This window comes from Brachyhypopomus gauderio, chromosome 7, assembly GCF_052324685.1.
Source record: "Brachyhypopomus gauderio isolate BG-103 chromosome 7, BGAUD_0.2, whole genome shotgun sequence".
NCBI lineage: Eukaryota > Metazoa > Chordata > Actinopteri > Gymnotiformes > Hypopomidae > Brachyhypopomus > Brachyhypopomus gauderio.
Genome location: NC_135217.1, coordinates 22882390 through 22954478, shown reverse-complemented (window position 1 = coordinate 22954478; position 72089 = coordinate 22882390). Strand labels below are relative to the sequence as shown.

Below are 72089 nucleotides of genomic sequence, written 5' to 3'. Positions count from 1 at the left end.
CATACTGTTAAAGGTCCTTTAAGAACATACATACGTACTGTTAAAGGTCCTTTAAGAACATGCATACATACTGTACATACATACATACATACATACAAAGGTCCCTTAATAATTGTGCATGAACTGGTAAATGCACCAGTTACTACATGTCCTTAAAATCTGTGTGACTAGAAAAAACAGGTTATTCTTGTGCCAACAAAACATTTGTCTGAGGTTCCTTCTGATTAGCATAACACTGAAGCAAACAAAGCTACAGTGCAAACGTACTCACAGTTGGGTGATATTTACAGAACAGTTTGGGAAAGTTTCAGGACATTATTTATAAAACATGATGGAAGCTTCTTATGTGAATTTTCAAGGAAAATCTGAACCATGTTATGCTCCACTATTTCTGTGTGTTTGTGTGTGTTTGTGCCATCACACATTCTGATAACCAGCTATCACACTCGTGTGTTCAGTTGTTGTTTATTAAGCTTCTTGTGTTCTTATTTCATGGTTCTGACCTTGGCTAGTATATTTTGATTACGATTATATGAGTCTGTGTCTTTGCTTTGTCCTTCACACTGGTGTAGGGGCTGGTGGCTGTTTTGTTGTGGGGTTTGTGTAACTTGGGAAGTCTGGCAGTCAACTTTACGTGTGTGTCCTGGATCACTTTCTGTTCTCACTACGGCCATGTACCACTCCTTGTACAGGGGTTCTGGTTTCTTCCTTGGTGTCTATTTTCAGCTTTGGGCACCCCAGTGTCATCTGGTGTGTTCATCTTGTCCTCTTCAGTCTATCACACATCTGCAGTACAGCCCTCCATTATGTGATCTTTGTATCAGGTTACGTTTGCCACCCTCTTACCCACTGTTCCCCACTCATACAGGTCCAGCACTACCACCCTGGTGTATTACGGGATTAACTGTGTCATGATAGCATGCACACATGCGGATTATCCTGTGACTACACGTTGTGATTGCATCTCACGTTTGTCCATGGTGCAGTCCTCAGATCCACTGTCTCCTACAGGTGATACTCCAGTCTAAGGAGCACAAGGTTAACAGAGAGGATGAGTGTCTTATTTGGTGCTGTAAAACACTCCATTTAAGAGGTGAGATTTACTGCTCCTCGTCCTGCCTATTCCCGCAGCTCATCCTGTCCTCCAGACGTCTCACTGGAAGGCTCTTAGCTCTCGGGCTTTCTGTCTTTTATGGGGTGATAGTTTACCGCTGCAACACATTTTACCACTGCTGATGCCGCAAGATTTTGCCATCCAAAGCCAGACCTGTTTTATACCTCCATCACAACTTATGAAATTTCCTGTGTTGTACCTCATTAATAAACTACAGTAAACTACATTTCCCAGCATGACAGACTCAGCCTGGGCCAGCACTCTGTACCTAATATAGGTACTTAATCTTTCCCTATAACAGGCAGCGCCAATGTAACAGAATACTGTCCACAGCATAGACCATCCTATTGTAGTAACCTCACGTGACATTGTGTTTACTTTAGGTAATATTATAGATGTATGTGTATGGATATGTATTGGATTCTTTGTCAGGTCAATTTCAGAAGGACAGAAGGTCAAGATGGTGAGCTTTGGAACACACAGAGAAATGACAGATGTCAGGGTGCACTCCACGATTCACACTGGGATCATTTTATAACATGACATGATACATCTTACGGACAAAAGCTATAAATCGTGGTATTCAGTCACTTTCCATCACTTCCTCCTGCTTCTGGTGAACTAATAATATCTCAGAACCTGGGGGGACCTCTGACAGGTTGATGGCATTACTGTCCTACTACTAATCTTTTTAAAAGCTTTTCCTGGCCTTTCCTAGCATGCCAGAGCCAATGTGATAATCTCTGTTTCTGAGAGAACCAGGTCCCCTTTCCCCCTGTTGCTTCTGAGAAGCGCAGTGGTGCGTGCTGTTTCACGGTGGAGGTGAGGAGAGTCACCCAGACTGCCGGCTCACTATGTCATGTCTCCATGGGTAGTTGATTTGTTAGAAAAAAATGACTGTATTTATAACACACCAGTCTTCCTTCTTGCTCAAATGAGTGACTTGACTCCCCAACTCTCTTATTCCAGGAAGTTCCTGCCAGGAAACCATGGCAACCTGTGGCGTATACAGGCTGTGTTAGTTATCTGCTGTATTATTATACCATATATTAAAATACCTTATCATTAATTATTGCCTTATTATTATTTTGTATTATTACAAGTCTGTCTCTGTAGCCTGAATACAGAACTGTCTGTTTTATGCAACTTATGGCTTGTATGGGTGCAGTGGATTTAAGTTTTCAATTTATATGCTGATTTCTGACCACAGCAAAATTATAATTAGATTCGCATTGCTCCAAATGTATGTCTGCATAGTCTGTAACAAAAATAGATTTATAGCAATAAACAAACAACAAATTAGATTTTTTAAACATATACACCTGGCACCGATACCAACCTACTCACAGTGGGGCTTTGAATATTACCTGTTTTCAAGCACTTTTTATTACATAACAAAAATGTTTAACAAATACTTATTAGACATGGTTCTTGTGATATTCATTCATCTGAGTGATTTACATTGGCTTATGAACCAACAGTGTGTGTGCAGACAAGCCTATTAAAACATTCAAAATACACTGTTTATCCTGTGCATGCTATTACTCTCACTGTGTATGCATTATGCAGTACAGTCTATTTGTTTGTGTATATATACTGTATATCAGTAGCGAATACTGGTTTGTTATTGTGTTTAGTCTTTTTGATCATCCCTCTGGTACCTCCACTATCTCGGATATCCGTGGTTTTGCGGATTGTTATAGGTTACGACTTCGGCTTTGGATTGCAGCAAATCACTGTGCCTACCTTGTGCACCGCTAAGCGGCACTACGACTTTTGTACGGAAGATAAAGTAGTTTCGTTTTCAGTCTGCGAGCGTCTATGCTTAATCATGCTGCCAGCCTCACAACTTGAACCAGTATCAGGCCAGTTTCACACTACACATGAACCAGTGTCAGCCCAGTTTTGCACTATACTTGAACCAATTCCAAAACATTTTATTTGATAACCTCATGGCAGCTATGTGGAAATGCCACTGAAGGATCATTCTCATACATATTGCAACTTAGCAGGCAAAACTCCATCAAAATGGCCACCTTGCTGAATACAGAACACACATGACTGTTCATGCAACACATTTCTTTGTCTTGGGGATTTTAGATTAATCAGCTGGATTAACTGCACATGCTCTCATGCCTGCTGATGTGTTGCAGAACAAGCACAGGTGGTCTGCATCCCCAATGCCAGGGTCAACTCCAGGTGGTCTGCGTCCCCAATGCCAGGGTCAACTCCAGGTGGTCTGCGTCCCCAATGCCAGGGTCAACTCCAGGTGGTCTGCGTCCCCAATGCCAGGGTCAACTCCAGGTCATCAGTTTTCAATGAAAGTTGAAACTGCAGTACCCAAAAGTGTAGCTATGATTATGGGGTTTGCCTAGACAGGTACACAGGAGGTAGAAACCTTCCCTTCTGAAGAGGCAACTTCCTGTTACTACATGGTAGCTTGTCTGATGACGGATCACATGGGGTTGGTGTGAGGATGGAAAACAGAAAAAATTTTTTGCGTTGCTGAAAGTGAGTTTGGAGTGGTGAATGTACACTTTCCTTGATATTCGTAAACTCCATTGTATGTAGTGGTTGGTGGTGAATATATAGGTTCTGATGGCCTGTCCTGTGTTGTCCTTAGGATCAGGAGAAACACTGACCCAGCTGAACAGGTGCCGTGAGCTGCCGTGTCCTTTCGAGACTGGGTTCTGATGGATTTCTTGTTCAGTCTCCTGTTAAGCATTTTTGGTTTGTTTCCCCATCTGTTACCATGCTCTCAGCTGGAACATGCTATATTTAAAAACCTTTTTTTCAAAAATCATTCTTTAATTCTTTTCTATATTTAAAATAAGCTTTTTAAATCTGGAAAAAGTACGTTTGTTTGGTAGGATAATACTCTTAACAAATGGCTAAGCCAGTGTCATGACTGGAGCACAGCAGTGGGGTCACAGCACAGCATGCAGGTTAAATGTAAAAGGTTTAATGGAGACACAGGGTAATCTAAAAACATGCTAGGCTCAGAAGCATTCAACACAAACGAACAGGCTGAAGAATCTGACAGAGAACTGGCAAAGAGTGGCGAAAACAGAAACCCCAAACATTAGAAGAGATAAAGTTCACGGCACAATGGTTTGGTAATGCTATACTAAGGCTGAGTGAGACTGCGCAAACACAGCTTGACACAGGTAAGTGTAAATGGAAACATTGAGGAAAACTAGCCACAGGTGAACCTAGTAAACAAGGAATTTGGAACGGACAGGAGGTTTATGGGGAATGTAGTCTACATAAGGCAGGATGGAGGCTACAGACATGACTACCTGTCCTTAGCAAGGTTACCTCATCAGCAGTAGTAGAACTTCAGTGTAGCACACAAGAAACATGACTTAAGAAACATCAGCCACTGTTTGGTGTAACATTTAAAGACAAAAATCTCATGTCATGTCCTTGAAAGTTTGTTTTAGTTTGTACCTTTACTCAGCAGATTTCGCCCTGATGAATCACTGGGACTTGGCTGTATTGACAGTTTTGCCCTGAAGGGCCCTTCTGCCTAACCGAGAGCTTTTCATTCACTGAAAACACATTACGGGAACTCTATCTTTTCATCATCATATTATTTGGCAAATTGCTACAATTTTCTCAATCCATGCTTGAAACCATTAGTTAGCCATAAAAAGCTCCTTGTTTGAACAATAGATAAAACACTCTGCAGAAATAGGCCTGTACTTCCCCTGCTATGCAGAATTAACTATTTGCACATTGCTTTTGTTCAGTACATTTATATTTATATTTACGTAGTATCAGTATATTTAAACTGTATAATAGTAGAGCATTTCAAAAGGGTAAATACCTTTGTCTCGTATATTGTGGTCAAATGCTCCCTCTCACCAGTATAAATGTATTATATAGTTAATGGCCGATGTGGACAGAGATGAAGTTTCGGTTTCTAGCTGGCTGGGTCTGAATTCAGTGCCCCAGTCAACTGGTTTGCTGATCTGTAACGTAGCACGCCATCGAGCACAAGTAATAACGTCCAGCTCCGTTCAGCTCCTCCACGCAATAACTGCAGTTTGACACGTCCCGGTATGTAGTCACGGTTTGCACCAAAGAACCTGCTTGTCTCTGGTTCCAGCAGGGAACGAACTTTTAAGGTAGCCTATTTATTCTGGTGGAAACGCGAAAATAAGGTTCCTGACCCCAACAGTTACTCATTGCTTCAGTTCCTAAAACACCTTAGTCGTGTTATCAGGAGCTATAAAGCCCTGCATTAAAACCAAAGGACTACTTTGCTCCTGACTGAGAAACTCTGGTATAGACACTTTATTTAGCCTTGCTTAACACACTTGTGTAAAGTTCCTTCATTTCTAAATATTTAATTGCACGAATAAAAGACTTGGGAAACTTCTCAGTATCAACAATATTTTTTCCCCAGAAATAGAAGGCTAATGAAGCTGAGAACAGCTATTATTGTGATGTTGTTTACAGATTTAAATTAGGCCTAATGCATTTTCATCTATATTGAACCTTTTATCAGTTGCTCTTGTCAGTGATTAGTTGAACTACTCCTTTTGTGAGGACATGTGAAACTGACTTGGAATAATAAAACATAGTTGATGCTGTCGTCTCTCTCTGCAATGTGCTGAACATGGACCTGAAAGAAAAACTAAAGCAATAAAAAATCTGAAAAAAAGCAGGAAAATTCCAAAGTCTCTTTTAGTGCATGACACCACCAGTGACCCAAATACCTGGACATGGAGGGATAGGAGTCAGGCGTCTTTAAAGGGTGTACAGTGTACAGGAAAGCTTTGGGTGCTTCTGTCTACATATTTGTGTTAAAGTGTCACAGCATCATAATATCAGAGTGTGATTGTGTTCCAGTATCACAGAGCCATAATGCTAGTGTCATCGTCTTATTTATAGATATTTAACAATTGAATTTATAAGTTCAATTTAATTGACCACCATTTAATATTTTGTTCTTAAACTTTACATTTGCATTCATAGCAGACTGGTGTTAGGTGGATGGGAGGGGCCACACTGGTGATTAGGAGGCGCTGATGATTGGGAAACTATTTTATTTTAGGGCTAAGGTTAAGGTTAGGGTTAGGTTTAAGTTTAGGGTTAGGGTCTGAGAGTCTTTGTGAATAGATTAGACTGTATATACAAATAGGCTATTATTAGCTAGCTAGACTCTTAATATTATTTTAGTATTTTTGTAACAAAATCAAATGATCCATGCCTGCACCATTTAACGATACCAATTGCTTTCATATTGATTTAAGCTGTAGACAAAGGATCCATCATCTTTGGACACTATTGGATTTCATTGGATTTCAGCAGCAGGTGGTGCGATATTAATATAAAACATTCTTACAGGACTGCTGTGACCTTTCTCATATCAGCCATGACCAAAGAGATGTGAGCATGAGGCAGTAAAATGGCACCGTGTCCGGGCTTGAGGGCATAATTAGAAACAGTAAAAATAGAGATTTAAAAAATGTGCAGTCTTGTGGCCATGCTCCGGTTCTCCTCCTTCATCACACTTCCTCCTCACCTCCGTTTTGAGCCACAGGGTTTCTCCACCACACAGCCTGGGCCACAGGGTTCCTCCTGCAGACCTGAGGGAGGAGCCCATGGTGGCTTCAGACTCCACTCAAAAGTTTTTTTAATGGAAAATAAGTGTTTCACTTTTTCATAGTGAAAGGCAATAACAAAGAAATGACAGCCTGTCGACAGTGTGACACTGTTTGCCGTACCTGGACCTTTAAGCTGATCAGTGAAATCAAGCCCGTGTTTGTGTTCTGAAGGAGGCTGAAGTGCTCTTTGCAAGATCACACACTTGCTATGTGCCTCACATGAAAGGTGTGAGAGAACGCGGAGACACTCCCAGCGCTTTGCTCTCTGACACAACAAGGAACGACAGCTATGTCAGAATGTCTGGAATGGGTCTCACTTCTTGGCTCAAGTCTTGACCCACTTATGTGTGTGTGTGTGTGTGTGTGTGTGTGTGTGTGTGTGTGTGTTTGTGTGTGTTTGTGTGAGAGAGAGAGAGAGAAAGAGAGAGAGAGAGAGAGAGAGAGAGAGATATGAGTCATGGACAACCCAACCCACTCATATCTGATCAGGTATTAAATTGTTATTTTACTACTGTAAGAGTTTACAATGTTCACATATAATTCACAGTTAATATGCTCAGATCTGTATACCTATATATATTTTATACACTTAATCAATATCATATTTACTGTGTTACACTGTAAATTCTGTACATAGTCATTGTTTACAGTCCTTTCATTTTGTTCTGTTCACTTGTACTGTGTGGTCCTGGACACACAAACCCTGAGTGTTTCACAGGGACTATGCAGGAGCATTATTTCATTCCAGTGTATACTTACAAGCAGATGGAATGACAGTAAGTTCTCCCTTGAGTTCTTGACTTGACTCTACATGGGTAGAGTCATGTCATGGGTATCCTTATAAAAGCCAGTCCAGATATTTGTTGTATGAAATAAGAATTATAGCATGCTGACTGCACAGTGTGCAGGAATGAAGGCTTGCGCACACTGTCATGGTAAGTTTTGTAGCAGACATATGTTTGATATGGAAATGCTCGACTCTGAGTATGCCTGTTTGGAAGAGCCAGTCCGTGTGCTAGCCGAGCTGCAGGGAACGCGCGAGGCTGTCCTGCTTTTCACGTCTCCATTTTGCAAGGCTTATAATATCTTGTGTGTGGCCCCTGGGTTCTCTGTCATGTTTGTATAAATGAATGTGTTTTATTGTTGTTACCTGTTTGGCTACTGAGCTTTAAATTGTGTGTTCCTGCCGCAGATAAAATGTATGCCAGAAATAGGCATGGCACAAATCCTTAGAGGCTTTCTGCAGGATATGGCATCTGTTTCATGGTGGGTGAAATTGCTCACAGTGCTATGCGTGTGTTTGTGTGGGTGTGTGTGTGTGTGGGTGGGTGTTCTCTTTTGGTGTGCCTGGAGCAGTGTAGTAGAAGCTTTGAGCACTCTCTTATGTGAAGATGAGCAGCAGTTCCTGCCCGCTCTGTTTTCTACCACACACTTCAGAACGGAGAACAAAAAACAGCCTGGTTTGTATTTCATATTTTATGTTTTGTATTTGATATTGATCCACGGTCTTAGTAGAAAGCAGATCCCAGGGGATCCATGGTATTCAGCTACTGCTCTGAAAGGGTGACAAATCTGCTTTTACCCAAAGCTTCATCCACATGCCTGAAGAATTTGAACTTTATGAAAGTCTGGGGATGGAATTGTAAAGTCTGATAATGGAACTGTAAAGTCTGGTGATGGACTTGTAAAGTACAGAGATGGAATTGTAAAGTCTGTGGATAAAATTGAAAAGTTATAATGTTATATAATATTATAGCACCAAGTTATATCGCTCTCTCTGAGTAACCTGAATTATAATAACAAAATACCAGCTGTCAAAACGCTGCCAAAAGGTTTTCTTCCTGCATTTACATGTAAGATTATTGTTTGAAAAAATAAACCTGTTCCTTCCTGGAGAAACTCTTGAAATGTTCTCATCCTCAGTATTTCTATAGGTGATTTGAATATGTCATTCTGTTCGAGGTAACTTTTACTCTTCTCCTCAATGCATCAATATAACTATCCATCTGAACTATCCATTACTGAGCAAAATAATTTTTGTCAGGTTTCTTAGCTTGTCAATGGCCTGATTGGTTATTGAGAATGACATATGCACAGTAGGTCACTATCTGCACCACATGAACCAGTCCTGTTTGAAAATGTACTCCAAAAGCAAGTGTTTCCTCCAAACTATTTATGAATAAAACATTCAGTCCATTGAACCATTTCTAATTCTGTGCTCAGGAAGATGGATAACATTGGGGATAATATTTATAAAAATAAACTACTAAAACATTTATCTTTTGCCTGAGGCTTCTGTAAGATATGGATCATCGGGTTATGCTTGTCTGAGTGTGTCACTGTCTCTGCTCATGGGATCTCTTGATCTCCTAAAAAGAGAGAAGAGCTCAATCATAATGGTGGTCAGAGCCAAACACACACACACACACACACATACATATATAAAGCAGGTGTGGAATGCCTAGAATAATTAAGAATGGTTTCTAAAATAGAAGCGTAGTGACCACCCTTTGCCTTCAAAACATATCGGTTTATGCTTGCACAAAATCAGGTGTCTTGCAGTAATATAGACAGGTGTATAATTAACCAATTATACCAAAAAGGTGATAATAATTTTCATATGTTGGTTGAAACAGCCATGAACAGGAACATCAGTGTAGGAGGCTGTGCACTGGGTGAGGTACAGACAAACTGTGCTACAAAAGTGAGGATGTTTGATGTCACAGGTCATACACCTCGGCAAGACTGAGCACAGCAACAAGACCCAAGGTGGTTAGACTGTATCAGCAAGGTCTCTCCCAGAAAAAAAAGATTTCAAAGCAGACTGGGGTTTCAATATGTGCTGTATAAGCTCTTTTGAAGAAGCACAAAGAAACAGGCAACGTTGAGGACCGTGGACACTGTGGTCAGCCAAGGAAAGATGCTTACTTCCCTTCAGAATCAGATGTCAGCTCAGATCTGGCTCAGATCTGGCAGAAACCAGAGGGACCCAGTAAAACCCATCTACTGTTTAGAGACATCTGGCCAGAAGTGGACTCCATGAAAGAACTGTGGCCAAAAAGCTGTAACTTCATTGCGGAAACAAAGACCACCCAAACCCTTCTGCTGTGATAAGGTTCTATTCTAGTAAGAGCTGAGACTGAGACCCCGCCCTCACCTGTGGCCCTCATCTCTGGATGATGACTGAAGGGCTGTCCTGAGACCCGGCCCTAACCTGTGGCCCTCATCTCTGGATGATGACTGAAGGGCTGTACTGAGACCCAGCCCTCACCTGTGGCCCTCATCTCTGGATGATGACTGAAGGGCTGTCCTGAGACCCAGCCCTCACCTGTGGCCCTCATCTCTGGATGATGACTGAAGGGCTGTCCTGAGACCCAGCCCTCACCTGTGGCCCTCATCTCTGGATGATGACTGAAGGGCTGTCCTGAGACCCCGCCCTCACCTCTGTCCCTCATCTCTGGGTGATGACTGAAGGGCTGTCCTGAAACCCTGCTCTCACCTCTGTCCCTCATATCTGGATGATGACTGAAGGGCTGTCCTGAGACCCAGCCCTCACCTCTGTCCCTCATCTCTGGGTGATGACTGAAGGGCTGTCCTGAAACCCAGCTCTCACCTGTGGCCCTTATCTCTGGGTGATGACTGAAGGGCTGTCCTGAGACCCAGCCCTCACCTCTGTCCCTCATCTCTGGGTGATGACTGAAGGGCTGTCCTGAGACCCCGCCCTCACCTCTGTCTCTCATCTCTGGGTGATGACTGAAGGGCTGTCCTGAAACCCAGCTCTCACCTGTGGCCCTTATCTCTGGGTGATGACTGAAGGGCTGTCCTGAAACCCAGCTCTCACCTGTGGCCCTTATCTCTGGGTGATGACTGAAGGGCTGTCCTGAGACCCCGCCCTCACCTCTGTCCCTCATCTCTGGGTGATGATTGAAGGGCTGTCCTGAGACCCCGCCCTCACCTGTGGCCCTTATTTCTGGATGATGACTGAAAGGCTGTACTGAGACCCCTCCCCTCACCTGTGGCCCTCATCTCTGGGTGATGACTGAAGGAACGAGATTGTGGATACAAGTAATAATTTTCTCATTTATTTCAGATGTAACTACTCCCTCCCCATATAACAAAAAGAGCTGTGAATCTCAGAAACAAAGAAAGCTCATTATATATTTAATTTACATAAACACAAATTCTGATAGATGAAAGTGCCAGAAAGATATCTTTCGCTGGATAATTCTGTTGAATTGCGATTGATCTGAATAAACTTTGTTTGCAATGCTCTCAGCCCTGATCAACAGTAATGACACTATTTGCCACCATGCTTGCTGTGATCAGCATTGTTTACAGACAAACCCCATTGTTTACAGACAAACCCCATTGTTCAGTTTGTCATGCTGAATCATTATAGTGTGGATTTCATTCAATAAAGAAGTGCTCGGTTTTCAGACAACAAGCTCTACTGTTAAACGCACCTGTGAACTGCACACTTTCCTGTTGTGCATTTTAGCCCAATAACACGTATCCACATTATAAAGGTCAGTGGTTCCACTGGAGTGCCATGTCTCCTGCACTTAGAAAAATCTATACAGACAAGTATGTGGAGGCAATCATATAAAATGATTTGACAGAATAAACATCTGTGAATCTCATCTATGAGAGGCCACAGACTGACAAGTGAAATGTACATTTTAGTACACATGGGGTGAAGCCTGGCATTAGTGACCAAAATATACAAATATATAAGAACATTGCAAACACCTTATTTTAAAGCACAGATAACTGGGCTGATGGCAGACAATGGCTTATTAAAGCACTGTTTAGAGATGTAACAGAGAATAACAATATGATAGTATGTGTTTATGTATCATGCAGGTGAACTAGCTACCCTAGTATTGTCTGAATAAACATTGGGATTTTGACATTTTTACGTTGACACCAAGGTGACTTTTCTGCTGTGGTGTAACTCTGAAACTATGTTGTGACGAAATAAACCTTCAGGCTTTCATTTTATTCTTAAACCTACTTTTATATTAGTGACAACATGGCCACTACAAACTACGTTGTCACCCAGACAAGGCTAACGAACAAAGACTTTCCGAGTATGTCCGATGAATCGGAATGATCCTCGCGCGTAATTACTGGTCTCAATAGCAACGGAAGAGCTGGCGCGCGAACTCGTTCTCAGACGCGCGACGCACATATTGCTGGGCGCTCATTGGTCCCTGCAAAGCCAGCTGTTACTGCAAGCCTATGCAGCGCTATATTGTGAAGGTTGTCGAGTGAAAGGGCTCGTGTAAGATGCACGCTCACACCGAGTTCTTACGCTGTGCTCATCAGTCAACAAGGACACATTTGACGTTAACCGGAACAATTTTTATGTTGTTAAAATAAGTTGAAGAGAAACTTTCGGGTTGGTTAATTGTTTTTTCAAGGAACGGTGGCTTGGATCTCCATAGGAAGAACTACAAACGACAATGGATGCGTCAAGATTTGTGGTATTTGTCTCAACTCTGAGCACCTTTATGTCTGCCGTAAGTGTCACTCCATGCAGTGTGCACACTTTGATCATTGTTGTTCAACTTTGTAACATGTTATAATCGAAATGTCTATAATCTGTGCATTCGCCACTGTTTCTCAACCGATTTGTTTTATTTAGTCTCGTATTGGGATTTAGTGTGTAGTCTTGTATTATTGATGGTGGTCTGCAGGCAGTAGTATGGCGTAATTTTTTAAAATAACCTAAATTCTACATGTAAAGCTAAGTCAGTAAAGTTGAGTGTAATGTGATAAACGAATGCGTAATGAAGCGTCCTGTAGAGAAACGTGGGGAGACGGTGCGCCAGAGATTAGTTTCGTCAAAAAGTATTAACATGCCCACCACATGTGCCTTAGCAAGGAAAAAACCTTCTGCGTATTTGAAAAAAAATAATAAATGTAACTGATAAATCTCGTATATAAGTTTTAAAATCCAGTAGCACGGAGAGAGCACCTGTTTGGGAATAATGCATCTTCATGGTTCTACATGAGACGTGTTCTGAGACAGCAACACGAGTGATACGAGACGGAGTGCAATGTGCACGACAAAAATGATATTCAGCAGCTGCAGGGTTTGGTGTGAGGTAAGCACAGTAGGTGTGTTGTAGAGTAAGATCGCCCTGGCAGCCACCTGCCACTCCTTCACATGAAATCTGTATCGGAACGAATGCGTTCTTAGTGCTTAGTTTGATAAGGACTTAGGACTGTCTTGACAGCCTGATTTAAAATGCAAGGTAATAACTCGACTACTTCACCAACACATCCTAATGATACTTTCTATTTTCCAATATATTTATAAATATCTAAAATATATTTTTGTTATTTTAAACAAAGAAATAGGGTAGCATTTTTAATGGTAATAATCCTGGACAGACGTCCCTTCTGACACATCCTGTTTTCAAAATAACTGATATTCGGGATATCCTTTTGTGTTAAACAAATCCTTTGAATGACTGAAATATTCAACTCTACCATTCTCAATAAAAAATAAAAGCTTATGAAACAGCAGCTATGTTGAGCAAGGTGTCGTTTAAGCTATTTAAACAATACTCAGATAATACCATTTGGTTTTAATTAAGAAACACCAATTCAGCTACGTATTGTTGCATGTGGGTTTACCAGTAATAAATAAATATCAGGTTGAATGATTAAGAACTGCATACTGTTTCTCAGTCACAGGCATAGGTGTTGTTCTGTAAGGAAGTCTGTTGTATCCTTTCAATGAGTGTTTATCACCAATCAAAACAACATGAACATCATGTGATCATATGCCTGTTTTGCATGTTATGGCATGTTCACAAGTTATATGTTTTGAATGAATTATACCATATACCATATCATAATTGTTCGTAAAAGGATACTTCACTCCAAAATGGTACCTTAACTAACTAAAACCATTTAGCATTAAATTGTTCATAATATGCCTAATGCTAATTGCCTATAATAGTTCATTAATTAGCAATGATAAGTTATAACCCTACCAAGAAACCTTTTTTTAACAAATGTGAACATCGAAACAACGTTGCTAAATCAGAATGGTAAATTTCCACATAGACTACCCCTAACCGTGTTTAGAAAATCTGTGAAAAACACAGCTATTTCTAAAAACATGTTATTTGTGATTAAATAAATTATTTGTGCCCTATCAATGGGGTTCCCCCTCTCCCCTGCTGAGGTGCATAATCTTTCTTCCACCTTTCATCGATCCTTTCACTTGTTTGTCCAGTTTGTTCAGCTTTTCTCATTCTCTGCGTTCTCCTCCTGTAATTAAACCACATTTCCGTCAGCATTCCAAACCTAGACATGATGTCCATGCTGATGTGTCATGGGGTTCAGTGTTTTATGATTTACAGAATATATTACATATTCTGTCAGAGAGAGAGAGTGGCAGATAAGAGGCCCTGCTTATATCCCAGTTAACCCTAACCCCTAATAATACTTCAGTTAACCCTAACCCCTAATTATATCCTAGTTAAGCCTAACCCCTAATTATACCACAGTTAACCCTAACCCCTAAATTATACCCTACTTAACCCTAACTCCTTAGTCCCTGGGGGAAGCTGTCTACAATTGTATGTAATTGTATGTAAGAGGTATTATTAAATTAATTTAAAATTAAGTAGTTTTTCAAAAAATCTAGTCCAGTAAACCTCTCATGATTTCTCTATTTGCCTAGCAGCAGATGAACCTTAATTTGTGCACTATTAATAGGGTAAGTGTTACGGTTATGATAAGGCATAGTATATACACTCACCGGCCACTTTATTAGGTACCTGTCCAACCGCTCATTAACACATGGCAGCAACTCAATGCATTTAGGCATGTAGACATGGCCAAGACAATCTGCTGCAGTTCAAACCCAGCATCAGAATGGAGAAGGTGGTTTTGCCATGTGATTTTGAACATGGCATGGTTGTTGGTGCCAGAGGAGCTAGTCTGAGTATTTCAGTAACTGCTGATCTACTGGGATTTTCACACACAACCATTTCTAGGGTTTACAGAGAGTGGTCTGAAAAAGAGAACATATCCAGTAAGCGGCAGTTCTGTGGGCACAAATGCCTTGTTGATGCCAGAGGTCAGAGGAGAATGGCCAGACGGCAACAGTAACTCAAATAACTAGTCCTTATAATGGAGGTATGCAGAAGAGCATCTCTGAACACACAACACATCGAACCTTGAGGTGGATGGGCTACAGCAGCAGAAGACCACACCAGGTGCCACTCCTGTCAGCTAAGAACAGGATACTGAGGCTACAATTCACACAGGCTCACCAAAATTGGACAATAGAAGATTGAAAAAATGTTGCCTGGTCTGATGAGTCTCGATTCCTGCTGCGACATTCGGATGGTAGGGTCAGAATTTGGCATCAACAACATGAAAGCATGGAACCATCCTGCCTTGTACGAAAGCTGGTGGTGGTGGTGCAATGGTGTGGGGGATATTTTCCTGGCACACTTTGGGCCCATTAGTACCAATTGAGCATTGTGTCAACACTACACCCTACCTGAGTATTGTTGCTGACCATGTCCATCCCTTTATGACCACAGCGTACCCATCTTCTGATGGCTACTTCCAGCAAGATAATGTGCTATGTCATAAAGCGTGAATAATCTCAGACTGGTTTCTTGAACACGACAATGAGTTCACTGTACTCGAATGACCTCCACAGTCACCAGATCTCAATCCAATAGAGCATCTTTGGGGTCTCGTGGAAAGGGAGATTCGCATCATGGATGAGCAGCCCACAAATCTGCAGCAACTGTGTGATTCTATCATGTCAATATGGAACAGACTCCGTGGAATGTTTCTTGTACCTTGTTGAATTTATGCCGCAAAGATTAAGGCAGTTCTGAAGGCAACACGTGTTGTGTGTACCTAATTAGGAGGCCGGTGAGTGTAAGCTTCTGTTGTTTAGATTTTACATCCTCCACATATGAAACCTGCTATCACAGAAACATACAAGCATTCTGTTGTTTTCTAAATTGATACCTTTCTGTGAAGATTCTGCTTCTCGTCTCATTCGCTTTCAGTGATAGGTGAGGTAACCAACATGGAAACATTAAACTGAACACACTTTTGCTTTCACCTGATGCTTTTAATTGCTTTCCTTTATTGTCACAGTTCATCGTTCCAAAGCAAGATATTAACTACTCTCATAGAGAGAGACAGAGGGAGTGAAAAAAAAGAGAGAGAGAGAGAGAGAGAGACAGATATGAAGACATACAGAGAGAGACTGTCATTTGGAGGACGTTTTACTATGATGTGAACAAATATATTTCCATATGTGTATGTTTTATTTGTACCTTTGTGTGTCCTGCATATGGTAAAGCATATTTATTCAGTCCTTATTCAGGTTCTCTTGTTGAAAAGCTTTTAAAATTTCTGTGTTGACAGATGAATGGTGGATTAGGGTTCTCAGATTGGTGGATTAAGGAGCTCAGATTGATGGATTAGGGAGCTCAGGCTGCCTTCTAAATCAGAGACAAATCAGTTAGTAAGGAGGGTCCAAACTACTAAAACTGTTCACTGCACTTTGATCGGTTGCCAGTCACGATTTATATAGGAGTTTTGTTAGTCAGGATGTTTTTACACCAGCTAAATGCAGTATAACACTGCAGATCTTAGAGGCGTGTTTGGCGATTGACTCATGTTGATGACATCACAAACATCTGTCAGTCAAGCAGCAGTGTGGGACCATTGAAAGAACAGAAGTACATCAGAAGTACAGAACATGTCTGGAACAAGGACAGCTTTTGTAGCTCGCTGAGTACATTTGTAAAGACTCCCAGCCATGATTCCAGCTGCTTTAGTTGTCGGTACCCCTGTGTTTACCACAACTGCTCCCACGCCAAAGGTTGCTCTTCGACTCTGCCTGGACTTCTCTGTTGACATATTTCAGTGGCTATTAAGAGCATTAGTGTGAAAGGCATTTAGACAGCTGCACGATACAATCTCGGACACCTGTGTTTAAGGGCCATCATATACAATGCCTTTACAATAACATAACTTGTAAGGCTGCAGAGCCTCCCAAAGTATTCGCAGAAATCCTCTCAGCATGCTGCACTGGCCTGTCACTTTACCTTGTGTCAATTATTTTTTTTTTGTAGACATTGCAGATATGTGTGCCTGACGTAGCAGCTTGCAATAGAAACTAATTTATTTTAGCATACAGGGCAAGTCATTTCCCACAGTAGATATAGTGCAAAATCACTGATGTCATTCAAGTTTATCTTCAAATTAATACTATTCCTATCAGTGTTTAAAAATGATGTCTTTAGATGCCTTCTTTGGTCTATATACATGGCTTAATCTTTTAAACATTGATGTATTTTACCCCAGCCCTTATTAAAAAATGTTTCCCGTCATTTGTAATGAGACATACCACTATTTCACTGATAGATTTAGTGCTGAGAAACTATTCTGGAGTTTGAATTCTCCAGTGGGCCAATTACATAAGCTTTTGGAAGACAAATTTCCTTTTAGAAAATGGGAAACTCATATTGTGGGAACATTCATTCTGGAAACATGCTCAGACATGATTTTACTGTTATTGAAAACCTGTTCTGCATGAAGATAAAACACCTGCAGATACACTGTATTGCCAAAAGTATTCGCTCACCCATCCAAATTATAGGAATCAGGTGTTCCAATCACTTCCATGGCCACAGGTGTGACGGTGTGGTGCTGGAGGAAGCAGGAGGCACGACACGCGTCTTGCAGTGAACATTAAACGTTTAATCAAAACACAAACACGTAAAGTCCTGCACAAACGGAGCTAGCACGCAGACGCGATGCTTGCATGGGCATGAACTTTAGACAAAGACGAGCACTAGACACCGCGCTAACGCACATTAAATAGGTGAATTACACAGACCCATGTGACCTCGAGACAAGGCACAGGTGTAACCACGAACACGCTCACAAACAACCCACACCCACGGAAGTACAAACATGGACATAACGACACGCAGACAACATAGCGGCACGCCCACAGGGAAGGGTCCGGAGCTGTTCCGTAACAGAACCCCCCGCCAGGGGCTCGCTACTCCCGGAGCGTCCCGCGCCGCAGGAATGCCCCGAACAAACACCGACGGGCAGGTCCGGAGCCCCCGGGATCACGAGCCTCCGAGAGCAGTCACCCCCGACGGCGGGAACTGCCGCGGACAGCACTAGTACACCTTCCCTGGGAAGACAGGGGAAAATACATTAAACAAAGGCACGCTGACAAACACACACACAGGTACATGAAACACGAAAGGCACAAGAGGGAAAAGGAGATTAGGGAGACACAGGGGAACAGACAGACATATAGGGACAGGCAGCCACGGCATCGTTCCGGCTGCCTGCCAAAGCGCAAACGGTGGCGCTATCCCTCCAGGGAAAGCAGGCTGGGCGGGCGCAGCAGGCGAAACCGGCGGCGGAGTCCCACCGGTCCTCGGCTTCGCACCTCCGGTGCGCGCTGCTCCTCCTGGTGCGCCCCTGGTCCTTGCGCCTGAGACCTTCGCCTGAGGAGCCTTGGCCTCCCTCCTGGGCGCTGCCGGAGCCGAGACGCGGCGCCGCGCGCCGGCAAACCTCCGTGGCTTCTCCTGAGGCGCGCGGAACCCCCACCTCGGACCGCCAACCGCGCTGGATCCTTCCCGCGCAGCCGGGATCACCGGCGTTTTGTCCCCCGATGTGTCCATGGACTCTCCTTCCTCATTCGAGACACACCGATCCAGGGACATGGGCTGCTCCTCTCCCTCCGAGAGGCACTGGTCCAGGGACATGGGTTCGTCCGTGGCAGGGCAGCTTGACCAGCACATGCTGCTCCTCTCTGACGACGCCTGAGAGGCTTTCCTGCCTAGCGGACACCCTTTCTCTCCCCGCACGGTGTCCGCAGAACCCACCGAGATCTTGTCCTCTCCCTCACTCCCGCTGTCGAACCCGGAAGGGGTCGAACAAACGGACGGAGGTGGGCTGGTGGTCCCTCTCTCCCCGTAGCACACGGTTGACTCGGAGTGCAGGGACGGAGGGGGGCTAACGTCCTCCCCCTCTCCGTAATACACCGTTGATTCGGAGCATACGGATGGGGGAGGACTGACGTCTTCCTCCTCCTTATCGGGGAGCTCATCGACGTCGGAGCAGACCGATGGAGTGGCGCTGGTCTCCTTCTCCTCGTCCGACGTCCAGGAAGCCACGGACCGGGGGGAAGGGCAGCTGCCCTCACCCTCACTCTCCTCTCCGGAGTCCTCACTCCCGAACTCATCTTCGGGGGGAGAGAGGGCAAAGGCGCCTACTCCCACCATAAACGGCTCGCTGGTCTCCTCCTCTTCGGGGAAGACCAGGAGCGGTGCGCTCTTCTCCTCCACATTGCAGCTGCCCACGGCACCGGGTGGCAGTTCCGCGGACGTGGGAGGGTGTCTCTCCCTCCACACACGTACCGCGGATGTGCGGAAGTATTCCGCCAGCTGTGCATCCTCCGTCTCCTGAGCTGCGCAGAGCATGTATGTGCAGAGTGGGTCCTGCTTCATGGTCTGCTCGGAGACGGGGGCTTCGTGGCGCCGGACCGGGGAAGAGCCGTGGTGACGCCGGCTCTTCTTCTTCCCCTTGGGTGTACGCTTAGCGTATCCGGGCATCTGATCGGCTCGTCTTTCTGTGACGGTGTGGTGCTGGAGGAAGCAGGAGGCACGACACGCGTCTTGCAGTGAACATTAAACGTTTAATCAAAACACAAACACGTAAAGTCCTGCACAAACGGAGCTAGCACACAGACGCGATGCTTGCATGGGCATGAACTTTAGACAAAGACGAGCACTAGACACCGCGCTAACGCACATTAAATAGGTGAATTACACAGACCCACGTGACCTCGAGACAAGGCACAGGTGTAACCACGAACACGCTCACAAACAACCCACACCCACGGAAGTACAAACATGGACATAACGACACGCAGACAACATAGCGGCACGCCCACAGGGAAGGGTCCGGAGCTGTTCCGTAACAACAGGTGTATAAAATTAAGCACCTATGCTAGACTGTTTTTACAAACATTTGTGAAAGAATGTCTCAGGATGCTCAGTGGAGCTCAATGAATTTCAGCGTGGAAGTGTGATAGGACGCCACATGTGCAATAAATCCAGTTGTGAAATTTCCTCGCTCTTCAATATTCCACAGTCAACAGTCAGCTGTATTATAAGAAATTGGAAGTGTTTGGGAATGCCAGCAACTCAGTCACAAAGTGGTAGGACATGTAAACTGACGGAGCGGGTACAGCGGATGTGAAGAGGTCACCAACGTTCCGCAGAGTCAGTCACTACAGATATCCAAACTTCATGTGGCCTTCAGATTAGCTCAAGAACAGTGCGCAGAGAGCTTCATGGAATGGGTTCCCAAAAACCCATTCGAGCAGCTGTATCCAAGGCATACATCACTAAGTGCAATGCAAAGCGTTGGATGCAGTGGTGTAAAGCACGCTGCACTCTAGAGCAGTGGAGGGGCATTCTCCGGAGTGACGAATCACGCTTCTCAATCTGGCAATCTGATGGATGAGTCTGGGTTTGATGGTTGCCAGGAGAACAGTACTTGTCTGACTGCATTGTGCCAAGTAAAAAGTTTAGTGGACGGGGGATTATGCTGTGGGTTTGGTTTTCAGGAGCTGGGCTTGGCCCCTTAGTTCCAGTAAAAGGAACTCTGAATGCTTCAGCATACCAAGACATTTTGGACAATTCCATGCTGCCAACTTTGTGGGAACAGTTTGTAGCTGGCCCCTTCATCTTCCTACATGACTATAAAGACATGTATGGCAGAGTTTGGTTTGTATGAACCTGACTGGCCCCGACCCTCACTGCAATACTCAACACCTGCTCGTGCCACGCCCCTCATTACAATACAGAACATCTGTTCTTGCCACGCCTCCCACTGTATTACAGAACACCTGCTCCTGCCACGCCCATCACTACAATACAGAACACCTGCTCCTGCCATGCCCCTCACTACAATACAGAACACAGAACACCTGTTCCTGCCACGCCCCTCTTTGCATGCCATGTCCTGTATTATGTTTCTTGGTGGGACCAAGTTTGAATTCTCACTATTCTTACTACAGTGCTGTCATCTAGTTTGTAGTATCATCTTTTGTATTGACTAACCTTCTGTATGCTTTGTCCTTTGTGAGTTATAGTATGTTTCTCAGTTAGGTCGGGCTGTGCATCATATAAATGAACAGAAAGAACTATTTTAAAAAGGTCAGGGAGGAAAAATTCCTTTTAGCAGTTTTAGTAGTTTTAGTAGGTTTGGAGTTTCTGTTGGAGAGTGACTCTGCTTCTTTGTGTGGAGAAGTATATACCATGTCTACCGTGTCTACAATGTGTACCTTATTCATGTACACCAAGATAAAGGAGAGAACTGTCTGCATTTAATACAATTTATCAGTGTTAGTCATGTTTGAAAGCAGCAGACAAATGTTAGTGAAAACAACAGATAGTACACTCGCTGATAATGCTGAATATTTGTAAGATGGTGTTCATTGGTTAAAAGTGGAAGCTGAGATAATGTGTTTTGAGATGGAAGACTATTTATGCAGTATATAAATGACCATTAAATGACCCCTTGTTGAAATACCCTATTGTTTATCCCTTCCAAAGGCTCATGCTTATTATTGTTTGGTATTGCAGTTATGATATGTTCATCATGGTATCAGCACTGACTGCTGGCTGTATCTAGCCGTATCTTAGTTTGATGGTATTTTGGACTTTACTCTATTTGTACTGGCATTCTCTGCATAGATGACAAAGCAGTTATGTAAGTCGCTATGCTAATTGCCATAAATGTAAATGTGGGACAGATATTTTTGCAGGAATAACAGTAGCGGAGTAGCGTGTCTGAAGCTGCAGTATTTAAAGTTGACCACTCTGTATTTAATTTGACATTAGAAAGTTGCTTTATATAAGTCAATATTCACAATACAATTCACAATACTATGTCTGTGCAGCGATACAACAGTCCACAAATTTTTTCATATACACTACCGTTCAAAAGTTTGGGGTCACTTAGAAATGTTCTTATTTTTGAAAGAAAATCAGTTTTTTTTTTTATTTAGCTAACATTAAATGCATCAAAAATACACTCTATACATTATTAATGTGGTAAATGACTATTCTTGCTGTAAACGTCTGGTTTTTAATGCAATATCTACATAGATGTATGGAGACCCATTTCCAACAACCATCACTCCAATGTTCTAATGGTACATTGTGTTTGCTAACTGTGTAAGGAGGCTATTGGATATTTAGAAAACCCTTGAAAACCCTTGTGCAAGTAGGTTAGCACAGCTGAAAACAGTTTTGCTGATTAGAGAAGCTATAATACTGACCTTCCTTTAAGCTAGTTGAGAATTTGGAGCATTACAATTGTTGGTTCGATTAAACTCACAAAATGGCCAGAAAAAGACAACTTTCAATTGAAACTCGACAGTCTATTTTTGTTCTAAGAAATGAAGGCTATTCCATGCGAGACATTGCCAAGAAACTGAAGATTTGCTACAATGGTGTGTACTACTCCCTTCAGAGGAGAGCACAGACAGGCTCTAACCAGAGTAGAAGGAGAAGTGGAAGGCCCCGCTGCACAACTGAGCAAGAAGACAAGTACATTAGAGTCTCAAGTTTGAGAAATCGACGCCTCACAGGTCCTCAACTGGCAGCTTCATTAAATAGTACCCGCATAACACCAGTGTCAACGTCTACAGTGAAGAGGCGACTCTGGGATGCTGGCCTTCAGGGCAGAGTGGCAAAGAAAAAGCCATATCTGAGACTGGAACATAGACATTGAACACAGACATTGGACAGAGGAAGATTGTGAAAAAAAGTGTTATGGACAGACGAATCAAAGTTTGAGGTGTTTGGATCACACAGACGAACATTTGTGAGACGCAGAACAACTGAAAAGATGCTGGATGAGTGCCTGACACCATCTGTCAAACATGGTGGAGGTAATGTGATGGTCTGGGGTTGCTTTGGTGCTGGTAAAGTGGGAGATTTCTACAAGGTAAAAGGGATTTTGAATAAGGAAGGCTATCACTCCATTTTGCAACACCATGCCATACCCTGTGGACAGTGCTTGATTGGAGCCAATTTCATCCTGCAACAGGACAATGACCCAAAGCACACCTCCAAATTATGCACAAACTATTTAGAGAAGAAGCAGGCAGCTGGTGTTTTATCGGTAATGGAGTGGCCAGCGCAGTCATCAGATCTCAACCCCATTGAGCTGTTGTGGGAGCAGCTTGACCGTATGGTACGAAAAAAGTGCCCATCAACCCAATCAAACTTGTGGGAGCGGCTTCAGGAAGCATGGGGTGAAATTTCTCCAGATTACCTCAGCAAATTAACAGCTAGAATGCCAAAGGTCTGCAATGCTGTAATTGCTGCTAAGGGAGCATTATTTGACGAAAGCAAAGTTTAAAGTAGAAAATTATTTCAAATAATAAAAAAAAACATTATTTCTACCTTGTCAATGTCTGGACTATATTTCTATTCATTTTGCAACTCATTTGATAAATAAAAGTATGAGATTTCAGGGAAAACACAAAATGTTCTAGGTGACCCCAAACTTTTGAACGGTAGTGTACATCCAGCAGCTGCCGTGATGTGAATCGTATGTATTTTGTGTTTTTAGGGGTCTGAAACTGTAATAAATATACATTAGAGTGCAAAGTGCCTTGCAAAATGATCAGCTGTTGCTGCTATTGCTATTGATGCTACATATCATGCTAACTCGATCTGCTTATGCTAGCTGATGCTAGTTGATTCTAGCTTTGTCTATGGTGGGCTTTATGGAACTTTGGGTGTGCTTTTTGGAAATCCGGGTGGTCCTCTCACCTGATGTCCTGTGAGTCAGCCCAGACCTGTCAAACTGCCATGGGTTAAAAGCCAGACTGCTTGTGCACTAGGGCTACACCAACTCTCCCAGTCAGAGGAGTGAGCTGAGGGGCCCAGTGGACGGTTTGTCACTGAGTGGGGTGTGAGTGAATCCTGCCGTCAGCAAGTTCTTGGTCTGACTGGGCTGAGGCAGTCAGGGCAGATACATAGCAAATGTTTACATGCACTAGATAAGACGCAGTCGCCACGGCAGCACGTTGACTTCTTTTGAAGTAAGAGAACAGCAAGAATTTTCTTTGTTCTATGATGATGCTGATGCCTGTGATCAGTTATTTGGGGATTTTATTATGAAAAACCTATTAACATATAACATTCCTTTACATAACATTCCTTTACTTAGTTCAAATATGGAAAGCACACATTTATTACTGTCTACAATGAAAACTTTTTGCACTAGAATCCAAAATTAAATTGGCACTTCACTTGTTGATAATGTAATGTATTTATGATAGCACCCAGTGTTTGCTCGTCTCATCCTGAGCTGTTTATGAACCCTGCACATGTACATCTGTGTAATTTTGTGTAGAGGCTGTGGTGAGCCATTTGTGCACTAATTAATCAGAGCCATTAAGACAAGAGGCACGTCCCGGGAGAGCAGGGCAGCAGGATGAATGATGCAGTCAGATTCCTCTGTCTGCAGCACGCTAAGTGCCCTGGAGAGCAGTGAGCCTTTTGGTTTATGACTACAAGACTGTGGTGTTAAGAGAAAATCTCTGCCCAACAGAAACACTCCTGGCAGAGCAGTGCTGTTCACTCTGCTGAGTCATCACGACGCTGCTGTGTGCTCCCTACTGTATGTTTTGTGAAGCAAGGACACGGTTCTAAAATGACCGTCCTCATTTGGCATGCGCTAACTGTGCTAATTCCCTGGGCCTTTAGGGCTTGAGGTCTCAATGGGATCCTAATGGCAACGAGAACATGCTGCTATCTTTAGAAAAGAGATGGACTAAAAAATAAGTGGTATGTGAAAACATGGGGCTGGGTTACTAAACACACTGACATAGCTGAACCAAGTCCAACTATTCAAGCATAAACATAAACGTGTGGAGTGTGTGAGTTGTCAGGTATGCACAAGCATTTGCCCAACAGACTGTGCTCCAATAGACTGTGCTCCAATAGACTGTGCTCCAGTAGACTGTGCTCCAGTAGACTGTGCTCCAGTAGACCATGATCCAGTAGACCGTGCTCCAGTAGTCTGTGCTCCAGTAGTCTGTGCTCCAGTAGACTGTGCTCCAGTAGACTGTGCTCCAGTAAACTGTGCTCCAGTAGACTGCGATCCAGGAGACTGTGCTCCAGTAGACTGTGACTAGGGCTGGGTATCGATTCAAATTCCAAGAATCGATCCGATTCCGATTCTGAAGATTAAGAATCTATTTATTTCGATTTAATCCGATTTAATCGATTCAATCCGATTCGATCCAATTCGGGGTTTAGTGTTATTAAAAATGTATTTATTTGAGCTGTTTCCTGACTATGTACAGAAGCAACATGTTAAAACTAGTATTATATCAATATTAATCAGCAAATAGTTACTGGTAGTTGGTAGTTACTGATGGCTGGTGAAAAGGGTAATCATAAATCTACCTTCAAGAAAGGTAATCCAGGACAATAAACAGAGAACATCTTTGAGGTGTCTATATCTGCAACAGTGGACTCCTACTGGGACACTAACCAGTGCATTATTATTATGATTGAAATAATTAAGAAGTCACCCAAAAGCTGTTGCTACCAAATGCATTTTTATTTTAAAAGTGCTCACACTTAATAAACTGAAAGTATAAAATGTAAACGTGTATTTTTCTTTAAGGTGAGATTATAAGAACAGAACTCTCACGTTACGGTCCCCGACCCCTCCCTGTTGGGCGTGTGTTAACGTTGTCTGCGTCTACTCTGTGTCTGTGTATCTCCGTGGGTGCGGGTGCGTCTTGTGATAATCCTCACCTGTGGCTCGTCTCGTCATCACGTGGGGTTTGTGTGGTTTGTCTACTTAATGTGCGTTCGCGCAACATCCAGTGCTCGTCGTTGTTTGAGTCACACATGTTCTATGTAAACGTGTTTTATGTGCGCTGTCTGCGCTTCGGTAAATGTAATAAACATAACGATTTGGAAAGTGCAAAGGATTCTGTCTCGTCCATCGCCTTGCGCCCAACGTTACAAGAGCATTTTTAACTTTTTAAAACTGTAAAAACACTGGGTAAACTGTCAGTGACATGGACTAACTGTAAATAGTCACTGACACTGGATAAACTGTCCTTCTGTTTTTAGATTGCCGATTTGACTATCGTCGTTACCGTCACTGTCTGACGCCATGTTGTTTTACAGTTAGTTAGACCGAGCACGCCTGCGTGAATTCAGTGACGAGGCGGGGGTAAAAGTTCACAAAAAAGTGAATGCAGCAGACTGTGATGCAGTAGACTGTGATCCAGTAGACTGTGCTCCAGTAGTCTGTGCTCCAGGTGACTGTGCTCCAGTAGACTGTGACCCAGTAGACTATGCTCCAATAGAGTGTGATGCAGTAGACTGTGATCCAGTAGACCAGGCTTCACAGTTGTGCTATGGCAGCTTGGACTTCCTTTCTGTGCTCTGAAGCTCTGAAGTTGAATGTGATCCAGTAGACTGTGTTTCTTATCTGTGTTTTGATAAACTGTGCTCCAGTAGCCTGCACTTCATGTCTGTGTTTTCACACAAACATGGTTTGGTTGGCCAGTACTCTCCTCCTGGTACTGCAGCTGGCATCAGTTTCTCCTGAAGTCTAGTATGGAACTCCCAGTCATGGATTTCAAGACAGGCGTCTGATGCTACGGGCAATGATACCTGGGTGCTCCTAAGTATGTCGACCCAGTATGTAACCTTGTTGAGGCTGTGAATGATAGGTAGGAGTCTTTGCCAGTGGCGTCTTAAAGACCGATCTGGCCATCCTGAATTGCAACCTCAGGAACTATATGCATGTCTTCAGCTCACCATTCTCCTTTTTAACAAAGAAGACACTGGCTGAGGCACGCAGGGTTGAGGGGCACATGCAACCCCATGTTAAAGCTTTCTGGAGATTCTGTTAATTATGCTCTCCTCCTCTTGGTGCAGAGTGTAGACTATGGAGCTTTTTCAGTGTCACCAGAACCTGAACCTTAACCATTACTTGGAAAAAAAAAGTCTGTGAAATTCATTCAGGTATGCAAAAATTCAAGTTAAAATTCAGGTTCGGGTAGAAATTCAGGTTCAGGTCGAAGTTCGGTTGGGAAAGCAGGATACTTAGGATACTTAGGATGAGCAAACAAACTCGGAGCTAATTGAACTGCATCTGGCCAATCACAAAACATCTCACTGGGTCATTGGGAGGCGCGTCTTTCTGCTAAATTTCCTGTAAGGTTGCGTCCCTGTTTGGCATGTAAGTAGCATGTACGGAGAGGAACGGGGATGATGATGTGAACCAGTGCTGGCCTTAAGGTGCAAGTAGCAGAAAAATGACCACTTGACAACTTGTATGATTTTCTGATTAGGAGACCTGGTGGTTGTGGAAACGTACTGTGGAGTTATTAGGGATGTGACAAGGAGTGATATAGATGGAAAGAGTTCTGTGAATGGTGGGTGCTGGTGTGTAACTGGATGCAGAGGGTGTGATGGATTATGTAAGCCACAGGATCCCTGTCCAGTGTTTGCACCACTAGGAGAGTAGAGGAACAGCTAGGACAACCAGCTTCGCAGCCAGGCTCCAGTTTATCAGTCTCCCTGTCAGTTGACCAAGCCTTTTACAACAGATGAGAAACCACAGTGCTGGAACTGTCACAGCGACTTGGAAAATCAGATTGAAGATTCGTGGCACACTCACCCTTTTGATGGCTATGTTGTTAGCCTTTGTGAGGAGAACAGCGCCATTGAACTGCATGAGTTCAACCTCGGCTGTGTCATCTCACGAGGGAAGACATGAGCCTTCATGGAGCTGGTGAAATGGTCCACTGTGGGCTTGAGCTCACAGATCTCTGTGTGTGTGTGTGTGTGTGTGTGTGTGTGCCAATGGCAGTCTTGCGGGCTCAGTGTCTTGTTAGCGTCTTCCTCCTTCATATACTGAGACATCATCAAAGTGAGAGTGTAAGAGCAGAACTAATGAGAGCTTTATTACTGCCCGAGTGAGAAAACAAAGTTGATAGTAGTCACAGCGATTCTGGACATTCATCACACTCCCTCTATCATCTACTGATCTTACTGCAATACATCATACCTCCACCACCTACTGATCAAACCAGTTCATCACTTCCATTCTACCACCTAACAAACAGTAATTTTTACTGGGCAATAGAAACAATCTCGAAACAATTAGGGCGTACTCACACTAGGCTCTGTGATCCGGGCCCGGGCACGGTTGCCTGCCGAAGCACGGTTCGTTTGGCTAGTGTGAGCGCTCCAACCGTGCCCGGGCCCGGATCAGTTAACCGTGCTCGGGCCCACTTGAAGAGGGCACGATTCATGTGGACACGGTTCGCTTCTAGTGTGAGCGCTATCCGTGCCCGGGCCCGCTTGGTGCCTCGTGTGATTGGTTCATTTCGCTGGAACTCAAACATGACGTCAGTGATGCGATGCTCACGTTAAACAGTCATAGCGGCAAAGCGATTAGCAGACAATCGTTGTGTTAAATTATCGATAAATCTGTGCTTGCACCGTGTTTCTGCACTCCCAAAACGACTCAAAAAATACAATAAAAAGAGAATCGTGAACTCCATAGTGTTGTGCGAGCACGCTTTTTTTCCAAATAAAGCGCCGTTGTGATGACGTAAGCGTGCTCGGGCCGGGTTGATAAAGGCAGTGTGAGTGCAGGCCAGCGGGGGAGTGGGGAGGGGGGATAACCGGGCCCCAGCACGGAACGAGCAAACCGTGCCTAGTGTGAGTACGCCCTTAGAAACAATTTCCTTGATAACAATGGAACAGCTTTGGGCAGTATAACTCGGTATCATTTTAGTTTCTATTTTCAGACTAAATGGCGCCACCAGCGCAAGCCACACCATCACACAGCACCATCACACAGCACCGTCACACAGCACCATCACACAGCGCCGTCACGCCGCTCCGTCACGCAGCACCGTCACACAGCACCGTCACGCAGCACCGTCACGCAGCACCATCACACTACACCATCACACAGCACCATCACACTACACCATCACACTACACCATCACACTACACCATCACACAGCACCATCACACAGCGCCGTCACGCAGCGCCGTCACGCAGCGCCATCACGCAGCACCATCACACTACACCGTCACACAGCACCGTCACGCAGCGCCGTCACGCAGCGCCGTCACGCAGCACCGTCACGCAGCACCATCACACTACACCATCACACTACACCATCACACAGCACCATCACGCTGCACCATCACACGTCTCCATCTCGCCAGTTGGAGGATCACCTTTATATAGTAGCAGGTTACGGCATGATGGACTCCACCAATGGAGAGAGCCCCGAGAGAAAAGATAAAGCTGAGCCTTCTGCTCTCATGACAATGAAAGCAAACCTCACGTCCATCACATGCACATGGAAGTGGTTCGGATGTCCGAGGGCCCAAAATACATACAAAATACGCCGACGTACAGTTCAAATAAATTCTGAAAACGCTACATATTTGTTTTATCAGTTAGAAAAATATGATTCATCCAGTCCAGTACACATAAAGTATACGTTCAGGTGTTGTTATTCAGCCACTATGCAGTGGCGCTAGCCAGCCATCAAGAAGTGATGTTTATCTAAAATATTACATAGTGGCGACTTTTACCCCATCTGAAAAAGAAATAAAACCCATAATAGTCATTTCATGACTCAGGACACGTATTAATATTTTATGATAGGAAAATTGCTAGAAGTCTGTTTTCATTATTTGAGCATGGCAATCAAAATATAAATTTACATAGCTTTCATTGTGCATTTGAATAATTTGCATATTCTGTACCTCCTCCTTTACCCCCTAATTAAACAAAACATCACACCTCCTCCTTCCCCCCTAATTAAACAAAACATCACGCCTCCTCCACCACCCCATAATTAAACAAAACAACACACCTCCTCAATCACCCCCTAATTAAACAAAACATCACACCTCCTCCATCACCCCCTAATTAAACAAAACATCATGCCTCCTCCACCACCCCATAATTAAACAAAACAACACACCTCCTCAATCACCCCCTAATTAAACAAAACATCACACATCCTCCACCACCCCCTAATTAAACAAAGCATCACACCTCCTCCATCACCCCCTAATTAAACAAAACATTGCACCCCCTCCATCACCCCCTAATTAAAAACATCACACCTCCTCCACCACCTACGCATCCACAGCAATACACTCCATCACTTACTGATGAAACAACAAAACATTGTCATATACTATAAGGACCATTCACAGTGCAAGGACACTTACATCTACCCTAAACCGGGCTTTATATATAGACAAGAATTACTTACATCCACCCTAGACCTGGTTTTATATATACACAAAACATTCTGCTCTAACTCTCATTCTTTAGATTATTCTGTGCTCATTGACAATACACCCTTCTGTGCAGACACTCACATTTTTCATTTTCAAATAATTATTAGGACTTTGTCTAAATATTTGCATAATTATTACATTTTATACTGTTTATTTTACAATGCAAATTTACTAATTGTTCATTTTGTTTTTAAGTTTTTCTACTTTCATATATTTCTGGGAGCCACTGCAATGTGTGAATTTCCCTCACTGATTAATAAAGCTTGTCTGTTTGCCAACTTGTCTGTCTGTCTGATTCCCTACCAGTCTGTTTGCTTGCCAACCTGTCTGTCTGCCTGCCTGATTGCTTACATGTCTGTCTACTTGCCAACCTGTCTGTATGCCTGATTGCTTACATGTCTGTCTGAATAATTAATCATTGAAACAGATAATTAGAGGAAACAGATGCTCCATGATAATGATGCTTAAATTTGAATGAATTTAAATTGAAAAAAATCTATCAATTACATTGTTCAATTATTGAAAACACACTGGTGACCCTTGATGTAACATGGATAAAAAGTAGACTGCATTATTTTGATCTATATTTGTTGGATCATGTGAAATGTGTTTGTGATTGATCACTCATCATGTATGAGTAATCAGTCTGAGATCTGGGATTGGTCAGGACAAATTTTGCAGTAATGCAGCTATTTCTAAATTGTACATACCAATATTAGGAAAATACTTAACAAACTTTATATATTGTACCATTCTACCTGTTGTCTCATCGAGGGAATGTTATGCTGGCACTCATTAAGGTTTTATTTACAATCTGCGATTTCACAAAAATTGCCTGTTATAAAATGTGAAGCATATGTTAAAATATTAACTGGTACAGTCTGAAAAGCAACACAGTTGCTCGATATAGAGCACAAGGCAGTGCTGTCTCCTGCGGCAACCGCTCGGAGTGTTTACTGTTATCCCGCTCACAGTCGCCAATAAGAGCGAGGTCGCCATGACGCAATAATGAGACTGCGGCAACTCCTGGTGGAGTGAATTATGCATGCGTGGCCTGATGCCACTGTCCCGTTAAGAGTCCCGCTCTGCCCTGACTCTTCTGCGTGCAGTATCCTGCTGAAGTCACACTAAATGGTGGATTTGGATAAGTTGGGTAGTACACTCACATTATATACCATTAGTATGGTATATACTATGAGGGTGTGCTCATTAATTCACTTTACTTTTTTTCACATTTAATTTTTTACTTTCTCTTTGTCTCTGTTACACACAAACACACACACACACACACACACACACACACACACACACACACACACACACACACACACACAGTGAGTCTTCAGTGACCTTCCCAAGCTGTCCCTTGATCTTATGCATCCTCACTGACCCACAGGCCCTCTGCTAGTGACTGTCAGTATGTGTTTGTCATCGGAGGTTCACACCACTGAACAATCCCTCAATTACGCGCTTGCCTTACTGCCCCTCAGTCATTTACAGACATTCAGTCACTGCTACACTACAGCATATGCACGTGCTGCTCCAGCACTCTGTCTGCCCTCCCGGAAACCCAATTTCATGCTGATCTTATGTGAGTGAAACTTTACTAGATTACTTTGAAAAAGTGACTGAAGCAGGAAAAGCAGAAGATGGTGACGAACAGGGACGGCCAGGGTATCTGCACATTTTTAAATCTCAAATTCAATGACTTTTAAGACCTTTTTAATACCTCTCACAAGAAAAAATAATACCAGGGTTGCCAACTTTTCAAGATCTCTTGGAGTGAGATTTGAACCTGGAGAAGGTGGCGAGTGTAAATTGTTGACGGGGGGGGGGTGGCGACCGTAAGTTCCTGACGGGGGGGGGGGGGGTGCACAACCTCGCGAAGCAACAGCACGCGGGGACCTCGCGCAGGGGCGGAGCCACCGCGATTACGTCATTGTCGGCACGCGAAACCTCGCGACGGTCGCGACACGTCATGTATAAACAAAGCTTGAGGGGTTACGGTACATGCAGCGCAGTGCCCTAGTGCCTGTACATTTAAATTGAATGGTCCAATGAAGGTAATTTAAAAATCAGGACATTTCCTCACAGGACGTAAAATACGTCCCGGGAAATTCAGACGTTTGGTCGCACTACACAGTAGACAAATCATTTTTGGCACTTACAGTTAAACTGCAGTTTGCAGCGAATGACTCGATATGCATATTACTATTACGAGTGCTATCATATCGCTTGTGTTTTTCAGATTTCATATGAGAATCCAGCGCTTTACAGTCCATTGTACCAAGTTTAAATGTTTTTCGGCAAGTTCACATCGCGCCTCATACGAATCACTGGAAGGTTTCAGCCAGCCACAATATTTTTCATCCTCCAGCCACTTCACTGAATGGACATTTACCCATGTCTGCATCGGAGCCTTGTATTGTTGTTCCTGCCGCAGCCCTCAAATAAGAAAAGCAGCTTGTTAGGCAGCTAAAGCATCGTCTGCTGTTTACACCTGTTAGGTGACGTACTACTGCCATGCGGAGTATACGGCCGTTGCAGAAATGATAATTATTGTGGGATATACATTGGTAAAATAAAACAGAAAAACTGAGCAACACACTTTTTAATGCCTCCCCTCCTAAAATTCCAGACATTTTAAGACATTTTTAGACCTTGAATATGTAAAACTAAATTTAAGACATTTTAAGACTTTTTAAGGACCCGCGGGTACCCTGGGAAGGGTACTAGATACACTAGACAGACAGAGAGGGGTTCTAGATATACTAGACAAATGGGGAAATGTACTAGATACACTAGACAGACAGATGGGTTCTAGATATACTAAACAAACAGGGAAGGGTACTAGATACTCTAGACAAACAGCGCAGGGTTATAGATATACTAGACAGACAAGGTGGGAACTAAATATACCAGACAAACACAGCTGTGTACTAGATATACTAGACAAACAAGGTGGGGTACTAGATCAACAGAGCTAAGTAGTAAGCATACTAGACAAACAGGACAGGGTACTAGATATATTAGACAAACAGCTGGGTACTAGATATACTAGACAAACAGAGTAGATACTAGATTTATTAGACAAACAGGGATGGTACTAGATATACTAGACAAACAGGGAAGGGTACTAGATACTCTAGACAAACAGTGCAGGGTTCTACTATAGACTATACTAAATATACCAGAAAAACACAGCTGGGTACTAGTTTTCTCCTGTAAAACGCCTTTATCCACCAACTGTCTGTACAGGTCAGCCTTAATCTCGACCTTAGTCGCACCTCTAGTAAGCTTAAAACTAAAGAAGTCCGCTATTAACAAGGGATCAGCTTTACAGGCACAGCTCCAATTGCTCTGCCGACGGGTCACACGTAAACTTTCCTAAATCAAACATTATCAAAAACCAGAAGCCTACAAACCCACAAAAACACACACACACACACACACACACACACACACACACACACACACACACACACACACACACACACACACACACACACACACACACACACACACACACACACAAACACACCCCACCACAAAAGGAAAACAGCCAAGGTGCAATCAACCATGGAGGACAAGCCCCCAATTTATGTTACGGTCCTTAGTGTAAGGTGGCTCGTAAGAAAAGGACGCAACATAAATAAACCAAGACACCACACAAGTAAGGTTCTTTCTTCCAACAATTTTTATATTTGTTTTATGTTTTCTATATTCCAACCCCTTTTAAGCAACAAACAACTTAGGGATATAACATTTGAAAGGGCTCATGCCAACATAATAAACAAAAACAATCTAAACCCCCCCCCCCCCCCCCCCCCCCCTCTAACTTTCCTAAAACAAAAGAAATAACCAAATAAACAGATCAATCATCCCTAACTCCCTATCCTCTCACAAAACAGGAGAAAGGGACGATTCAAATAAATAGGCACCAAAAAATACAAACGAAACAACAACTTAATGAGAAAATATGGACCCACACAAAGTCTGGTTAGGACTATAACAGCTCATAATGCGCATTAAAACACCTCTTTAGCTCTGAACGCCCAAAACATGTACTAACACAAACAAAAAGAAAACCAGGCACGTAACAATATACTAGACAAAGAAGGTGAGGTACTAGATCAACAGAGCCGGGTACTAGGCATACCAGACAAACAGGACAGGGTACTAGATATATTATTAGACAGACAGCTGGGTACTAGATACACTAGACCAGGTATCACCAAATGGCGGACCGCGGTCCGGATCCGGACCCAATCACATTCCTGATTAACTGGATACGGACCCAAATGCCAAAAAATTTTTACGGGAGACTATATTTTAAACCGGAGAATTTATTTTCAGACGAGGGTTACGTTCACCACCCATTTGAGTGTTACGTCCCCCCCCACTCAACAACTTTCGTTCGCCACCGCGGACCCGGACCTAAGGTCTGAGCTATCTGCCAAAAATGGACCGCGGAAAGATTTAATTGATTACCCCTGCACTAGACAAACAGCTTTGTACTAAATATACTAGACAATTGCAATTGCTAATTTTTCTTTGGCTCCTGACTCGCCATTTCTGCCTCTTCTCCGTTTGTGTCGTGTGTCACTGGCGTGCTTCGGCACGCGTGTAGAAACACTGGCTCTGATTGGCTACCATAACGCTGCCTTAGCCAATCGCTTACTGCCTTGTTAAGTTAAACAGGTGTTACACAGAGAACTGTGACCTATCGAGACCTGTTACTCCTCACTAGCCTGGGCAGCGGTCCGCTCGCATTACTGTTAGTATATCAATATATAGTAATGCACCGCTTTTAATGACCAGTAACGTCAACGGCGTTGTAACGATAGGAAAAGTAATGAATTATATTATCCTGTTACTGACAAAATGACGCCGTTACTTAACGGCGTTATTCACAACACTGGTTATACTAGACAAATAGGGTGGGGTACAAGCAGTGATGGCTTAGTTACCTTGAGAAAGTAAACCTATTTCTGATTACTGATTAATCCTTTAAAAAGTAACTTAGTTACTGGTTACTTGATTTTAAAAGTAACGTTAGATTACAAGTTACTTTAGTAGTTACATTCAGCAGCAAAATTAGTTTTTCCAATACTCACTTTATTGGAAGTGCATTTTTAACAGTAATAATGTATTTCCTGACATTTAAATAATGTATCTGACATTACGTTTGTGTCGCTGCGTGGTATAATTTGTAAATGTATTTGTAAACGTAATACAAGCGAACTATTCAGTCAGACAGCTATTTGTTGTGAAACAAAATACAATTACAATTTCAAGCATTTTTAAGTACTTTAGCCAAAATTCCAGCACGTTTCAAACCTGGAACACAATGCAACATTAAAATTTGCCAGGTAAATGTACCTTCCCCTGTTTTTGAGGGGTATTTCTCTACACTACCACAAATTGTTACGGAGAACACTGTAACTCACAGGTTCGCGCACAGCGTGCAGAGTTTAGTGCTACGGTCAGATGCAAAAGTATAACTGAGCCAAAAAGAAAGCAAAAATATATTTTTACTAAGGAAAAAAAATTGTAATGCATAGTTACTTGGATAAGTAACTTTAAGCTGTAACTCATTATATTACTCATTACTGAAAAAAGTGGTAAAATTTGAGTAACGCATTACAAAGTCATGCATATATCTTGTATCACTAGGTACAAGATATACTAGATGAACAGAGCTGTAGAGCTGTGTACTAGATATACAAAGCCAGGTTTCATTCCGTTTCTATGACAGTTATTGTTATGGGCATGATTGCTGCCACAAAACCAATCAGTTTGGTGCTTGTGGGAAGCTATGCAGATTTGTGTGATGTGGTAAAGTGTAAGTCTGTCCTACGATGTGCCAGGGTTACTAAGGTTTGGGTCTGTGTCATTACAGTATTTGTAAGAGATTCCTACAAATGTAAATCTTTCTATATATGTATGTTTAAGACAAATTTACTGCAAATTTACCTCAAAACTGTACAGTTGATGGTGTGTTATTGCAAAAGTCATGGTAGTGTACACTTAAAATCGTGGTGGTGTACACTCAAAGTCGTGGTGGTGTACAGTCCAAGTAGAACAGTTCTTTAAACTTGAGCTGGTTTTATTGCAGCAGACATTAAACAAGCACATTTGAAATTTAGTTTAGAGCGCATTTAGAAATGGCAAATAAAAATCTTCACATTTTGACATCAGCACATGTATCATCAGGAATTTATATTCAGGTCAGATGACTAAAGTCCTGCTGTTTTTCTTCTATAGATTGGAGAAGTCCAGATGTGTGATATGATGAGTGAAATCGAACTGGAGAAGGAGAGATGCCAGAACAAAACCGCAGAAAACGTCACATCAGGTAAGGTTCATAACACCTTATAACTGTGCATCTCTGTAGCTCTCAGAGGTTGGTAAGTGATGTTTAAGGCCAGGAGTAACTGAAGGATATATGGCCACATGACGTAGACCAGCCCCACTGACTGGTGGTAGATGCTTGGCCACCGATATCTGACTGAACGAGCAGATTTCTGCAGTGTTGGATTGTGAGAATTTTGCTTTCAAGGTCCTGACGCAGTACAGCACCGGAAAATAAAAAAACCTTGCATTTTTCCCCAGCCTTTATGCAACCAAAGATTCAAGGACCCTTGAATAGTCATAAAATTGGTTGCCAGGAAGCCTCTTTGAACTATGTAATAGGTAATCATCATCATCTGATTCATGCATTAGGCTGGTACATTGACAAGCCGCTGTGGAAGGGTGAAAACATCACTGCAGGACTGGGGGCCACTCCGGCCAACCTGTGGCGCTCAGCATCTTTGACTGAAGGCTGCGTATTACTTCCACTGTTTCAGTGGAGCCTTGAGATTTTAAAACCTCATCACAAAAGAATACGCCTCTCTCCAAACCACACTTCCTCACTAAAGTTCCCAGAGCGGTGGTCGAACATGTGTTTTCTGTGCAGTTGTCTCCGCTGTTGCTGCGTGTCACAATGAAAAGGGTGTGAATGGCATGCAGCAAGATGTAAGTACACCAAGTACATGCAAGATGGCAATAGTAGTGAGTAGGAAGGCTCGGTCTGCGTCAGCTTATAGAAAGGGAGTGTGTTTAAACCAGGACTCTCATCAGCTCATCTGTTTATGGCTTTGACTGTGTGTGTTATACCCAAAAATATTTAAACATTTAAATATAAATATTTAAAATATAAAAAAATTCACATACACAATTTGAAGCCACATTTGTACGCATGTTTAATATATACAGGATTACAAGTAATGCTTGCAATAGCCGAGAATCAACTGCCTTAACCCATATCAGCTAATAGAAAGGAAATGTGTTTAAAGGAGAATTTGCCTTCAGCTCATCTGTTCATGGCTTAATTGTGTGTGTTATGCCTGCAAGGGACCATTTATGTTCACACTGAGTCATTATTGGATGAGCTGTAAGTCTCCTCCATCTCTCAATCCCTCCCTCTCTCTTTCTCTCCCTCTCTCTCTTTCTCTCCCTCTCTCTATCTGCCTTTGCAGGCTGCAAGGGGATGTGGGACGTTGTTGTGTGTTGGCCCTCAGCCAAGGTGGGGGAATTGGTGGTCATTCCATGTCCAAACTATTTCAGTTACTTCACCGACCACTACACTGAAGGTGAGTACAAATAGTTTATAAAAAAACATCTATAAAAGTGGTACATTCATTAAGTATAATAACTCATTTTGGCCAGTCCTCTTAGTCCACTAAGAATGTTTTAGAACAAAGTTTAGAGTTGTAATGTATCTGGAGGTTTTGCCAAAAGGCCAGACTAAGACTCCCCTCTCTACGTGAAGGATGACAATTATATAACACAGACCTTTGAAGAGGCTGTATCGTCATTTGAGCTGTAGAGGAAAATTGGAGGGAGAAATTGGTCTGGTTCGATAGTTGGATAATGGTCTTTGAGGATTTGAAATCTAACTTAAACTCTTTCTGTGGGCTTTCCATTTTGTGGCAATTTTTTTTCTGGAAACTTATAAGTAAAGAAAAATATACAAAAATTAACTATTTTCGTGCATTTTCTTGCTTTGATAACATACACATTGTGCTTTACAAGTAAAAGGTCAACTCACAGCACTTTGAGGATGTGTTGCAATGAGGAGAATATCTCTTGTCCATTAAGGGTCAGGCTGGCACAGACAAGTCGACTGAGCACTGACAGTGTAAAGCAGACCTTCTTCATTAGACGGAACTCCATATGTCTGCTGTCATGGATGCGCTGGAAGTGAACATGACACAACTTTCCACTCACCTGTGTAGACACCCAAAGCTTTTGATGTCTTTTTGGTGTATGATAGATGTGATAGTGTACAAAGAACAAGTATGAATGGAAAGGACGGCAAAGGTGTCATCACAGTGTAACAGCCCAAACCAGAACCATGCATTAGAATATCTCTCCATGTCCACATGTATGGGGAATTGAAATCTTAATGACGTTTTAAGGCTCTTTGCAGCTACATCTGGGGGTGGTGTGCTGGGAGCCTCTCGATGTCATGATGTATTACCATATAAAACTTGTTGTGAGGTTTCTATGAAATGCAAACCACACATGCTAGAGATCCTCAACACTTCCTCTCTGGCCAGATATGGAAACCTTATAATTTTTTAGTTCAAAGTTCAGCATCTTAAAACATGTTAGAATATTGCTTTCGTGGTTAAATATAGAGCAGTACATTTAAACAGTTCCATGCTGGCCATTTGGCAGAGTGAATTATTCATATGCCTAGCGTGGTGGCATTTATGCAGGACCCAGGTGAAGCGGCAGGCAGCACACAGACATCTCACTCCGTGTTGTCGAGTGGGGAGGACATTAGAGCCACGGTCGGAGGAGGATCATAATTGCACTGTGACACTCCTGCGCTTCGATTGAAATCTGAAGAGCTGAATTAGCGTCAGTGCTTAATGGCTGGGGTGTGTGTGTGTGTGTGTGTGTGTGGAGGTGACGATGAGTGGGATAGATGTGTGTGTGTGTGTGTGTGTGTGTGTGTGGAGTGTGAGTGGGACGGGTTTCATTTGTCTTTATGTTAATTTGGGTGGAGTGTGGAAGGTTGCTATCAGGTGGCTCTATTCGTTCACAAAGCTGAGAGGAAGTGATTTCTTTTTGGAACGGTGCAACACATTCCCAGTAGAGCTGAAGGTGCACCTTTAACAACACAATTGCAGGTTGATCAGAAATGTAGTCCATGTAGTTCAACATAGCTTTTTGGGGAAAATGATTATTCTGTATCTTGTTCTTATGCTTTTATGTTCACATTTTTACATTTTGTAGTTTGTCGTTTGAATGTAGCTTGCATGCGCATATGAAATACTGAGATCAATCATGGACTTTTGGTGAGAGACTGAGATGTCAGGTACTGAAAATGTCAGCTAAACACCTTAATTTGATTATCTTAGTCAATGAATGAATGTAAGCATCGTATGAACAATTAAACCTAGATTTATAATTCATCTTTTTAGTCACTGTTTCATGAACATATACACCTCAGTCCATCTGACTCAAAAACAGAAGCTTCCCCAAATGATCACAGCGTGGAAAGGGGAGTAACCTCTATATCTTCTCAGCTTGGAGTCAGTGCAGGCGTGTTCTTATACTTATATTCTTGCCTATTATTATATGTATATTCTATTTTTAGCATCTCAGAGAACTTACGCACAGTGACATTCAAAGAATAAAAACACTGAAACGTATGGTATTTCACCATAACAAAATACACTGTGTATCAGTGTATTTCTTTAGTTATCTGACTATTGAAAAACATTATGTAAATTCAGGATATTGACATAAAACCACAATATAATCATGTGTAAACACCTTAATGATGTGTAAAAACTTCAAAACTTGAATCAGATTGCATGCATGTAAACATATTGAGTGAAACAGAAAATAACTTCATATCATATGAACTTCATATCGTATTGACTGCCAGCGCTGTGACAGCAGCAAACGACCTAAAACAGATCAAGTTGCTTTTATGCGCCGCACGTTCGGTCCCTGGAAGTCTCTCTCCATGGTGCCTGGAGAACAGGGAGCCTTGCTGATGGAGTTGTGATGACCTCCATGGGGTTAGACCACTTGCTGCAATTCAGGGCATAGGGTCAGCTTGCTTGTTGTAATTCAGAGCTTGGGGATTTATTCTTTTTTCTGGCTTCTCATCAATAACAAGTGGTACGACACACCCAGGAACGCTGGATTATCAGGCTCTTATCTGAGACTCACAAGAGCGGCTTCGTTTTGCTCAGACTAGATTATGCTCAGCCTTTGATGGAAAAACTGGTGTGTTTCAGTTGCACAAGATTTGTCCAAGTGTAAAGCATGTGCATCTGTGCAGACCAGAGCAGCTGACAGTGATGTTGTTCATTTCACCGCACAGCAGCACTTAGAGGAGTGATCACGCTCAAGATGTGGCAGTTTCCTAAATCAGAAGAAGACTTTGACACTGGAGTGTAGAAGTGGAGAGATGTTGATTTAAAATCCTGTGTATGTGGGAGTGACACATCACATCCTGAGTATATTTGTGCGTGTGTGCTGTGCGTGTGGGTGTAAACCCTTTGGGGAAGCCTGGACTCCTTTGGGTGCTTGCGTGGTCTTGGGTTGTGCATATTGTGTGGTCACCAACACAAGCAGGATTTGTAAGGCTGTGAAAGGCTTTAAGAAGCCTCAGAAGCTTAGGTCCAGGCTGAGAGTCAGAGCTGGTTCTTCTAATGCTTCTTAATGTGATGAAATTGCTCCTGAACACAACAATTACTACGACGTCACTGTCAGACCCAGAGAATGCTGGTGAGTCTTATGAGCCCTCTGTACAATATGGGCTTATATACTTTCGGTTTCAATATCCTAATAGAATAGTCTTTGTCTTTGCTTTGTCAGGTTCAGAAACTCAGGAAGGGTCCTCGGCACCACTTTTCTGTTCAACTTGAACTCCAATTAAAGGTGGTGAGCTGGAGGAAATCATGTGAAATTCTTGAAATGTTGAAATTCTTTGAAATGTCTTCTAATGACTTACCCTGCTCATTTGCCCCTTCCTACTCTGGGGCATATCTGAAGAGCGAGCGTTTGTGGATTATGAGCTCAATCTGCACAAGTAAATAATGCTGTTTTCAGCTTTTAACTGTCATCACAACTGTAATGGCCGTTACAGAAGTCCGGCCAGTCCCACGGGGCAGAGCGAGAGCTGAATGACAGATCGATGATGGATGTTGAGATTTGTTGCAAAGTCTTTTCCTCGCCTGTGACAGTTCTAGGTTGAAAGGATGTTTCTTCTCGGTGGGGACAGGAGAGAAAGGGGACACAGCAATAATAGACAGAAATCAGAGGTGTGAACTCTGACATTAAATCTAACCCTAACTCTAACCCTCCCTCAGGCAGATGTTGGTCTTTGCTAGCTTAAAAGCAAACGCTTGATATAAAAGATAATCTGTCCTATGCATGGGAGCTTGGTTTTTGGACCAGTTGAATATTAGATTTGATTGGTCTCTTGAGTGACTAAAAGAACTATGAACATGCTAGCAATATAGGGAGTTCAACGTCCATGGGTCCTCCACCCTTGTCTTCAACATGTGGGAAGGCAGTCTGTAGGAATAGCTGTTAATAATTATTGATATTGGCATCTGCAAAAAACTGATATTGCAGGAGGTTGCATTATGCAAATCCTTGCATTTGCAATATCTAAATTAGCCCTGTAACAAACCACTTCATTTTTGTTCTGTGTGCTGCGAGCATACTGACTAGTTTCAGATGAGTGAATTACTGAATGTAAAATAATCCAACATATGTAAAATGTAATGATGGTTAAAATACTCAGACCCTTTTTAAAATATGTCACAGTGAGGGTTCACCAGAATTGTTCATATTGTGTATCCCTTGTAGAAAGGGTGTCTTAGCCCTGCCTCCCTTTTGGATTGAAAATAAAATTCACTAGCCATTTATTTGCCAGTGAGTGACATGGCAGAATAGTTTTTTGCATTTAGAAGAGTAATCCACACAGACCAACCTACTTACACAGAACTCTACACTGATTACATTACATTATATTACACTACATTGAAATGGGTCAGTTTAAATGAGGTGTCACTTTATATGTGCATTATTTCTTAAGATGATTTTACTCTAATTAATTAAATAATTAATTAGATGAATAGATGTCAACACTAAATTAGTAGGAATAAAAACTCTTTTACTTGTGGGCTGCACTGTACAGTAGAGACACTGTAGAATCCCTGTTGAGACACCAGTGCCATCTATATGGATTAAATGTTAACAAATTAGGTATACAAGTGGATTTGGTTTCTTTGTAAAGTTTCCTCTTTTACCATAACTGTGACGGTGATAACAGGTGATTCAGTTACACATCTTTTGGTCAGGTCACTATGTCTACATTCACAGTGAATGGGATAGTCATGGTCCTGTGGTGGGGAACTGGTGTTGTGCTCGGAGGGTCGTGGGTTCAATTCCCAGGCCTGAGGTCATGACTGAGGTGCCCTTGAGCAAGGCACCTAACCTCAACCGCTCCCCGGGCACCGGGCTAGGGCTGCCCACCGCTCTGGGCACGTGTGCACCACAGCCCCCTAGTAATCACTAGTGTGTGTGTGTGTGTGTGTTCTAACTGCACAGGTGGGTAAATGTAGAGGAAACATTTCGATTGCGGTGAAAAATTCACAATTGACAAATATGGCACATTACAAGCCTCATCATTTAATTCAGATTTTTTGCTCAAATTTGATTTACATATCTTGATGGTTCATATTTATAATTGCAAGTGGCATGTATGTTTGTAATGGGCAAACACATGTCCTCTGTAACAACACGCATACATACACTGATATGTGGATGAATTACCTGTGTCGCCAACAACAAAGAACATATTTGTAAAATGACTCATGGTTTTAAGATCAGCAAAGGACAAGAAGGTGAGGAAACGCCAGATGACTTGCATTTGCTGTTCTCACTGCTGTTCTCTCTGTTGTTCTCACTGCTGTTCTCACTGCTGTTCTCACTGCTGTTCTCACTGCTGTTCTCTCTGTTGTTCTCTCTGCTGTTCTCTCTGCTGTTCTCTCTGCTGTTCTCACTGCTGTTCTCACTGCTGTTCTCTCTGCTGTTCTCTCTGTTGTTCTCTCTGCTGTTCTCTCTGCTGTTCTCACTGCTGTTCTCACTGCTGTTCTCACTGCTGTTCTCTCTGCTGTTCTCTCTGTTGTTCTCTCTGCTGTTCTCTCTGCTGTTCTCACTGCTGTTCTCACTGCTGTTCTCTCTGCTGTTCTCTCTGCTGTTCTCACTGCTGTTCTCACTGCTGTTCTCACTGCTGTTCTCTCTGTTGTTCTCTCTGTTGTTCTCTCTGTTGTTCTCACTGCTGTTCTCACTGCTGTTCTCACTGCTGTTCTCAATGCTGTTCTCTCTGTTGTTTTTCTATGCTATTGGTGCTGCCTGGTTTCCACAAAACCCAGCTGACTGTTTGAGTGATCTCATTCAAGCTAAGCTGTGTGACCACCAATTGGATATTGTACAGGGTTGCCTGCAGTGTGGGCCTTTGGCCACTAAACAGAGGTCACACACTGCCAATCAGTAATCAACGGGATGTGCAGCATGTCATCTGTATATAAGGATTTCACAAAGGCCAGTCCTTGCACAGTCTTGGTCCTAGCAACACACCTTTACGATGTCCACTGGAACAGGGTGTGCATGGGAAAATATTATGAATGGGAATTCCCCATGAGTTCTCTTCCTTCTGACCTATTTGGTGAAGGAGTGTTTTATTCTTCTGTAGGATTTGCATATGACATGTTGAACGCAAAACATCTTTTATCTGTTTTGGATTGAATGCTGCTGTCACACCACTGGCAATCACATGCGGTCGGCTTCACTTGCTGGCTGTCTCTCTCTCTCTCTCTCTCTCTCTCTCTCTCACACACACACACACACACACACACACACACACACACACACACACATTGTCTCACTCCCTCTTTCACTCTCCCTCTCTCTTTATCTTTCACTCTCCCTCTCTCTCTCCCTTTGTCAGTCTCTCTCTCTCTCCCTCTCTATCTCCCTTGGTCACTCCCAACCTCCCTCTCTCCCTCTCACTCTCTCCCTCTCACTCTCTCGCTCTCTCCCTCTCACTCTCTCCCTCTCACTCTCCCTCTCTCTCCCTCTCCCTCTCACTCTCTCTCACTCTACCAGTGCAGCTCTCCCATTCAGCTGTTCCCTGCTTTGACTCCCATACCTGATGAGATCACAGAATCTGATTCCTCTCTCTCTCTCCCTGAGACTCCGTTCCTGTTCTATGTTCTTGGCTGTGGCCTCGTTTTCTCCCTCTCTTCACCCCTGTAGGGCACAGAGCTCCATCTCACCTGCTTGTTCTTTTACTCCACCCAGTTACAAGCACTTTCACACCATCCTCCTTAAAATTGTAACCATAAGAGTATGTCATATTCCCTGCTAGTGTAGTAGATCCTGACTACTCTGCCATGAATCCTACATCCAGCACATTTAAATTTATATTTTTGGTTACTCTGAGTACCTTACTACCTCTGAGATAGCCTATATCAACAATGTCATATATATATATATATATATATATATATATATATATATATATATATATATATATATATATATATATATATATATATATATGACATCTTCTGAGCTTAAAACTTCCACCCTGTGATTTAGGTCATAACAGTGAGCTTTTACTATGATGACATTTCTGGTTAAATGCACATTTCTTTGATGTTCCCCTCCAAGAAATCCCAGGCTCTAGTTTGTATTGATAGCCCATATAATCAGCATCGCGGTAACAGTCACCTCTAGCAGAGAGTTCAAATTATTTGGAAAGTTTATTAAATTAAATACTTTTGCAAATGTATTTTTAAGTTGCTTGCAACATCTGGTGGCATTGAAATTGGAGCATGTCCCTGTGTTTTTTCCATCTCTGTGTTTTCTCCATCTCTGTGTTCTGTGTGTGTGTGTGTGTGTGTGTGTGTGTGTGTGTGTGTGTGTGTGTGTGTGTGTGTGTGTGTGTGTGTGTGTGAGAGAGAGTGTGTATGTGTGTGTGTGTGTGTGTGTTCTGCACCTAATCATCCTGAATCCAGGCATCAAGAGGTTGCCTTGGACTTGTGCAGAATGTCTTAATTTTTCAATTAGCTGTTGCTGCTTGCATAATGCACAAACATTGATTCCCAATGACTCGCCAACATGCATATTCACACAGTCCTAGTTTACCATAAAAACAGTTTGTGTTTGGGTTTGATAAGGTTGATTACTGTTCAGTAGTCAGTATTAGACTGGTCTTCAGGATTATTGAACTCTTCATGATTAGTGTGGTATTTGGGGTTAGTGTGTTTTTTTCCGAGCTCTTAGGGATAAGTGTGCTCACCGGGTTTAGCTTGCCTTTCTGCTTTGAATCATTTCTGTGCCTTGTGACAGGACGTAATGTCCAGAGCAATGACTAGTGAAGTCAGATATATTGTGAGTGAGTGTGTGTGTGGGTGTGAGGATGTGAAGAGACATAAATATAGGGCTGTGGCGAAGACATTATTGTAGGGATGTTATATAGGGATGTTGCAGATAAAACCAGCTTCAGTGGCAGGCTGGCAGTGGAATATGAAGGTTTGCTTGGTTTCATCATCCTTGGAAATTCTGATTTCATGGCACAGTCCCTGTTGTTCCTTGTAATCAGTGCTAATTTGTTTTTAAAGATAACGGATTAAACTGCACATTTGGTTGTCAGTTATTAAGAAGGCATGAGTTCTTCCCCAAGGGGGCACAGTTCTCATCCATTTGCTGTGCCTTCTGTCATGAAGACTTTTCCCAGTGCATCCTTACTAAGCAACAAGAGGTGAACCCTGCGACTTGATTTGCTATTACATTGACACTATTCACTATGAAATAACCAAAAGTCAGTGACCTGAAATATGTGGTTTGAATCTCTAATCAGATTGTTTATACTATTGTGTAAACAGTGCAATCAGGAAAAGTCCCATGTATTGGATTAATGATACTGTGAGAAGGGTGTTCTTTACTCTAGAGGCGTCTAACAGGAGGACATCACTGCAGATCCTTGTGTTTCCTGTGCTGTGTGCTACCCTGACTGGCCTCTGCATGGCTGAGTGCCTAATCTCACCCTCTATTCCTGCCCAAGCTCCAGAGACCTACTGCTGCGTGGTTAGGATCTGGAAAAAAGCATGGACGACATCATCCAAGAAAGTGCAATCAAGCTTATGTCATTCTAGATTGGTCTAATACTGACACTGTGTGTGTGTGTGTGTGTGTGTGTGTGTGTGTGTGTGTGTGTGTGTGTGTGTGTGTGTGTGTGTGTGTGTGTGTGTGTGTGTGTGTGTGTGTGTGTGTGTGTGTGAGTGTGTGTGCGCATGTGCACATGCATGTATGTGCACTTGTGTGTCCAGCATACATGTAAGTGTACACGTGCGTGTTTGTGTGTGTGTTTGTGTGTGTGTGCACATATGCGTGCATATGCATATGTATGCCTTTGTGTGCTGTGTTTCTTGTTTAAGGCCAATAGCAATGCATGTTTGTATTTTTAAGTGTCTCCAGGTTTGTTCCTGCCATCCTAATTAAGCTGCATTTGCCCTGATTGATTGCTTATTTTTTTTTAGAGGTGTTTCCATTTAGTAAATGAGCACATCAATAAACCGACTACAGGGGAAACACTGCTGCTGTGTTCCATTTCAATAAAGTTTCAGCCAGTGCTGCAAAATCTGAAAATAACCTTTGAAGCCTTTTCTATAATAAATGTATGCACCTCAACATCATTGTAGGTCCTTTCTTGAATATCTTAAGTCTACAAAACAATACCTTTTAGATGCTTGAGTAGTTATTAATACACCTTAAATAAATACTTTTTGATTCGAGCTTTTACACAGTGAGAACAAATCAATTTAAGCTTTCATGGAATACTGATAATACAATATTGATTATGCCATATTGATTGTATCATACTGATTTGTCAGTTTTGTAAGAAAACAAACTGGCCGCATGCTATGAAAGGAAGTGAAGACCTGAATTCATCCAGATTACTCTTTAGTCTTTACTTCTAACCATGAAGGACTTTGAATGACTTTGAAATGTGAAGGTCACTCATTCTGTCACATCACCCTACAAACCAGATGGGATGAGGAAGATCAGCACCTGCATTCTCAAACATCTGTATACAGATGCTTCCACCACACTCACCTATTGGCCTGTAAGTTTTAAGTGCATTACTTTGCTTGGCAAAACTACCTTGGTGACGTCTGCGGGGGTCTCCTATCCAAACTGTCTTTTAAAGCAAACCCGTACACATCTCAAACATTGCTTTCTTTTTGGAATCTATTTTGAACTGGACCTGTATGGTTCGATCAACAAACGTCACTGTCCAGGTGGGTTTGACTGCCCAAGTGGGTTTGACTGCGCAGTGAGGAGAGTTTGATGCACAGCGTGAAGCTCAGAAAATGGGCAAAGCAGAACACCTGACCAGTTTGGAGGAAGGACAAAAAAGCCGTTTTAGTGCAGCAACATCTGTGAAGTAATCCCTCCTCCCCTTTATTAGGGTCTGTGGTGTAGACGACATACTCAAAGCCTCCAAGGCCAGGAGAAGCATAAAGAACGAAAGGACACAGAAATACTTTAGCTGTTCTCATGATTTTACACAGCAGTTCATCTCAGATTTGAGGCTCAGATCTTTTGACTTTCTGTTGTCTAACTGGCAGTTTGGTAGAAGAACTGCTAAAGTGGATATTTTATACTATCTTTAGCATCTTATGACACTGTTCTGGATGACATCTTCGCTCGTTCTGACCTTCAAGGAATGGTTGGCTCACGGGTGCTGTTCATCCACTAGCACTGAGTGGAGACAGCAGAGACTTGGCCCATACATCACTGACATGCTTGTTGTGAGAGAACCATTCTTCTTTCATTATTCTGAGTCATGCTCTCTGGGATAAATGCATTGCAAAGGACTAGCATGCATTGCAGTAACTTCAGGATGGAGTTGTGTGTATGTGTCTTATGTGCGTGTGTGTTTTAGGGATGCTAACATTGTCCAATCTGTCTCTGTCTTCCAGGTAACCTATCCAAGACTTGTACAGCAGATGGTTGGACAGAGGTGAACCCCATAACGATCGCTGTGAATTGTGGGTATGACTTCAACAGCACTGTCGATGATGTAAGTCTAGATATATCGTCCTGACTTAGGTCTTTCAAGGTGCTTTTGAGGGCCTTGCAAGAATGACTCATGCATGTATACACTGCGAACTCCTAGGTCAGGTCTTTTTTTTTTTTTTTTTTTTTAATAAACTATTGAGCTCCTTGAAAATAAAATTCAGCATTGTCCCCTGAGGGTTGATATATTGAGCTGGGATCCCACACAGCTGGAAAATAGTCTTTATATCTCCGCAGCACCTGCCTGCTGCTCAGTTTTGGATCGCTCCTCTGTTCTCACCCAGGATCTCATCCACGTTCCTGCCCTCTTGCCCTCCTGGCACAGATGAACGTGACGCATATAATAACTGTTATTTTCAGCACTTGACATCAGAACATTTGTAGAACAGTACTTGAGTTCTGGGACTTCAGTGATCTCCGAAATGGGATAGTTCCTAACGACCATTTTATGCCAAAGTGTTCATGTTTACTGTACCTCAGGAGGACATGTAGAATTTTAAAAGATATATTTAATATCTGTTACTGTATGGTGCTATAGAAAACTCAGCCCGTGTAGTCATCACAGCATCAATGAAAATATGAATGTCCTTCACAGTTGTTCTGAGGTTTTGGAGACACCATAGAGGACAACAGTTAACACCCCTGCCCTTCAAAAAGGGCTAAGGCAATTTATCAGGGCTGAGGCAATTAACATAAGGAGACTTTTCTATAGCATAATATAGTAACAGATAGTAATCCTATTTTTTTTTTTTCATTCCTGAGACACAGTATTAAGACATTAACACTTTTGGCATAACTGGGGAGGAGCTTTGAAAAGCACTGAGATGAATCTGCAGACGGCTGAGTGAGACGTAGCTATGACTCATCAAGTGTTTCTGTGCATAGAAAGCATCTGTCTTTATTGTTTAAATAGAAAACGGGCCTTGAGGGAGATGTTTTCTGTAATGTTTCTCTAATGGGAGGAGGACTACACACAGCACGAAGATCATGGTGCTTACACAAGACAGAAACAGGAAATGGAGGCGTTTTGTGGTTGAATGTGTCCTCACGTTGTGTCCCCTTTGATAGCTGCTGTGTCATGTCAAAATGTGTAGGACATGCGTTTCCTTGCCTTCAGTGGAATGACATCTTTTTTCAGGCAGTTATCACGTGGTTCTACTGGTCTGTCATATTTGCACATGTGGTCAGTTTTAGTGGTTGTTCATGTTTTCAGGTGTGGTCAGTGTCAGATGAACAGGACATGACCTTCACATGGTTTTTTGTTTCGTTAAATAGACTCAAGGACAGATTTTATTTTTTTACCTGAAGTAACATAGTCATACAGAACAGGGCTATGCATATTACAAACCTGACCCTAATACACTTTGATAGTGATTGAGATTTTGTATTTATTTTAAAAACTATTAAAATGTTTATCTATAAATGTCACTTTGGTGTCATATGATATTAGATACAGTTACAGTCTTAGGCACAACTCAGTAAAACAATTCTAGTTTATCCATGCAGATTCAATTAAATTGTACTTTTATGAGGCAGAGATATGGTGTGGTCTGCTTTTTTTTTATTCAAATGACATTTTTAATATAATATATATTATACAAATATTTTCTACATGTTTTGATTATAAAACCAATAACACCAGTTTAAATGAGCTTTAATGTAGTCTATCTGTTGTAGCTTTGGAGTGATTTGATCCAATAGTAATTTCATTTTAGGTTTCCAAGGTGTGAACAGAATCCTGTTTGAATGTGTTAAGGTCTCAACTGTACACTGTCTGTTTTTCTTAAGTTCTGGATTGTCACATAGGAGAGGATAACATATAACTACATACTACTATATACATACTAATGTGTGCAGAAAGTATTCATGTTCCCTGATCATTGTAAAGTGTTAAAAACTCATTCATTTAATTACATTATTCATATTAAATGAAATAATTAAATAAATGTAAGTTGAATTAATGTGGTGTGTTTGTGTTTGTGTTCTGTTTTAGGATCACTTCTTCCGGGCAGTTAAGATTGGATACACTATTGGACACAGTGTCTCCCTCATCTCTCTCATTACTGCCATAGCAATACTTTGCATTTTCAGGTAAGGTTAAACTTTAAACTGCGTGTCTGCATGACTTTATATGGCTGTTCTGTTTGCTTTGGGATTTCATATCCAATTAATAATAGACAGCCAATCTGTTAAGGAACTACTGAGTCAGAAAGAGAGTGACTGAAGTTTGTCAGTGATTCTCATAAGTCGATTTGGATTTAAACAAAACATGGTCAAAACATTTCTGTTCCTAAAAGCTACTGGAAGAAGCGGAGTTGAAGACAGAAGCTGAACTTGTAGCTTCCAGGACAATACAAATTGGTACTGCAATAAGTGTTAGACCTTTCAACTGTCTGTGCTTTAAGTGGTTTTAAAATTCAGTTCTATTACATTTACTACAGACACTTGCAATATGTTGTTTAACCTCCCTGCATATCTGTTTCAATAAACAAATAACATGTTTTTGTTTATTCGATCATCCACAAGCAAATGAAATCTTTCTGAATGGCTGTTTTCAGTGTTAGGGTTGATTACCCCTTAAAGAGCGGGCAGGCAGTGTAATCTGGATGCCAGACTCCCCGAGGGGCTTTGCTGATTCTCTAATTTAAGGTAATTCCAGCTAATACAGGACGCCATGCTCTGCTCCAGTGAGACACAACTGCACTTTCATGTTACCCGAGTCCTACAACAGACAGAAGTGCATGATAGCACCTTCGTTCACAAATAACAATTTCCAAAGGCAGATTAAAGGACCCAGATTAATCCTGGTCAAAAATGACAGTACGAACTGTAATTGCCCTTTGGAGGTCATTTTCGACAGGAGAGTTGAGTTGAGATGCCTTCTGAATGGCTCCCTAAAGCCTGTGAGAGTGCTTGTGTGTGCTGAGCTTGTTCTGTGGGGCAGGCCCCACACCACTCAAGACCTGAAGAGATTTCTGCACTATAGTTTCACATTTATTTGTGGTACAGTTGTTGAATACAGTTGAATTTTATTTTGATTTAAAAAATCATTTGTTTCATGTTGGGAAATGTTGGCTGTACTGGACTCTTGGCGTTATATGTCAAAATAAAAGCAATATTATTTTCTGATTCATTCCAAGTTCATTCATCTTTTTTATTTTTTATATACTGGCCAGTGCCGTGGTGTTATAGTGTATCCTAGTGCCTAGGCTGGTCTGGTGGTGTTACAGGGGGTAGTTGTGGTTGGACTGGTGTAGTAGTGTGTTTGGACTGGAGTAGTGGTGTAGAAGTGGTTGGACTGGATTTATGCTATGCTGAGACAGTCACGCTCTCTGTCTCGTGAACGCAAGCTCAAGGAAAGTTCATTGGCTATTGCTGGTGTAGTGATGCGTCCGTGTAAACCTGCATGCTGTCTGGCAGGTCACTGTGTAAGACACACAGACTCATAGTGGCAGGAAGCTGAGCTGACAAAGTCAAAGTCAAATTTATTTATATAGCGCTTTTCACAACACATGTTGTCACAAAGCAGCTTTACAATGGTATGGGTCCAGATCCCTAATGAGCAAGCCAAAGGCGACAGTGGCAAGGAAAAACTCCTCACGTCTGCTTTCATACTAGTGCAAAAAGGAATACATTTGATTCTTTTCTTTCTTTCTTTCTTTCTTTCTTTCTTTCTTTCTTTTTCTTTCTCTCAGAAAACTACATTGATGTGTGAGGGCTGTAAGAAGCAGTAATTGTGTTTGACATGTGCACTGCCTATGGTTAAGATAAAGAGGCTTTGAGTGGTCTGCTTCTCCATGCTGGTGCATTACTGCTGTCTGCTCTTTGATTTGCTTTGAGAAACTTAGAGGATGGAGAAAAAGTCCAGAACAGTCTTAAAAAGGATCTCAGCCTGATCCATGCTGCACCTTTATGTGCTATAAAATGAATAGCCAAACTCTAGCCCCAAATGTTAGGGTTGATTTTTAGAGTTTAGAGTGCTCCCTTCAAATTCTCACCACTTAGTAGACTGAGGTGTAACAGGACCAGAGACCTGAAACCTGCTATACTGGCCGGCCATGGGGATATTGCAATATGCATTTTTTATTGTGTTGTACGTTGTACATCATACTATTTTAATATTTAATATTCCCTGTATGTTTTCTCCCAATTATCTTACAAATGTGTAAGATTGTGCAGTGTTATCATGTCTTTTTTCAGAGGGTACACGATTCACTGCAATCCAAAAACTGGAAGCAAAATACCTGAGGAACGGCCTACAAATGACAAAACTAAACATTTCGCAGGGTGTTTTTATCACACATGCTTACTGTTAAATAGTGTTTTAGGATGTGTCTGTTTTCCATTGGCTTTAAGTCCAGCTCTGGGCAGAGACCTACATTTTAAGTGGAAGGCTGTCATATATAATGTCCTGTGCAATGTTACATTCTTCATTCAAGCAAGAAAAAAATAATCCCAAATTCAAGCGAACTGTCAGATGGTGTTAGGTGAGCGGACTGGACAAAGCAAGGCCATAACTGTAGTGCTGGGTCTTCTAGGATGGCAAAGCACACACAGTATTTGGATCGGGATGGCACAAGATACGTTTTTTTTTTTTTGGTCTAAAATGGATTAATAAAAAGATGAATTTTTGAATGTTGAAGTTATTAGGGAAGTTATGAGCTTTTTAATACCCATTATTAGTCTAATTAACCTAATTAGTCATCATAGGGACATGCACAATGCCTTATGAAGTGAAGGTGTATGGAGAAATATAATAATGGACATATTATTGTAATTATAGACAGGATAAGATTTAAAATATGAAATGCCAGTCCATCAGACTGTCACATAGGGACCAGTTCCATAGCACTATAAACAGAATAGGGCAAATCAATACATAATCCTTCATGGAAGTGTTCTTTACTGAAGTGAACGGTGGCAATCACATAAGTTGATTCACAAGTACAACATACAACTTAAGGTTTAGTGCATTTTGTAATGCACAGGTGCCCCCGCTGTGGCCATTACCGTGTCTGACATGGCTCACAAGGTATTTTAGAAATCAGGAAAAGGAAAGTTGGCCCACTGTAAAGCAGGTTATAGACATCAAAATTCCTAGATGAACTTGTCTTCTTTGCATTATCTGATATCTGAAAAGGCAGCATCTTTTTTATTACTTTGACCTGTTCTCATTTCTGAAAATAAGTTTTAATAATAATCCTTTTGGGCCAAGTTTCAAACTGTGCTCATCAGAGAAGAACTCCTCACTGCTTGAGGGTTCGATCATTATGGTCTTTTCAAAATGTCAGTCTGGCTTATTAATAACAGGCTCCAGTTTCCCAGCCCTGCATGACCTCAGCTCTTCCTCTAGGACACTCTGTCCCAGTGTCCTTGCTCGTCACCTCACACGTGGGGTGTTGTTCGTGTCGTAGGTCCTGAGGTTATTGAGTGACATTCAAATGGTTTGCCAGTCATTCTGATCGGTGGAGTCATTTTCACCTCTGCCTCACTGTAGCCGTTGTCCCCAGTGTCTGATGTTGGATGCTTAACCTTGTTTTTATGAACTACCACCTTTGACACTGTAAGAGGAGAATCAGCCTGGTGCTCACTGTATGGACTGAACTCTTTCCTGCATTCAGAACTTTTTTGGCATGGTCAACTGTGCTGGTGTGGGAATTCAGTAGTCACTGGAATGGACTGGCTCCCATACATGTACACGCACACTCAAAACATAAAACTTTGAGATACTTTCCCTATGGGATTAATAAAGTTCAATCAATCAATCAAACAGAGAGAGAGAGTTCTAATGTTATAATGTATTCAAATGTATTATATGCCTGTATTCTTCAGTGTTTGCAAGAATGTGGAATATGGTAAGATAATCGCACTGAAAACTCATTACTGGTGGTTTACATCAGAAGATGATTGAAGAAGATGTGATAACCTATATCTAGATGAACCAAATGCTTACTAATTTTGATATTCAAGACTTTTATATTTTAAATCAGCATGTAGGAAGTCTCATTGAAATGGGCTTACCAGCTATATCGACATGATGGTGCTGTGTGTTAACCATCACAATGCTCTCATGAGAAATGAAAAAGCTTAATTAGGTATTAATCAGTCATCATTAATAGTATGCCAGAGTGATTAGAAGCCTTGAGTTTTATTAATCATTGATTATATTGTGTGTGTGTGTGTGTGTATATGTGTGTGTGTGTGTGTGTGTGTATGCGCGCGCACGCGCATGTACATTTCTGGCTGTGTGTGTTATTTACAGAAAACTACACTGCACGAGAAATTACATCCACATTCACCTGTTTGTGGCCTTCATCCTGAAAGCCATTGCAGTGTTCGTAAAAGACTTCGTCCTGTATGATGTCATACAGGAGTCTGACAACTGCTCCACAGGCTCAGTAAGTAAACAGGTCCACATGAACACAGTGAGCCCAGGAACACAGTTTTATAAAATCCAATAAGCCACCAAATGGTGCTACAGATTAAGTCATATAAAAATAAACTGCAATTTTGTTTGCCATTTGTTTTGACATATATAATGTGGCTTCTGTATTTTGTGCCCTCGTGATCATATGAGTTTTATCTACCCATATATGCACAACCAAGGGAGGTGGAACTCTCCTCAGGGTCTCTCACGCTCATTAGGGTAATCAGCTGATGGCCGTTGGGGGACAGTTTAAAAGCACTGTTGATTCTTGAGTTCAAGCTGATAGATGTTTCAGACAGACGGTCTGTCTCTCTTGCACCAAAGCTGCATTTAAGAGTGAATGGAAATTAAGATCTGTGATGTGTGATACAAAGACTGAAAAGAAAGAAGAAAGAAGAGAAAAATGTGGACACGAGAGTATGATCAGATGGTGCGATGGAGCCTAAACATTACATTAGTGTTGAGCCAGATAAAAGCAGTTAAACGTGTACTGAGTCACTGCCTGATATGATATTGCTCTTGTATTTGCTCCCACTTTGTGTAAAGCAACTTGGATAGCTTCTAAATGCACTTTAGTGGATTTCAATTCAGGAGCAAATGCTGAAATTCGTTGGACTCATTTTATTTGATAGGATCTCCTCAGGCAGATTTGTGGGATTCTAATGAAGATACATTAGATACATTGGTTCTCTACCAACTTGATATTATTGTTTCATGTAAAAATGTCCAAACAGCTTTGCAAATATCAGGTGATGAATGACCTTCTCTGCAACACTACTCTGCAAGCCCTGTGTTCCATTGTTTATTTCCATTAATTCTCCATAATATGTGGTTTCTCCCACATTTGTTGTTCCAACCTCTCAATCATTTCCCATGGATTGTTTGTCCTCTTAAAACCCATTAAAGGCCAGTTGCCTAACAGCGGTTGAATGTGGAGGCATGTTTGTGTGGGATTGTCATAGCACAAGGCTGAAATACTTACAGATGTGCTGCAATGTTTATAATAGAATTTGCATTTGTGAACATAATTTTTCAGAGTTGTGTTGGCAAGTTGAAAGTGACATGAGAAATCCAATAGAGGACCAGCTGTATGTGAGAACCTCTCGCTCAACAGACAGGAACCAAACATCTGAAATTAAATACTTGCTGCTGTGTGGGATTGATCTGCTCTGTTTTGTGTGTTATGGTGTGCTAACACTCAAATGTAGAGATAATGGGGTAAACTGGCCAAATCACTGTTTATAGTGTCAGCAATGCAGTTTCAATCAGGGAACCCAAAGTATAATAAATAAAATTTAGAATCACAGGATTACCAGTACAGTGTTATGTGTTGCTCCATGAACCATGCTTGGAACCATTATCATTCCCTTTAAACTAGGGTCAACTAGAAGCTCCCGAGGATTAGAAGTCATTCTAAAAATGCATTATAAAACAATGCATTATGCAGTGGTTTTGATATATGAGTTCTTATTAAGCATGCGATGAAAGGCCATTGAGAAGGAAAGGCTGATTCACAGAGAGGATGTGCATTTCCGCCATGTTCGTGCCCTCGCCTGAAGCCACAGCTTTTAATCCATTTTGGCAAGCAGACCCGCAGCAGCGGGGCCTGTTCTGACTTCGCTCTCACCATTTCAGATGATTTGTGCACATTAGAACAAGAGACCAGGGCCCTTTGGGCCGCTGACACACCTCTTGGTTCTCCCAATGCATAGCACGTCTCATTCCTCCATGAAAGTTTTCTTTTTTTGCACTGTGTTCAAGATGCTCTTTGCAGGAATAGAGCCAAGAAGGTCAGAGCTGCAACTATTTGAGTGATATTTGCGTTCTGCAGCTGTGTTGAGTGATCCATCCATTGTGCATCCCTGCTCCAACATCTTGGAGAGGGAATGAGAGACAGGCATTCGATTGAGTTCAGAGTGCAAAACGAATCACGGAATTTAATCAGTCGGTTGCGTTCATTCGTTAGGAGAGGGTTTGTAGCTCAATTTTTTTGTTGTTTTGCATCTCAGCCATTTATGCTCTAATGAACATATGGTATCGCAGCCTCAGTCGGCAGTAAATCAGTTCTCAGGCTGAGAAAGGAGATATGTTGGAGATACGGATGAGATACGCATGAGATGTGGAGGAGATATGCAGGAAGAATGGCATAATAGTAAAGCCATGTCCTTGGCAGATTCATTCATCCCTTCCTGACCACTCTGCTGTCTCATTTCTGTTTCCATGGCAGTGCTAAAGGTGTTTGATTATCATTTTGCTCTTTGTTTTCCACGGTGTCTCTTCTCTGGCCCTTACACCAGTTAGTCAGCACACCTGGCCTTGGCTACCTTGACTGCTTTAGTGGAAGCAAAGCTCCAAGCGCAGTGTGGAGCATATGTGCAGACACTGCTGTTTAAGGCTCTCCCTCCGCAGTTGTGCTGGCCCAGTAAGCAGGCTGTTAGTATGCACCTGGGCTGTGGGTTTACAACACCCCCTCTATAAGCCTCACAGATGTCGTGCTGATGTACCCTGGAGGCTGTACTGACTTTAGGAAACTTGTACTGTGGAAATGTAACTTGAAAAGTTATTCAGATGCTATCAAGCATGGTTGTCCCAGTGTTAATGAGCAACAAAACATGGTGACCACAGCCCTGCTCTTTATAAACATGCTTTATGTTTTTACAGTTGATGGCAAGAGAGTAATTACAGGAGAAAAAAATATTTAGGACTTTGAAGTTTAATTCAGAGTTATTTTTATGGATTAAAATGTCTGGTAAATATCTCTACTGTTCAAAGTAAGATTGTTCAATGTAAGATAAATAATTATTTATTAAAGTAAATTTTATTAATTATTAATATCAATATTTATATTATATAATATTAATGTTTATTTTGATATTTGAATGTTCAAAGTCAATCTTCCCACAGTCCGAGGCAAGAGGGCTTCATAGATTTGTAAAATAGTCATTTAAAATTGGCATCTAATGAAATTTGTGACTTCGCTGATCTCATTCCATTGTTAAATGTGCAATTGTGTGAATGTTCAGTGAAGGTCCTTTGTTGTAATGATTACAATCGGTTTCCAGTAAAAGCTGAGTGCACAGGTGCCATATGTGGAGCTGTGGAATAGATCATTTGTTCAATTATTACAGAATTGGCATTTACAGTGATACCTGCTGCTGCAAACTAACAGTGTGTACGAAATGTCAAACATATGTGTGCTTTAGTTCACCAGTTTCATTTGTAATGGCCCTGTTGCTTGTACTGGGTTTCAGGTTGGCTGCAAAGCTGTAATTATATTCTTCCAATACTGCATCACGGCAAGTTTCTTCTGGCTTCTGGTAGAAGGTCTCTATCTTCACGCTCTACTGGCCGTGTCCTTCTTCTCAGAGAGGAAGTACTTCTGGTGGTACATTCTAATTGGCTGGGGTGTGTAACATACATGTTGTGTAGTGGGGCTGATAAATATTTAGTAACAACTTGATTAATTCAAGTATTATTGTCAAGATTCCACTTAGTTCCGCTATGCTTAGTTGCACTATGCTCACAAAGTCTCCTGAGATGAAACCCATATTACTAAACATCTCTCACTATGACCTTTTTTAAAAAGAATATACAGTAATATTATATGAATATATTATACATTTTTTAAATCAAACTGTAAAAAAAAAAAAAAAAAAAAAAAAAAAAACATAAAATGTGTACAATCACTCACCCGTCAATGACTCACATTGTGTACACATGCGTTTCATCGTTACAGGAGGGCCAATGATCTTCATCACAGCCTGGAGCTTTGCCAAAGCTTATTTCAGTGATATTGGGTGAGTTCCCAAAGTGCCACATTCTTGCTTTTGAGCAGTGAAATCACCACTGTTAAATGACCACCTCTAAGGGTTCAATTACTCTCCTACGTAGTTAAAACTGCCGTGTTTTATCTCTGTGAGTCTTATTGTAATTCCGTGCTAATAGAGTGCATTTGTGATAGAGTAACTGTGAGAGGCTCATGTGATTCTCCCCCATTAGGTGCTGGGATATCATTGAAAACTCTGATTCATTCTGGTGGATTATCAAGACGCCTATATTAGCATCAATACTGGTGAGCTTGCTCTCTCCCATGGTGGGAATAAGATAAATTTACCAAACTCAATATAAGGTTAGAATGTCATATGACAATAGTAATTAGATTAAAGGAAAATGAAGTTTATGCCCTTGGTATTGTAGTTACTGTGAGGAAACGTCTGGTGTTTTTCTAGTCATTTCATGTATTTTGTGAGTGTTTGTTGAGTTGCCTGCTAGACCAGAACAGTGAGGAATGAGGCTGGATCTCAGGAGAGCAGGTCACATGTGAAATATCAATAAGGACGAAAGCGTGAAGAGCACTTACTGATGCAGCCTTGAGCACAATGGACCAGAGCTGAGCGTAAGGAAAGAGGACACAGAAGATCAGAAGATGGAAACACCGCCTTCCTTAGCGTGGAGAGACCCAGCAGTATTACGCATGGAAAGGATTACCCAATGCTATCAAATCACGAGAGCTTAGTAAACTGGCAAAATATAATCACTGCAATTATGTATACTACACAAGCTGACAACAGTTATTGGACAATTAAAGTAATGACACTGATCTGGAGGGGGCCCAAGGACCAGCCAGCAGTGAGAGAAAAGGCCGATTCCTTAGACTGACAGAGTGGGGACAGGAGACCGAGTGGAGATGAGATTGGTTTAGGATTCATCCTGGACGATTTATAGTATTGCCCTTGTGACTGCTGGACAAAAACACCATTGTGGATTTGTGGTCTCTTGGCAAGTGATGTATTTTTTCAACACGGTACAACTGGCATGCCACCTGCCCTTCCTGTGCTTGATTGTGTTCTTGGGTAGTTGTGCGTATAACTGACATAATCAAGATGTTTAACTACCTCCGTTGTGCAGAGCAAGAGTGGGGGGGTGGGGGGGGGGGGGGGGGGGGGGGGGGGGGGTGGAGTGCAGGGGAGATGGGGGGGGTGAGAGGAGTGGTACGTAAGCAGCGAGTGATTTGTGACCAAGGATGGAGTAGATGCCTCTCATCTCTACCTATGCACATAATAATCTGTTACATGCATGTTGCACACAATTTCCATTATTGCTGCGTTCTGGGTGCACAACCAAATGCTGCCTTTAGTTTTGGCCCCTCTGTGAAACCTGCACCTCCGCTAATAGACGTAAGCTTTAGTTAATGCTGAGCCGGTGTGAGAAATCACTTTAAATAAGTCCATTAGCCAAGCCAGTCTCTGTAATTGATGCAGTGTGACATTGGAGCGAGATCACACACAGATAATATACTGCTGGTGTTGTTTTCTTCCGATGACAGATGAACTTCATCCTGTTTATTTGGATCATACGCATTCTGCAACAGAAGATCAACTGCCCTGACATCGGGAGAAACGAATCGAACCAGTATTTGTGAGTGCTTTCTCAGTTTGTCATTGAGTCAGAGTGTCCTCCTTGCATTTTGAGGACAAATTGTAGGTAAAGGACGTTTTCTGAGGCGTGTTTATTGTGACAGGAGTTCAAGGCCTGACCTCTAGCCCACAGGGCACAGGAGTAAAACCTTGCATGGCATTTCATTTGGGGGGATAGGAGGTGTCATAGCAAACACTGCAGCGCATGTAACATTTATCTCATTTTAATGAGAGGAAAAGGACATTTTAGTTGTTACCCCGCACACAGCAGCGTGGGAGACCTCGTTACCCCGCCTTCACGTCTGCAGACGGGATGGCAGCTCATACCACCCCAGTCCAGATTGAAAGTTTCTAAGTAGCTTTCTGTTATGCAGCACACACGAGTCTCGATGCATCGAGCCGCTGTAATTTCATCCCATCACTGCTGCGGTTTTACTTGTGTAATATTCTGCTGTCTCGCCCGGTGATGCCCAGACGGTGCTTTCGAAGGGAGCCCTGGCCTACTAATACCTCCAAATTACAGATGAAAGAAAATGTCTCACCCACAGCCGTATGCTTGTTTGTCTTTTGCAGGAGGCTCGCGAAATCCACACTGCTGTTGATTCCACTTTTTGGGATAAACTTCATCATATTCGCCTTCATTCCGGAGCACATAAAAACCGAGCTGAGGCTGGTGTTCGATCTCATCCTGGGATCCTTCCAGGTATAAGCTCACTGCCTGGCATTGTGCCAGGCTTTCTGGGCTCTTCCTAATCCGTTTGCCATAATCTGCACTTACGAGATAAAGTGGGGGAAACTCTTGAGCTTATCCAAGGTTTTTCCATGGTCCAGGGTGTCTGTTCACTGAAACGTTCAGCAGCCAACCTGGGTGATCCAGGGATATCTCCGTCTCACTCTATGGCCCAGTTCCAGTTGCATTTTGTTAACTCATTTTACTGCTGTTTTTAACTAAGCTCTCGCCGCCCGTGTAATTAGGCCCGATTTAGTCAAAACCTTCACACAGGCAGCAACAGTATGGCGGTGTTGGATTCAGGGACCCACACTCCCTTCAGCTCAGCTAATTGTGCGGCAAGAGTCAGGGTGGAACTGAGGAGCAAATTCTAATTACACTGGATCATCGTCATGTCCCTGGGTTAAATGAACTTGCAGGCATCCCTGGAACTGCAGCACAGTGTAATTAATTTGTGCAGTCCTCCACAGGCTGGGCTGAAAAAGCTCTTAAAGGCCCTTTCTGATGTGCGTTCAATTAAGACATTTCCTCTGTTTGCAGGGCTTCGTAGTTGCTGTCCTGTATTGCTTTCTGAACGGAGAGGTAAGAAACCTGCTGGCTGTTTTTAATTGTATTTAAAGACACAAAGCTGTTCTCTTTAACTCAAAGATGAGGATGAGGAGCTTTGCCTGCTCTTTGAGAGTGAAGATTCCTGTCTAATGGGCTCCCATCTCAACTTCATCCACGCCTTCCCTCTCCAGCTGCCAGTGGGACAGGCGGCCGTGGTACTGTGTGCTGCCTGAGGTGGCGCTCTCACACCAGGCCTGTGGTGCACGTCTGTGGTGCCAGCACTTGTGCCGGGTCAGAGAGGTTTGGCAAGACTTGGGCTTTGTCTAACATGCTTAGCTCCAAAAGAGTCCAGCATGGTCTACTGAAAGGCCTGACCTGTCTTTATGCATATTAGGCCATAAAAAACGGGTCTCAATCTGGATTCGGGTCTCAATATTATATCCAAAACATCAGTCATATGGAGAAGGCATTTATGATTATGATTTAGCGTTTCTCTTTGCATCCCTCTTGCCGTCAGTCTATAAGGCGTTTTTACGAGACTTTTCACATTTCTCTGGGTGCTAGAGCCTTGAGGATCCACAGATAAAAACCCTGGGACATCCAGCTACAGCAAGAATGCTATGCTAGCGTGTAATTGGCATTCTTCTACGTTGGGAGTGTAAGCTTTTAAAAAGTGGCATCTGCACACGGCCTCTCATGTGAAGTAAAGGTCAAACGCACTCAGGAATGAGGAGCAGTTTGTTTATATATTATTGTGCAGCACATGAATTTAAAATCGTGTAATAAGTAGTCCTCTAAAGTAACCATGGATTTTGAAAATTAAGAAAAACTTTATTAGGATGTGTACTGTCACCCATAGACCTTATAAGACATGACCTTTCACACATAGACCATGTGATTGTACATAACCACTGCCCTTTTGTTTGTTTTTAATCTTTTGCTGATTTACCTGATGTTATTTGCATTTTTTAACAACAAACTAACATGGAATGGCCCCATTCGTACACATGGCTTGAATGCTGAAACTGGACTTTGATTTTTTATAACTATGTTGTTCTGATCTAATTGTTGTGTTTAGTCAGTAGCTTACAGATTTGGAAGGCAGTCCAAGCCAGAGCTGATCAAAAGTCCACCTGGGGGCGTAGCTGTAGAGGCGAACGTGTCCGTAAGCTGGTCTCATCCACACTCCTGTCCTCATGCACCTCCACCGCTGTCTGCTCCTCAGGTCCAGGCTGAGATTAAGAGGAAGTGGAGAAGGTGGCACCTGGAGAGGTTCCTGGGCTCTGATGCGAAATATCAGCATCCACCTATGGGCAATAGCGCCAACAACTTCAGTACACAGATCTCAATGCTGACCCGGTGCAGCCCAAAAACCCAACGGGCCTCCACCTGCCAGGATGAATCCTCCGTCATGGTGTAATCCACACAGCATAAGCAGAGACCTAGATCTGACCACATGCATGCGCTCTTGTGGTAGGACGCTGTCCATACGTCTGAGGGCCGGACGCTTCGTGAAGTCCACTCCACAGGACAATCATCTTTAGTAGAGGAGGATGTGGTCACAAAATTATAGAAACTTCCTACAGATTCAGGTGACGTGAAAATTCTCTGAAGATACGTCAAATTCAGAGGGGAAAGCATGATAAAGGTTTCTCTGGAACAAAACAAATTTCATCTGTGGTATCAACTTCATGTGGGTACAGTGACTGAACACTGAATCAAACGTGCCATATACAGGATGTTCTGGACTTTGACATTGCTATTGACATTATGCAGTCTTTGTCCTTATCACCAATACAGTATAGCTGAGGTTGGAGAATACTTACAGAGGAAGATTTAGAACGACCTAATCAAACAGCTTTCTTCTCTAATATACACTTCTGATTGTATATGAAGATGAATCTGTTGTATTTGGAGTACACATCTGTCAGTACAGGGCTATCTGGACAACAGGGGTTCTCAGTCCTGGTTCTGGTGAACCCTCGCATTGCAAATTGTCTCTGTTTTCCCTATTCTAACACACTCATTAATCTCAATAGTTAGGTGTTTTAGGAGTAGGAAAAACACCAGAGTGAGCAGTTCTTGGTGACTGCAACACTTGCATACACGATCAGGAATAAAACAAACTGAATTACATGATCTGGAATAAAACAAACTGAATTACATGATCAGGAATAAACCATACTGAATTACATACATGATCCAGAATAAATCATATTGAATTACATACATGATCAGGAATAAACCAAACTGAATTACATTCATGATCAGGAATAAACCAAACTGATTTTTTACTCAGCAGAGGAACTGAGACTGATTCACAGACTGTGGAGGATGAATAAAAGCAAAAGTCTTTCCCCTTGAACTTCAAGTCTTCTTTTAAGTAAATGCAAAAAAGAAGAAAATGGATTGTTAAATATCCAGGTTTTTATGGAGATACACTGTAGAGACAAAATGTTACATTTCTCCCAGACTCTTTGTTCTTAATGGTATTTGTTCTGGTAACTTTCACAACCACAGTGTGCATGTGAATTTGTGTGTGTGCGTGTGTGTGCGTGTGTGTGCGTGTGTGTGCGTGTGCATGTGTGTGTAAAAAGAAGTGATTTGGAAGCTGAATGCCCTTCTCTGCACTATCATTTTCATTCCTGTGCGGCATCATTTCATCCAGTCACGGTATGTGTGGTTTGCATGTGATTGGATTAGTGTCACTGTGTCCTGTCGTGTGGCTGGAACATGATAGGATAGTTTTTCTATTCAATGTCAGGTCCCACTTAGCAGTAAATAGTTACCACAAGGTAAACAGATACAGAGAAGTTTAGATCCACTGTGTGAATCTGGGTATTTTAAAAAGCCTCTGTAATGCATAAAATTGTTAAAATCTAAATGATCTTATTTATTATACAGGTCACAATCAGAACGTATTATAAATGTATATTTGCATATATTAATATGGAGATGGAGGTGAGGAGATGACATGGCTCAGTTGTCCTCCCATGCTACCATCATCTCAATTGGGGTCAAAATGGCTAAAGACAATCATTAGGTCCAAACTTTATTTGCTACAAAATGCGCATACCAGATTAATTTGTAACACTGGAGCAACTCTGGGTTGAAGCGCCCAATATTGTACTGATCTCTGAACTTGTCCAGCGTGTAGTACTGAAACAATATTGCTATTATGCAGTGACAGCTTGGCCTGTGCGTGGTGTGAGGCTACGGTGCTTGACAGAGCAGAAGGATTTGAGGTTTAGCAGAAGCATTTCAGGGGGATCATACAGTGGTGAACTGGTGATGAATTCACATACGAGAAAGCAGTTCAGTTGAGATGTTGTCCTAAGGGTTAACACTAACCTTAATAAGCAGGGTCACCTCAGAATAAAAATAATTTTTCTCAGTGGAACAATACTTTGCATCATATTGTGGAGGTACAATGTAAAATACCCTGAGATTTGTACATTTAATAAAAGATTAAATGTACAAAAAAACCCTAAGTATTAGATAGAGAGGAGGTACATCTGTCTGAATATTGTTTCATAAAGATGCTATTATTTAATGATTAAAAAGCTTGGTATCATTGTCTCATAATGTCATTTTTAAACACCACAAAAGAGATGACCGCTCATTCGTCTACATGGTGAATGTACATCCTCGGATAGATTAAAGTAGACTTTGTGCTGAAATTTCATTTAATGGTTTTAAAATATTATTTGCATAATGTTGGGGGTTTGTGTGCTAATTTTGTAAATACATCTTTAACAACATGGTGACTGTAGTGTCTCCTGTGATCTACAGGTTTTTATTGTCAAGTTTTAGTGAAACATGTAAATTGTGTTTTTTTAATTAATATTCCAGGTGGGGAATGAATCTTTGTGTCTCTGTATTGTGAAAGTGAAGAAAACTGTTTGTGCATAATATATACTCAACACAATATATAATATTATATTGCAGTCACTATATAAGAACAACACCAGCCTTTAGTACCCCATGATAATCATACATCATGACTATATAAGAACAACAAGAACAACACTGAAATACAATACTACAGGAGTCACTATACAAGAACAACACTGATACACAGTACTACAGCAGCACTACACAACAACACTGATATACAGTACTACAGGAGTCACTATACAACAACACTGATATACAGTACTACATGAGTCACTATACAAGAACAACACTGATATACAGTACTACAGCAGCACTAGACAACAACAACACTGATATATAGTACTACATGAGTCACTATACAAGAACAACACTGATACACAGTACCACAGGAGTCACTATACAAGAACAACACTGATATACAGTACTACAGCAGCACTAGACAACAACAACACTGATATATAGTACTACATGAGTCACTATACAAGAACAACACTGATACACAGTTCTACAGCAGCACTACACAACAACACTGATATACAGTACTACAGGAGTCACTATACAACAACAACACTGATATACAGTACTACAGCAGCACTAGACAACAACAACACTGATACAGTACTAGAGGAGTCACTATACAAGAACAACGCTGATACACAGTACTACAGGAGTCACTATACAAGTACAACACTGATATACAGTACTACAGCAGCACTACACAAGAACAATCACAACATACCGTGCTATACAAGTACAATGGCAATCTTTCTGAACATAGTCACTGATTATTTTTGTATACAGGCTTATACCTCCTGTGTTGGAGTACTGTAGATGTATTTTTGTAGAGCTAAAAGCAAAACATGTATTCCAATGATGTTTTACAATGTTCACCCACCAAACCATTGCAAATAAACTACATATCGCACACCAGCACTATGCTTATTCAATTAAAAAACTAAAAAGCTTTTATAGGAATATTATTATGTATTAATAATGCAATGCAATGTCATTTCTGATTGTCATCATTCACAAGGACTAATTAGAATACTGACCAGCTCCCAACCTCTATTTGGATTGCATGTCAACTTTCTGTGTGTTACCCTGTCCCCAGGAGAGTGCCCTGCCAAAGACAGTGACAAATGAATCTACCCCCCCACACACTGAAGACCTTATATTTACTAGAGTGCACTACCCTTCAATTCAGGCCCCTCATTTTATATTCATTGTAGTTTCAGGACAAAGCTTCGTCTCTCAGAAAAAGCCTCATTACCTGGATTTTCTTTACTGCGCATGTAATTTTTTTTTTTGGTCAAGAGAAAGTGGGTTTTTTTCATCACAGGCTGTTCCAGTTTGAGCACACGTACCAACGTGGTGAACCAGCCTGATAATGCAGCTGTAGACAGAATGTGGACAGTCTGACAGGTTCCGGTTGAAATCTGAGTTAGTTTGTACTTTGCTACACTGCGCAATGTTAAATGAAACTCAAAATTAAACGTCAGATGGCCAGAAATCGTAATTTAGGCCTACATTCTCTTTGAATTCGAGTTGCATCTCCAGTTCCACTCTCGTCAGATCAAATAAAGATGCAACTTGTGCTCCACTCAGAGGTTCGGGGATGTCATACCCTGCCCTCGTTAAATAACAAGAAACAGGCTCGTATGGCTTGCCTCTCCAGGTTTGAAACGAGTTTCCCAGTAGTTCTTGAAAATGCTATGTGAAGTTCATCTTTCAGCTTTGCCGCTGCATTATTGAAGTGACGCACTGCAAAATGAACAAGAGTGAAGAAGCATGCAGGTTGGGATCTGACCACCTCCCATGCAGCAGGACCACACCAGTTCCCACCAGAACACAGGGTCTGGAACCTTCCATGTACTCTGGGTGACGGGACCACACCAGTTCCCAGCAGAACACAGGGTCTGGAACCTTCCATGTACTCTGGGTGACGGGACCACACCAGTTCCCAGCAGAACACAGGGTCTGGAACCTTCCATGTACTCTGGGTGACGGGACCACACCAGTTCCCAGCAGAACACAGGGTCTGGAACCTTCCATGTACTCTGGGTGACGGGACCACACCAGTTCCCAGCAGAACACAGGGTCTGGAACCTTCCATGCACTCTGGGAGACGGGACCACACCAGTTCCCAGCAGAACACAGGGTCTGGAACCTTCCATGTACTCTGGGTGACGGGACCACACCAGTTCCCAGCAGAACACAGGATCTGGAACCTTCCATGCACTCTGGGAGACGGGACCACACCAGTTCCCACCAGAACACAGGGTCTGGAAGCTTCCATGCACTCTGGGAGACAGCACCTCATTTGTTGCCATTCACATGGAAACAGGTATCCAATCTCAGACCATGCTGCAGTATTTATGTGTGCTAAAACATTGATGCAGAGAAAGTGCTGGTAACATCTATCTCTGTTTAACATTAAGGCCCTTTTCTACAGCAATATCAGACTCTTCTCTCCTACCTTTCACAATATCCTTGGCAGTTACACTTCAGTTCAGTTCAATTTTAGTTATATAGCAACATACCAAGGTGAGGCTAAAAACTGCTGTATACTATCATAAAGGTAAAAGAAATTAAAAAATAAACCCAGAAAACTTCTGCAAATAGACTACCTATAAACATCATCCTGAAATACTAAGACATACAAGAAGGTTTTGAATTAAAAAAAATAAATAGGCCAAAGAATCAAAGTGTAATGTGAAGGGAGAGACTATGTCAGACTGTCCCTGATGTTAGGGCCCAAGCATTAAAGACACAGCCTCCCTTCTTCAACTTTGACCTCAGGACCACCTAGAACCCCTGATTGAACCGTCTGGAGCTCACTGAATGCCCCTGTGACTAAGCCAGGGCATAGCAATTATCCAGGTGACATGACACAACCGCATCAATCACTCTGTATCTTGCATCAACAGAATATAGTCTAATTCATGCTATATTTCACAGTTGATTTGATGAGTCAAAAATAATTCCCCAAGTTTTTTGGAGAAGTATTAACTCGGTATAAGTGGACCAAGGGCTGCCTGCACATTACTCGAAAAAAATATTCAGGACCAATAATTAGTACCTCTCAAACTTGGTTTAAAGACTCCAGGGGACTGAGAACCACAACTAGGGTTTGTGCCCTTCTGTTCAAATAGGAATGAGGATTTCCAGCCATTCTGGAAGTGCGCTGCTCTGAAAGATTTTGACCCCACCCCAATATCTCAGAGTCCTCATAAAGCAAGCTCCAGGCTCTCATTAGCAGGGCGAGCTTCAGTAAAAGATCTTTCCAGGGAGTTTGTTCCAACTGCCTGGATATTTTATTTAGCTCATGTCAGCAGGCAAAGTTAATTAGAGAAATCAGATGGCTGATATATAATCATGGCAGATCTCTTAAACTTGAGGACATACACCAGTTCATGGATTTTCAGTGGCACTAATGATATGTATAGAAGACTGATGGGGATGTGCATGTGAGTAAGTCGCATTAAATATAAAGACCTACAGAAACTGATGGTGTAACCTGGGAAGCTTAGGCAGACTGTGACTTAGGCTGTATTTGTCTGGCTGTGTTTGTCTGGCTGTGTTTCTACGGTTGTTTTTCAATACTCAGCCAGCTGCGAGTTCTTTTCTGCACAACTGCATTTGAATGTTCATGCCTACCTTTCACGTTCTTTAGAATCAAGGTTACTATTAATGTTATTAATTAATATTAACACAATTATAATGAGCCCCTCCACACACACACCCCACCACCAGGGGCTGAATCCATCAGTCTGTTGCATTTCTCTCCTCTGTGCAGTGCAAATATGATTCATGTGGCAGTGGCGGTCACACTTTGTGCATGGCGTGAGCTGCACTCAGGGTAGGGCTGGTCTGGGTGAGTGGTGCTGTGAGTCATAATGGGTGCAGTCCCCCACCTCCACACCAACACAGCACTGCAGCACATCTCTCACAGCCTGGAACCATCACACATCCCTCTCCCCAGCCAACCACAGGCAAGGCTGTGCCTCTTTATTCCTCCACGTGGTTTAAACCAGAAGGTATTGCAGTGAAGGTTCCCGGAAGGCTTCGGCTGGTATGGTTTCAGTTCTGGCCAAGACACTTGTATGTTTTCCCCATGATACAGGCCACTACACATGTTTTCTGCCAAACACCAGGACCTGGTCATAACTGGATTAGGGCTGTTGTGTGGAGGGGAGTGTTATGGGGCTCCCTTGCTGTAGTTTTGCTACTGATTAAAAAAGGAAGGTTCTTTGCATCATTTCATAATTTGTTGAGTTTCTTCTCAGATGTGTCTTAGGTGCTGATATCAGTCAGACTTTCAAGGCAATATTCAGAAGCTAAGATCATTTAAATTAAATAGAAATAAGAGTACAGTTATCTTTAATCATGCCTAGAAATCTTTACATTTAAATTAATTCTGCCTTAGCGGGAAGTACAAAGCACATTGCTTTAATGTTTCAAACTGACAAATTTTGGAAAAGTATTCCACTCATTTCTGATTGACTCATTTGCTTTCTCAAACTGCAATAAGTTTCCTCTGTGAATCGTGGCAGTGACAGTAACTTCACATTTCACACAATCTGAAAATTCTCCACATTTTAAATCGAGCCAGTGCTACGATAAAAGGAGAAGCCTGCGCAGCCTAAATCCATTTAGGATTGAATTTCCATCAAAGGAAGTTTGACCTGCTCCCTGTACAATATGCTGTACTGCACCCCCAGTACTACAATGTGTACTGCAACATCTGTACTACAATGTGTACTGCAACATCTGTACTACTATGTGTACTGCAACATCTGTACTACTATGTGTACTACATCCTGCATCTCTAATACTGTGCATCAAGACCAGGATGGATATTATCATCTCTGGACATATATTATCGTCTTTATTATCGGAGAACTTTAAATGTAAATACCATCTCTAATGAAATATTACTGTGTCCAAGAGAGACAACATGTATGTTTTCTGAATGGAGGCCATTGCAGTGGAAGGTGAATGGATGCTTTTGAAGTAGGTATGAGAAACCCACTCAACTTCAGAAGTGTAAAGCTACACTTCTGAAAAGAGGGTTCCTCATCCAAGCAGGTGTACTGCTGTCCTGCTTAAGACATACGAGGAACCCTCTTTTACTTTCATTGCTGAAAAATAATATCTTTGCAACCTTTTAAAATGAATTTCAATTATATTCCTATTGGTCATATGTGATTGGACATGGTGGCCAATCAAGTAATTTTTAGTTGTTAATTATGCTCATGATTTGCATTTGGAATAGCTTTGAGTTCTTTGCAATAATGTTATCAGAGATCAAACAATGCCAGTGCTGAAACCATGATGAACTCATTAGCATAATCAATTAAAGACAGATTTAGGGTCAGTGAAACAAGCAGTGATTATCTTGCCTTATTTACCAGCTATCAGATTACATGCTCACCATGAGACTTCTAACCCATTCCTGCAACACATGTTCCTGCACATAGGAAAACAAAATCACAACTCATTACATAACAAATTACCACTGTCATCATCCACATAACTTTATCTTATAATTGAATAATTTTAGTGCTTTAACAATATACTACAGTTACAATCTGCAGGTGGCTTGCTGGTCTGCACACAGACTGAACCAGAATCCGAATCCACATGTCTCCATGGTTCCTCAAACTATGAGCACTACGCCTATAGCACTATAGAGTGCAAAGGCCAAGAGCACTATCCTTCTCCAGCCTGAAGGAGAGGAAAACTAGCAAGAAGATAACCAGATGTCATTCCGTCACAACATGGACACATTCTTAATGTGTTTCGATTTTTCATTTTTATTTTTTACAGGGGGAGAGATGAACTCATGGATGAAACAGACCTCTGAGATCAAACACAGTTTTATCAGCAATGGACTTTTCCACCACACTCCTCAGGGAAGCACCAAAGTAATTCATCTATACGTTTAAGGATTATCAGTGATATATGACTCATATTGTAAAAAAAAAACTCTCCACTGAGACAGCTCTTGCCCAGCAGGGCATCGGTGCTACCTGCTAACATGGTTCATCCAAAAAACAGACATATTTGACTAATAGTGCTTCCACTACCGAGCTGTGGAAGGCTGGACAGTGCTGCTTGCAGCGTGGCAATTTTTCTTCCGTCTTATCAGAGCTGCAGCAGAACAAGTGTTGAAGCTAAATGGGTTATTTGAAATTCCGCACTCAGCCCTGCTCAGCGTTGGCATGGGACCTCAACCAAAACTACACACCACATGGACAACAAGTGAGCAACATCTCCAGAACGAGGCATTTTCATTATCGGTCAGCTCACATCATATTAAAAGGACACTTCTAAAGGCATACTTTTGCCCTCCAATGGCACAACCAGTAGGGCACTTCCAGCATACAAATGATCACTGATGGCTCAGTGGCTGAGACTTGGGACCCATTAGGTTTGGCCCTACATCCTCACGATTCACTCAAATAAAATGACTACACAATCCATCTGCTGCAAGCAGCTGGTTAGAGATGCGTGGCATCTCAAGCCCTGGGAGCAGATGCAATAATCAACTCCACAGCCACCCACACTTGTCCAGCCCCATTTGCACCCCGGCTGTTTTAACTTTGCTGTGCACCGGGCACGGCGGCCCGTGAGTGCATGTGCGACTCTTCGTCTGTGCGGTTCCGCGGCCAGGTGACCCTCTGCTGTAATCGCCACGTGTCCATATCAAAGAGCTTCATGCCGGCCTGAC

At 42.2% G+C, this 72089-nt stretch overlaps 1 protein-coding gene across 2 annotated transcripts; it reads left to right on the top strand.

The window, feature by feature from the left end:
- The first annotated feature begins 11955 nt into the window (after positions 1–11955).
- vipr1b (vasoactive intestinal peptide receptor 1b) lies at positions 11956–65748 on the top strand. 2 transcript variants are annotated; one of them, XM_077012662.1, is made up of 13 exons: positions 11956–12251; positions 36430–36520; positions 37686–37799; positions 48240–48340; positions 50330–50427; positions 54599–54734; positions 58015–58168; positions 58500–58560; positions 58763–58835; positions 60090–60181; positions 60754–60883; positions 61451–61492; positions 62685–65748. In XM_077012662.1, the coding sequence occupies exons 1-13, from the start codon at positions 12195–12197 to the stop codon at positions 62877–62879; spliced, it is 1344 nt and encodes a 447-aa protein (XP_076868777.1). In that variant the 5' UTR covers positions 11956–12194; the 3' UTR covers positions 62880–65748. The 2 variants fall into 2 exon arrangements, with proteins under 2 accessions (XP_076868777.1, XP_076868779.1); XM_077012664.1 differs by lacking the exon at positions 11956–12251 and adding an exon at positions 12916–12989.
- Positions 65749–72089: the final 6341 nt, after the last annotated feature.

Excerpts from the sequence above, each read along its gene's own strand:
- vipr1b (XM_077012662.1), top strand. The coding sequence starts at position 12,195 with ATGGATGCGTCAAGATTTGTGGTATTTGTCTCAACTCTGAGCACCTTT. Across the intron at positions 48,341-50,329 it reads TCAACAGCACTGTCGATGAT|GATCACTTCTTCCGGGCAGT; the intron begins GTAAGTCTAGAT and ends GTTCTGTTTTAG. Across the intron at positions 60,182-60,753 it reads AACGAATCGAACCAGTATTT|GAGGCTCGCGAAATCCACAC; the intron begins GTGAGTGCTTTC and ends TGTCTTTTGCAG.